Raw genomic sequence first — 72,089 nt, forward strand, 5'->3', positions numbered from 1 at the left:
AGTCCAATTTCTGTTGGGGATAGGTGTTGCAATTAGGGTGACCTGCTAAGTATATAGGATAGCTTCTGTGTCTTTGGCAAATGTGACTAGGCGAGTGAGACTCAAAGCCAACACTTGATGCTGACATGCTGTTCTTGCCAATTTAGCCAGATAATCCCTTCTGCGGAGCCTTTCGTTTTGCGAGGTTGGGTCTTATCTGCCCCAGTGCCCATCACCATGCTCCACACTAAACTCACCCTAAAACCAAATAATAAAACATCCACAGCAAAAGACCAAAAGACAACTTTCAGAGATATTGGAAACATAGAAATACCTTCGCCAGGAAACAAGCACCATCATGGAGATTAAGATAAGGAAGAGCTATCCAGTACATGGAATTTTACACTGGGAGGACCATGCATGAGACACTGTACACTGCTAGAAAATACAGGTATGAATAGAGAAACTGGGAAAGATCTATCTTATCTCACAGGCTTGTGATGCCAGCGCTGGTAGATACCATACTAGATCTCAACATACAGAGAGAAAAAACACCTAGATGTTGTCTACCTACCATTGGCATATGGCTGAGCTTACTGGAAATGGAGAGACCATTCCTACACTTACCTCTGGCAGGTGAACATGATTTTTTTATTTAGATTTTTATTAGTGATAGAGGTGACACTTTTTTTAAGACAATTAATTTTTATTTTTTATTTTTTTCTTCTTATATTAATTTATTGAATCACTGTGGGAAAAGTTACAAAGCTTTCAGGTTTAAGTCTCGATCATACAAATATAAAACACATTTCCCTTTACCAATACTTATTTTTCACCATGGAGAACCCCAATAACCCCCCCCCCCCCCGCCAACCCTCCCAATGCCCATGAGGCAGATGAATTCTAGTTAACACTCTATCTACTTTGATTCGATTCATTGTTTCAACAAAAGATGCACCCTTATTATTTAGAGCTTACATCCCCAAATCAGACATAATGAAAAGGCATTGTGAAATAATTTGTTTTCTACAGCTGGTCACAAGAATTAAACAATGTCATGCAGTTGCTATTGCGGCCGCACGATTTTGGATTTCTGGTATTTTACTTATTAACCCTGTAAGTATTTCTGCTGAGAGTAAGATAATTATGAGATTGGTTTCTATGCTCTGGAGCCATGGCATGCCCCGCTCGTGGAGGGCACCTCATGACCTCAGTAGGGCATGAAGGACGAGCTGGGAACGCCTCCCTTCCCATGAGGTTTTAGTCGCCACATCACGACCAGCTCATACCTGGCTTTCCACAATGTTCCCAAGCAGCTGTCATCTTTCTTTCCAGAGGGAAAAAGGCGGAAGGGACCAACACCCTTTCCCCTCCGGGCAGGCATGTGGCTTGGATTAACGCATAGTCCATTCACTTCTGCTGTAAGCTGCCGGGCCCTGCATTAAGTCCTTGTGCTTCTGGAGCCAAGGCCATGCCGGAGAGCTGCTCATGGGGGCCAACTCGTGACCTCGGTAGGGCATGAAGGATGAGCCAGGAACGACCCCCTTCCCATGAGGTTTTAGTCGCCCCATCATGACCAGCTCATACCTGGCTTTCCACAAAGTTCCCAAGCAGCTGCCATCTTTCTCTCCTCAGGTGAACATGATTGACCTCTGTTTGTATCTGACTCTTAGGAGCTTGTCTCTCCCAAGATCCCACCAATAATAGACAGTGGGATAACACTCCATGGTGCACTCCTTTCCTGTCCATGGGCAGCTAAATCCTGCTTACTGGCAGCTCTGTAGCTCTGTCAGCAGTTGAGACTGAGGCACCAACCTCTCTTCACCTCTTCCGAAGTTTGGGTTCCAGATCCACCACACACATTCATAAAACTGCAGCAAACTTACAAATATTACCAAACTCAAATACTTCATATAGTCAGCCACACTCAGAGCTGGGCACAGAGTTACTGCTGCCTATGTACAAATGCCATTGACCTGTTACCATTGGAACCTGAACATGTGAACCCCTGAGTACTCTATAAAACATACCCTGCTTGCCACCTACCCCCTCTTGAATCTATCTCCAACAGGAATTAGAATACAAAAATATTCTCATCAATTTCTTACAGCATGCTTAGAATATTTTTCTTAACATGTTCTATTGATCTTTATTCATAGATTATTTTGTAACAACCAACATAGATCTTCTCTTTTCTTTTTGTCTTTTGCTTTCTAACCTATAGAGAGAACACTTCTAAGAATTTTTTGATGTAAATTTAATATTAGACAATTAATCTTCCATATTTAAACCATATTGTTGTGTCTCCTGTAAGCCCTTGTCCTGGGTGAAACTAATAGCTCATAAAGGATTGGTGAAGACCAATTCCCTGGGTGCTTCCTCTAGTGAAAACACTATCCAATCACTGTCTGTAATAGCAAAGCAATTTCCACTATCCTGGTTTCCACAGGTATTGAAACCAAATGATCCTGCTTACCAGATGATCCTAAGTAAGGATGTGACTTTCAGATTCCTTGATGGATGTGGGAAATGAATGGTTAGTTTTAAAGAAAGTAGGTATGATGTGTTCCTAATAGGATGCCAGAAAGATCAATATCAGAGCATTTGATATTGAAGGCAGATCTTGGGCACTTTAGTAATAGGGAGGTGTTGTGGTTTTGTCATCAGATCCAAGAAAGAATAACACTATTACAAACATACAACCTAACTTATAGTATTTACATTTACATAATAAAAATTAAAAAGTACAGTTATGGCACACTAGATAAAAAAGTGAAAGTAAGGTTGTCAAAGGTAGAAATTAGGAGAAAATCTTAGGAAAGACCTGAAATGATAAATACATGGGAAACTAATTCATTCAATGGTAAGGACATCATCCTCCTTCAGAATGGGAATGATTCAGAGGGAATGATGACCTGCAAATTATTCCGAGAAAATATTTTATCTAGAAAGAAAAGATACACCTCTATAGATAAATAACTGGTATTTCTCAAGAGTAAATTTTTTAAAAATATATTTCACATGGTTACATTACCAGACTTTAGTCACCTCCAGTTGCTTTCAACTGACAATGTTTTAGCAGCAAAGAAATCCAGACATTTAGAAGATCAAGACCTGGTTGAAGAGCATATAACCTAAATGTAGGTTACCTGTTTACCACATAATCACCTCTTATTGTTTTCCTTTTCCAGGAGTAGGATGGCCATCCCACTTTCATTTCCAAAATAAAGGAAATAATTCCATCTAAAAAATATTATTTGTTTTGTAATACATACATTTCAATGGTAGAATTAAGAAATGAGAAGTCCAATGTAATTACAACCTATAACACTGTTATAATAAATTATTTTGTTTCCACCATTCATTTTTAAATGTGTCACATATACTTAATTTTTGCTTATTCAAAAAAAGAAAATCCTTGAAAAAAAAACACAAAAAATGTGGGTTTAAACTCTGTTGACTTCAGATTATATACATTTAAAACTCTAAATAATATCTCTATAAGTCACTGAAAGACTGATTTAGAGCAACTGTGAGATTAACAAAGAAGGAGGTAGTTTGAGACTCAATATAAAGACATCTGACGTTTGTCACTGCCCTGTCATGTGCTATACTATCTCAAAAGCAGTTATTTGAACCAGAACAATAGGACAATAGATAGAGTGTTTTCCTTGAAAGCTTCAGATTCCATTTCCATCTCTGATGTCTGCTATGGTCCCCCAAACATCACCTGGGGTAATTTTTTAGTGAAGAGGTGGGTGTAAACCCTGAGCAGTGCCTGGTACAGCCCCAAACACATTTTGTTTAAAGAGAAGAGGAAGCTCTTTCACATTCAGGTCCTTAGAAAAAGAGAGATGAGTGAAACAGAACTTACAAAAGACAGATTCTCCAGAGGAAGTAGCAGAAACTGTTGATTCCTACCTAAATCTAAATTAAATCTTTCAGATTTTCAAAATTCATCTTGGCCTGAATTTGTGTTGCAGTGACACTAATAGTTCAAGGTTTATGTCATAAACAAGACCAAGAATGACTGGTCTGATCTAAAATTTATCTTCTTGTTTTCTGTTTTACACATTTATTTAAAAACCTTTTATTTTTATATAGTTGAATTCCTATTATCATTTAAGCAAGGTTATAGTTTTGTTTAGGTTTATATTATTGGTCTATAATTATTGAACACAACCATGCCCTTAACTCTCCCATGACCCGTATGTCCCCTCTGCTCTAATTTTTTTTCTTACCACAATATTCCTACTTGATTCTGTTGGTTTTGTTGGTTTTGTTAAGTTTGTAGTCCAACTCAAGGATTCATGTTAGAGTATTTTCATTTAGGTAAAGGTAAAAGGTAAAGGCCCTCCCGTTGATCATCGATTTGCTCGAGCGGGCCCAGTAACGTCTCCATTGGAGACTTTGTTGTTACTGTGTCTGGCATATCGAATACTCTCGGTAGCTTGCCGGGCTCTCCGAGAGGGGCGGAGGAATCGAACTCGGGTCGGCCATGTTGGCCGCTTGTAAGGCGAACGCCCTACCCGCTGTGCTATCGCTCCAGCCCTTGTAACCTAAATGTAACCTAATGTAACCTAATGTAACCTAAATGTAAAATGTACATTTTCATTTAATCTCCTAATAATATACGGACTCATATATACAAAGATGCTTCCATTTTGTATTTCATCACTCAGTGCTATTACTCATAACTTTAGCCTCCAAACAGGTGTCTCGGATTCTGCATTCTTTTTTTTTTACATTTTCTCTACACTTCATATCATCTTCTTTAGAGCCTCATAAATACCCTTCTAAATAGTTTCCCCATTACTAAGTTTAATTTCTTCAAGCATTAATCATATTGCTAGCAGATTGTATTTTCAAAACCAAAAAGGTCTTTCACCTGATCATTTAGGTTAATTTTAAAGTATTTAATTTTATATTTAAAACAATTCTCTTAGAGGGCCAGAGTAATAGTACAGAGCGCAGGGTGACTGCCATGCACATATGATCCCCTGAACAGCCAGGAGTGATGCCTGAGTGCAGAGCCAGTTGTAAGACCTGAGAAATGCTGGTGTGTCCCCACCTCCCACCACCCACCAAAAAGAGCACAAATTATTAAACCAAAGTACACTTTCCATTGAAATCAATGTATTTGTTGACTTTGAAACCAATGTATTTATTGATTCCATGAAAATCAACATATTGATCTAAATTGCTATAGCATATATTTTATGACTAAGTCATTTTGTGTACACTATTTCCTTGGAAATGTTTTTCTTCCTTATCTAGCAAATACATACTAAATAAAATTCCATTTATAGTCAATTTTCCTTTGAATTTTGATTAATGATACAGAGCCACTAGTACATACTCAATTTTTCACCCCACTCTAAAATGTTGCAATGGTTATACATCAGGATTTACATAATTCTTCTCACATATTCAAGAAAATTTTGGCAATGATTGAGAGGTTCTTTGGTTGTCACGACAAAAGAGAAACACTAGCATCTAATATGTATGTAAATTAGATATGCTTCTAAACCTCCTAAAAGAACAGGATAAAGAAACTATGGTACATGTATGCAATGAAATACTGAATACCAGGCTAGAAGAGAAGATAAATCGTACAATCTGCCATGTCTTCATGGATGGATCTGAAAAGTAGCATTGTGAGTGAAGCTAGTAGAAGAGAGATGGATACAGAATCATCTTTCGTATATGAATACATATTGGATATAATGAAACATAAGCAAGAAAAAGTAAGTGTCCAAAGGCAACAGAAACTAAGGAGTGGTCTTCAAGAGGAAGCTTACCACAGCGGGAGAGGTAGGCAGAGGGTAGGATGTAGGGCGCTCTGGAAAATGATGGAGGCAGGAGGACACTAGTGAGTGGTGTGGTGCTGGAATATTTTGTTACTGAAACCTTACTATTCACACTATTGGAAATCATGGTCCCTAACATTAAAAGGAAAATTAAATAACAGAGCAAAGCAGAATTTACTTTTTTTATACTTAGCAGAATCTAAGTATAGAGAATTTTCACAGAACACAAAATTTATTTTATCTGACTGAGACTGAGCTTAAAAAAGTCTTCCAAATATTATAAATCATAATATTATGAAGTAGAAAATGTAAAACTACTGGGAAAGCAGCCACTTTAATCACATGATACATTGTCTTTTAGACTGTATGTATGATTTGCTTTCTATTCCTATTTCACTGTTCTTATTGGTCCATTGACTCTGATTTTTAAAAATTTCTATTTAGCCAGAGCTTAATTTTTCTCCAAGGATTCACAAGGTAAAATATTACTTATGTAACAACATTTAATGTCCAATTTAGTATTCTGTTAATGCAGTACAATTATTGTAGAATTAAAGTAAAATATTGTAAGGGGCCAGAGCAATAGTACAGTGGGTAGGGTGTTTGTCTTGCACGTGGCCGACTCGAGTTCGATCCCCGGCATCCTATATGGTCTCCCCAGCACCACTACAAGTAATTCCTGAGTGCAGAGCCAGGAGTATCCCCTGAGGATTGTTGGTTGTGACCCAAAAATAAAAATAAAATAAAATAAAATATCGTAAGAAATCTATACATGGTACAATGTTGCCTTCTGAACCCATATCATAAATGTAGCACCATTAAAATATTTTACCAATATGATTAACTTTAAAGTTGCAAAGTACTTTCTTTTTAAAATCAGAAGTATGAAAATTAAAATTTTATATGAATTTTAAATATAATTTACAAAGTCCAGTATGATTATCTCTTTCATTCTCTTTCTCTCTCTCTGTCTTTATCTCTCTCTCACACATACACACATTTGTAAAATCTTTAACTATCTATAATTACAATATGTCAGAGGTCACAAATATTCTATTTTTATGTATTAATGCAAATATATAATTTGAAACAAAAAATAAACCTATAAGAAAAAATCTCGAGTCTTAACTAAAATTTTCAGATTATACAACTACTAATAATCTACAGAAATTAAGTGAGGACATGAAATTAATATGCTCAAAATTACTTATATTTAAAATGATACCATACAAAATAAATAACTGATGCTTTTTAATATCAAAAAGTCAATATAGTGGATATATATATATAATTCAGATAAATGAATATAACTTTGTTGCACAGTGTAATCAAGGAGTAGCACTGTAGCACTCTTGTCTCGTTGTTCATCAATTTGCTCAAGCGGGCACCAGTAACGTCTCCATTGTGAGACTTGTTACTGCTCTGGCATATCGAACACACCACAGGGAGTTTTCCAGCCTCTGCTGTGTGGGCGAGATACTCTCAGTAACTTGCCAGGCTCTCTGAGAGGGAAGGAGGAATTGAACCCAGGTCAGCTGCGTGCAAGGCAAACATGCCCTACCCACTGTGCTATCACTCCAGCCCTTAGAGTCTTAGTACTTTCTCTAATTTTATGTCTTATATTTTGTTAATTAGTTCTAGAAAAAAGTTTTAAAATGTGATGAAAGTTACGATATTTTCATAGAGTAGAATATTGATATACTCAGGAACAAGAGATGAACAACTGTTTTGGGCCAGAAACAACTAGAAAATTCCTTTTCATGGAAATAATAAGAAAGTCACTTGTAAGAGGCAATAGAAACAGTAGGAATTTGGGAAATAATCAAGGAATTGCAGAGACTTGAGGAAGATGTACCTAGTTATGTTAAAAACAAATAATTTCAACCATATTTTTTGGTGGCTATATTATGTACAAGACTAAAACTAAAGAGAATATTATCTACATTGACATATCAGTGTCACTTAAAAATTCTTCAAACTTGGACATAATAATGATCTTTGTTGAGGAAACAAAATGGAGAGGAAATCGATTGTATATTCAAACTAAATGGAACCACATCCACATAGAAGAAAATTGTCAACGTTTTTTAACTAATTAATTAATTTTGTTGAGCATAGCACAGATAAAATGAGGTAATGAAGCATCCTTTAAATATTCATATACACAGTGAATTTAGACATTCTACTTTAAAAGACAAACAACCTTGCTTAGTCTAATAACAACACTCTTGTTTGAAGTTATGATCTGAGGCTGATAGCTTTAAAATATGCAACCTTAAAGATAGTACAACTACTAATATGCTTGCCTTGCATAGGCCAATGCTCAACAAAAAGTTAGAATATATTATTTATTTATTTATTTTTTATTAGTGAGACACCATGAGGTACAGTTGTAGACTTCCAAATTTGTGCTTGGGTTTCAATTATACAATGATCAAATACCCATCCCTCCACCAGTGCCCATTTCCCACCACCACGGATCCCAGTACCCCTCCCACCCTCCAGCCCCGCAGCCTACCCTGCCTCTGTGGCAGGGCATTCCATTTTGTTCTCTCTCTCCTTTTGGGTGTTGTGGTTTGCAAAAGAGGCATTGAGTGGCAATCATGTTTGGTTTATAGTCTACTTTCAGCATGCTTCTCCTATCCTGGGAGGATCCTCCCAACACCCTTTACTTGGTGCTCCCTTCTCTCTCTGAGCTTCCTTTTCCCCTAGCACATGTGGCTGGCCTCCAACCCATGGAGGAAAATTGCTGGCACTAATCTCAGCCATTCTTGGGTGTTAGTCTCCTATTTTTTACTTCTTGTTCCCCAGATGAATGCAAACTTTCTATGTCTACCCCTCTCTTTCTGGCTCATTTCGCTTAACAGGATACTTTCCATGTAGTACCACTTGTATGTAAATTTCATGACTTCATCTTCTCTAACCGCTTCATAGTACTCCATTGTGTAAATGTGCCAAAGTTTCTTTAACCAGTCATCTGTTCTTGGGCACTCAGGTTTTTTCCAGATTCTGGCTATTGTAAAGAGTGCTGCAGTGAACAAACAAGTGCAGATGTCACTTCGACTATACTATTTTGCTTTTCTGGGATATATTCTCAGGAGTGGTATTGCTGGGTCAAATGGGAGCTCAATTTCTAATTTTTGGAGAATCGTTCATACTGTTTTCCAAAGGGGCTGAACCAGTTGACATTCCCACCAGCAGTGAAGATGGGTCCCTTTCTCACCACATCCGTGCCAGCACCAGTTGCTTTTGTTCTTCTGGATGTGGGCCAGTCTCTGTGGTGTGAGATATCTTATTGTGGTTTTGATCTGCATCTCCCTGATGATTAATGATGTGGAGCATTTTCTCAAAGTGGGCTCAGATCTCTGCCTAATGCCATGTACAAAAGTAAGATCAAAATGGATTAAAGACCTCAACATCAGACCGGAATCCATAAGGTACATTGAAGAAAAAGTTGGCAAAACCCTCCATAACATTGAAGCTAATGGTACCTTCAAAGATGTCACGCCACTGGCCAAGCAAGTGAAAACAGAGATAGACAAATGGGAATACTTAAACTAAGAAGTTTCTGCACCTCAAAAGAAACAGTGACCAAAATACAAAGACAGTCTATAGAATGGGAAAGGATATTCGCCGAATACACATCCAACAAGGGGTTGATATCAAGGATATACAAAATACTGGTTGAATTCCACAAGAAGAAAACATCCAACACCACCAAAAAATGGGGCAATGAAATCAACAGAAACTTTCTCAATGACGAAATCCGAATGGCTAGAATATATTTTTTTAATTAAAAAATTTGCACCTAGCACAAAGTTGTACCCTGATGTCAAGAAACTGTGGAGAATCAAAAACTCATTTTCCACTCCTGAGAGATATCATAAGTTATACTTTTCTCAACTTTATTAAACTGGAAGGTATCATGATTTTTTCCACAGAACTATGTGGCCAACATTAGGCAGACTGAAAAGAACGGTTCCTTACAGAAAGAAAGATTGATGATATGAGATATAATCTACCTTTCACATCTATCTACATAGGTCTATTGTTAATCATCTCTGTATGAATGTCAAAATACATAATAGATATCTTTTAAAATCAATAATTATCTTTTCTACTGGGCAGCAGCAATAGCACAGTGGTAGGGCATTTGCCTTGCACGAAGCCAACCTGACCGACCCGGGTTCAATTCCTCTGTCCTTCTAGGAGAGCCAGGCAAGCTACTGAGAGTATCGAGCCCTAACAGCAAAGCCTGGCAAACTAATCATGACATATTCGATATGCCAAACACAGTAACAAGTCTCACAGTGAAGATGTTACTGGGCCCGCTCGAGCAAATCAATGAACAAAGGGAGAACAGTGCTACAGTGCTACAGAATTAATTTTATAAAAGGGCTAGAAAAGTACCAGATGCATAGATGGGTCTTGTAAAAAAAATGCAAATCTAAGAAGTTAGGGTTCTGAAAGTTGGTTCTGAAGGAATAGACTATGAGAAAAATAATCTGAATTATCAAGTTAACTCCAAAACTAAATACAAGAATATTCTGCTCAAACCTGTCTTGTGATTTCCATCCTGCTGAGAGTTCTACTTGTACTGTGCATACTTTATGTATTTTAGATGAATGTGAAATATATTTATTCTGCTTATAACATCTGCAAATTCCAACTGTCTGTTCACAGACATTGATCACTTGATTTCCCATTAATCATCGATTTTGCTTGAGCAGGCACCAGTAACATCTCCATTTGTCCCTGTCACATGCTAGTGTAGCCCAATGGCATCTGTTCGCTCTAGGAACACGAAGAGCCTCAAACCGATCATTCATGATCTTGATGAAGAAGTCTGACCATCTGGTAGGTGGGCGGCCACGCGGTCTTTTGACATCCCGTGGAATCCAGTCGGTAACAGCTCTAGTCCAGCGGTCATCTTGAAATCTCATTACGTGACTAGCCCCTCTGATTTTTGATGCCTTGGCAAACGAGACAGCATCCCTGATTCTTGACATTGACGGAGGTTGGAACTCCGGATTCTTTCTCTCATTTGAGTGAAACGCGATATTCCAAACATAGCTCTTTCAATTCCTCTTTGGGAGACCCGAATAGCGTTCTCATCCTGTTTGCGTAGGGCCCAGGTCTCTGAGGCGTATGTTAATGCAGGAAGAACAGTGGAATCAAAGAGATGTGCCCGGAGCCGGAGGTTCTTCGTCCTCTTAGCTATTTCTTCCATGCTCTTGAAGGCATTCCAAGCTGCTCTCTTTCTCCTGCGCAGCTCGGGTGCCAGGTCATTTGTCATGTTGACTTCTTGACCTAGGTACACATAACTGTTGCATTCAGAGATGGTCGTTCTGTTGAGAGCGAATGGGGCATCAGGAATGAGGCTGTTTCTCATAAACATTGTCGTCGTAAGATTCAGCTGTAGTCCGACCTTTCCACACTCACGGTCGAAGTCGGCCACAGACATTAGTGATGTGTATAAGTGCAAAATGAAGATATAAATTAGATTCTCTAGTCACAGGATAGAGTTAAGCTTCTGGTATATTTAACTTGGTTTTATAAAATTTGGATCATGCAGAAATATTGAACATTATATTTGAAATCTTAACAGTTCTGAAAAAAAAGAAAACTAAGAGAGAAAATAGAGTGAGAAAGATATAATATTTTGCACTTATATAATTGAAGTATATTTTGCTAAAACTGATTTTTTTCTTGCTTTTAACTCACAAAGTCTTGATGAAGCAGAAGATAAAAAAATAACAACATTACTTGTTATTACTGATGAAAACATTATGATCATATCAAACCTCTCTGTCTTCATGCCTTCAGTCCTAACTCTCATTGGGATTCCAGGCCTGCAGTCAATTCAGCATTGGATTGGGATTCCATTCTGTGTCATGTATCTCATTGCTGTGACTGGGAATTCTGCACTTTTAGCTATAATCTGGTATGAAAGAAGCCTTCATAAACCCATGTACATATTTTTGGCCCTGTTGGGGGCCACAGACATTGCACTCAGCGCCTGTATTCTTCTTAAAATGTTAGGCATTTTCTAGTTTCATCTATCCAAGATTTCTTTTGATGCCTGTCTGCTACAAATGTGGCTTATTCATTCATTCCAGACTAGTAAATCAGGTGTCTTACTGGCAATGGCCCTAGATCGTTACATAGCCATCTGTTACCCCTTGAGACATGCCACTGTGTTCTCCCAACAACTTTTGATTCAAATTGGAGTTGGAGTGATACTCAGGGCTGCCCTTCTTATAATACCATCCACTGTGCTTATCAAATGCTGACTTAAGCTCTATCGGACTATAGTCATCTCCCATTTGTACTGTGAGCATATGGCCTTATGAAGTTGGCAGTTGAAGATATCCGGATCAACAAGATCCGGATATGTGATCTCTTTGTCGCCTTCGCCATCTTAGAGGTTTTTTTTCCCTTTATTTTATTTTTTTTTTTACAGTTGTAGATTTACAATTTTTTGTGCTTGGGTTTCGATTATACAATGATCAGATACCCATCCCTCCACCAGTGCCCATTTTCCACCACCATGGATAATATCCCCCCCACCCCCATCCCCCCATCCCCCCCTGTCTCTGTGGCAGGGCAATCCCCTGTGTTCTCTCTCTCCTTTTGGGTGTTGTGGTCTGCAAAAGAGGCATTGAGTGGCAAACATGTTCAGTCCATAGTCTACTTTCGACATGCATCTCCCCTCCTGGGAGGATCCTCCAAACATAATTTATTTGGTGCTCGCTTCTCTATCTGAACTGCCCTTTCCTCTAGGATACCCGGCTGGCCTCTAAGTTATGGAGTAATCCTCCTGGTGCTGATCTCAGCTATTCTTGGGTATTAATCTCATACTTTGTTACTTTATATCCCCCAGATGAATGCAATCTTTCTATGTCTATCCTTCTCTTTCTGACTCATTTCGCTTAGCATGATACTTTCCATATTGTACCACTTGTATGTAAATTTCATGACTTCATCTTTTCTAAGAGCTACATAGTACTCCATTGTGTAGATGTACCAAAGTTTCTTTAACCAGTCATCTGTTCTTGGGCATTCAGGTTTCTTCCAGTTTCTGGCTATCGTAAAGAGTGCTGCAATGAACAAACAAGTGCAGATGTCACTTCGACTATACATTTTTGCCTCTCTGGGATATATTCCCAGGAGTGGTATTGCTGGGTCAAATGGGAGCTCAATTTCTAATTTTTTGAGAATCGTCCATACTGTTTTCCAGAAGGGCTGAACCAGTGGACATTCCCACCAACAGTGAAGGAGTGTCCCTTTCTCGCCACATCCATGCCAGCATCGGTTGCTTTTGTTCTTTTGAATGTGGGCCAGTCTCTGAGGTGTGAGATGGAATCTCATTGTGGTTTTGATCTGCATCTCCCTGATGGTTAGCCATCTTAGAGTTTGACATAATCTTTATTACCTTATCTTATGTTCTCATCTTTATCACAGTCTTCCAGTTGCCTCAAAGAAAGGCAAGGTTGAAGGCCTTTAATACATGTATTGCCCACATATGTGTATTTCTCCAATTCTACCTCCTAGCCTTCTTTTCTTTCTTCACTCATAGGTTTGGTTCTCACACACCAACATATGTTCACATTCTGTTGTCAAACCTTTACCTGTCAGCCCCACTTTCTCTCAACCCTATTGTCTATAGAGTGAAGACCAAAGAAATTAGGGATCATGTTGTAAAATTACTTTTTGTAAGAAATGTTGATCAGAAGTAGCTTTTATTTATGCTAAATAGATTGTTTTAGAGTAGCTTTATCAGTTTTGTAAATTGCTTATCTACATTATAAATAATTAAGTATAAATTGTGCATGTTCACAAAATTGTTTGTGTTTGGTTTCTCACTTTGTGCATTCGGTGGCCATGGTTTGCTTCCCCACACTGCCTGCCACTATCAATAGATGCATCGTAGGGAACAGGACTGCCTAGCTGGTTCATAGTGATCTGTTGCTGTTTGTTCTATTTCTCCCTGCAGGCTTATTCCTGTCTCACTGAGTGCCCCATTCCAGTTTCCCCTGCCCCTCATTCCCATTTCTAATGTTTCTCATGATTTTTTCCATGCTAGTCTCTCTGTGCTTCATATTCCTGCCTCCCCCTCGCCCTTTCTCACATCCTATTTATTTGATCAATCACCAATGGTTCAGGGTACCAATTACACACAGGTGAGATAGCACAATCAACATATGTAAAGCCGTTCCTTCCATGAAAATTCTTCTAAGACAAAGATTTCATCCTGTTAGGAGATCTGCTCAAGGGCAGAATTTCATTTAAGGGCCATTTTCTCTTTCCTTAGTCCTTATACATTTAAGAGGTCATCTCAAATTTGCTTTTTAATAATTCTAGTCATTTTACACGGGCACAGTAAGAGATACGTTAATCTTATAGGGTGGCTCTCCTGGTGACATTGCACTATAGATCCCAGACTACAGTTCACAGGACAGGTTAGTCCTTCCCAACCCCAGTGGGGTTATTTTCCAGTTAATTCTTTTTGGGTCATGACAGACTTTGTCCATGATCTTACTCTTAACTTTTTATAATCTGTATGGCACTTGGTCTTCCTATTTTGATGGCAGAGTAGCTTACAGCTTTCCCTGGGTCCATCCATTCCCTTTTTTGGGACACTGCTCTGGGTATGCTAGGAACTAAGCGTAACTGAGACTTAAACTGAGTAAATATGACCTATGCCTAGGAGTTAATATTCGGAGCCAATGAATTCCCAAGTTATAAAAGCATAGCGTTTACTCTGTATCTGTGTCTATACAAAAGAAACATTGGTCTAAGGAAAACTATGCAAAGGACCTATGGGAAAGAGAAAATTGTTATTTCATTTACAAATACAAAATCCAGAGATCTCTGAAGAAATTGACTTTACAAGTCACAGGTTCTGATTAGGAGAAATGATCGATTAACAGATAGGGGAAGCAGAGCACAAAGGAGAAGTTAAACACGAATACCGTGGAAGTTGAAATGGGAATGCTTCGGGAGCATTGTGTTGGGTGTTACTCTTGAAAGCTAAGCTCCTTGCAGTGGAGGAGAAAGGGCAGAGGAAAAAGAGTGGAGGAGAAAGACAAACCAATGTTAAACCTAAAATGTTTAGAACTATAATTCAACATGAATGATAATAAGGAAATAATGTGTCAAAAGTCACAAATAATTTAAAAATATGATTTTGTCCTTGGGCTGGAGTGACAGTTACAGCGGGTAGGGCATTTGCCTTGCATGCAGCCAACATGGCTGACTCGAGTTTGATTCCTCCGCCCCTCTCAGAGAGCCCGGCAAGCTACCGAGAGTATCTTGCCCGCATGGCAAAGCCTGGCAAGCTACCCGTGATGTATTCGATATGCCAAACACAGTAACAATTGTTACAATGGAGACATTACTGGGCCCGCTCGAGTAAATCGATGTACAATGGGAGGACAGTGACAGTGACGGAGGGTGAGAGTCCTGCCCACCCCAAGGGATCCAGCCTGGGTAGCCAACCTCCACCGCCCAACCACTGCCATGTTCCAGGTCGCTTTCCGGAACAGAAACTCATTATAGACACTTTCTACCCATTTATGCCTCTCAGAGAGCCAAGCAAGCTACCAAGAGTATCCCACTTGCACGGGCAGAGCCTGGAAAGCTCCCCATGACATATCCAATATGTCAAATACAGTAATGACAATAGGACTCATTACCCTGACCCTGAAAGAGCCTCCAATAATTGGGAAAAGACAAGTAAGAAGAGGCTGCTAAAATCTCAGGGCTGGGAGGAATAGCGATGTTACTGGTGCCAGTTGGAGTAAATCAAAGATCAATGGGAAGACAGTGATACAGTGATAAGAATAAATTGCTTATCTTGAGATTTCAGACTGTTTCAGTTGTTCTATTGTTGTTCTGTTTTAAATTAACCATAACAACTCTAAAACCTACCTACAAATCAAAATGGCAGAAGCTGATATTTACTTCTAGATAACCTCTAAGGAATATGTCACCCATCAAATTCCTAAACCCTGATTCATTTTATAGCTAGGATTTTTTACTGTCTCTGATCTTTAGTAATACTTGTGAATCTATCTTTTGACAAATTCAATGTTGCTTTACTTGATAATTTCTCTAAACAGTGCTGAACATAAAATATGTGAATTATTAATAATATTCACTCTATCACTGTTATCCCGCTGTTCATCAATTTACTCCAGCAGGCACCAATAACATCTCCATTTGTTCTAGCCCTGAGATTTTAGCAAGTGCCACATTGGAGGGTCTTTCAGGGTCAAGGCAATGAGATCCATCATTACTGGGTTTTGGCATGTAGAATACACCATGGGGAGCTTGCCAGACTCTGCCGTGTGGGCAGCATACTCTTGGTAGCCTGCTGGGTTCTTTAATATTAATAATATTAATGCACAATGTTATATAAGTATAAGAAACTAAAACAGAAGAATTGACACAGGAATAAATGCACTAAAATTCATAAAAATTAATTTAAATGCATTCATAGATACTTTTGCAGAAATAAAAATTGATGTGGTACTAAAATTTTTTCTTGAACTCTTGAATATCCTTGTGATTTTACTCAATTTATATTTTAATAAATGTGATATTTTAAGTTCCATAGGTAGTTGAATAAGTCAATACATATAATTGAATTAAAAAGTTTTACTGCCAGCATTTTCAATATACATATTCTTTACACATGTATCTATAACAAGGGTCTTTCCCTGAGACTGTTTAGAACCTGAATAATGAGCAATTTAAACATTTTCCTGCTGATGTCTAGCTAATGCAATTCAAAAGCTACATATCTGAAAGTGCTAAGATTTTCTGATTATGAGGTCATTAATTCCAGTCTTACTACAGTAAACAAAGATAGAAAACAAAGATTTGAATGAGTGATGATGTGGTTACATAAACCCCAAATTAAGTATTGACAATCCACAAAATGAGGAAATGAAAAGCTGATTTCCTTAAACCGGGAATTCAGATTTTGTTCATTCTGCAATTTACTCTTCATCTGCCCATATAACTTTGCTTTCTTATGGATACTCCATCAATAACAATGCAGTTCATATTTTTACCAATAATTATTCAAATAGGCCAGGGAGATAGTATTGTGAGTAAGACCATTGTCTTTCATGTGGTTGAGAGAGATTCATTCTGTAGGACTACACATGTTCCCCTAAGCACTGCCAGTAATGATTTGTGAGCACAGAGCTGAGTGTCACTGAATATGGTTCAAAACAACAAAAATAAACAAAGTAATTTATAAAATAGAATTAAATATGCCTTTAAGAATCAGAATCTACTGTACTATCCCTCTGGCCACAGTAAAATTATTTATTATTTATTTATTTATTATTTTTTATTAGTGAAACACCATGAGGTACAATCGTAGACTTAGAATTTTTTGTGCTTTTGTTTCAGTTATACAATGATTATACTCATCCCTCCACCAGTGCCCATTCTCCGACACCACTGATCCCAATATCCCTCCCACCCCCCATGGCCCCATTCCACCCTGCCTCTGTGGCAGGGCATTCCCTTTTGTTCTCTCTCTCCTTTTGGGTGCTGTAGTTTGTAAAAGAGGCATTGACTAGCAATCATGTTTGGTCTATAGTCTACTTTCAGCACGCATCTCCTATCCTGGGAGGATCCTCCCAACACTTTTTACTTGGTGTTCCCTTCTCTATATGAGCTGCTTTTTCCCCTAGTATGTGCGGCTGGCCTCCAAGCCATGGAGAGAAACTTCTGGTACTTATCTCAGCTATTCTTTGGTGTTAGTCTCCTATTTTATTACTTTATATCCAGATGAATACAATTTTTCTTTGTCTGTCCCTCTCTTTCTGACTCATTTCACTTAGCATAATACTTTCCTTGTAGTACCACTTGTATGTAAATTTCATGACTTCATCTTTTCTAACAGCTGCATAGTACTCCATTGTGTAGATGTATCAAAGTTTCTTTAACAGGTCATCTGTTCTCGGGCACTCAGGTTGCACTCAGGTTAGGCATTCACCACATGCAAAAAAAAAAAATGGGCTTAGACCTCAACTTAATACCATGCACAAAAGTCGGATCAAAATGGATTAAAGATCTCAACATCAGGCCAAAATCCATAAGGTACATTGAAGTAAAATTAATTTTGGGGTAACTAAAGAATCTGGGATATCCTAAAAGGCTGGAGCAAATGCTTTGTTTACAGAAATTCAGGGTTCAATTTCCTAAACTACATGGTGCACTAAGCACTACTGGGATCAATCCCAGTGAGCTGTACTAGAATTATTGCATAAGAACAAGCACCTCTACATGTGACCCCCCCACAAAAAAATAAACAAATGAGCAAGCAAGAAAAGAGCAAATTTCTGTGTAAGCAGAAGATATGTTTTTCTGAATTTTGGAAGGATAATTTTCCAATGAAAAAATGACCCGATTCAACATTTCAACACAAAGGAAAAGTAAATTGTCATATTATTCAAAAACTAGAGGTTGAGCATATGTGTTTTGTTTTGTTTTTGTGCCACACCTGGAAATAGTCATTGCTGACTCCTGGCTCTGCATTCAGGTATCACTCCTGGTGGGCGAGGGGGATCAAATAGGGTGATGGGGATTGAATACTGGTTGGTCACATGCAAGGCAAGAGTCCTACCTACTGTACTATCACTCTGCAGGGATATAATTTTTTTAATAAAAAAATGAAGAATTAATCTTGAGTTATAAAGTTGTATTTTTCATGACTTATGTTAGCCTGAATTATGTAAAGAATAAAACAAAATCTTAAGACTAGAAAAAGAATACATTTTATTGGATAAACAATTTTAATACTTTAGGAAGCTAATGATGCATAATAAATATTTGAAAAAAGATATCATTATCCTCAAAAAAGAGTTACATTAATAAAAATATGGAATACTTTTAAAAGACCATTGTGAATAAAGTTTAAAGCTTGGGAATAAAGCCTTCCATCTCCCTACCTATATTCAATCACTAGCATCCTAGAGCCTCCTGAGCATGTCAGGCATAGTCCTGGAGGCCCCAAGCAACATCATGGTGGCAGGGGTGTTCCACAGGTACAGTGATGCCCAAGCTGCATCTTTAGATCCTTGCATTGAACCGCCAGCGAGATTGACCAGGTATTGCCAAGAGTGACCCACTGAGCATTGTCTGGAGGCTCAAAGTACAATAAAGGAAAAAGAAATAAAAAACGATTAAATATTTTGTTAAAATGAGGTTAACTGATACATTTATTTCAAAGAATAAATTACGAAAATGTAGCGAAGTACATGCTTGAAATGAGAAAGCACCTATGTCCATAAATGTAAAGTTAAAATGTTTATACCAATTTTAATATATATACATACACACATATATACATATACATATGTATATGTGTATCAATCATTGCACATTTGAATGCATGATTTAAAAAACATATTTTAAGCATTATTATTTCTAATATTGTTACTGGTAGGGTTTTATAGGCCATGTTTTAATACTACACCCTCCACCAGAATATTCATTCTTCTCCACCATGGTTCCAGTTCTCTTTTCCCACCCTACCCTCGCCACTCCCTTGCTCTCATCAGGCAGTATAAAAACTCTAACATGAATCCAATAGATATGGTCCAGGCTTTTCATATGGCAGACCTTTGTTTGAATCCCATAACCTTACAACCTTACTTGAAAAGAAAACACGAGCAGCAATAAACAAATATGACTACATCAAACAAGAAAAGTTCTTTCTCTGCAAAAACAGAGGCCTATAATAATAGAAAGACAGCCAACTGATCAGGTGAAAATATTTGCATATCATACACCAAATAACTAATACCCAAGGTGTATAAAATACTCTCAAATCTCAAAGAGAAACCAAAAATCAACCAACCAAAAAAATTCAAAAATAGGAAAAAAAGATTAACAGTCATTTAAACAAAAACATCAGAAAAAAATCAACAGGTATGTGGGAAGAAAACGTTTACCATGGTTATCAGGAAAATTAAGAGTGGTCTGTATGAAAAGAAGGAAATAGTAAGTTCTGGCAATGCTGTGGTGAAAGAAAAGAACACATTCACTGTGGTGGATGTTGTATGGTCCAGTCATTTTGGAAAATTATTTGGAGACTTCTCAAAAAATTACAAATCAAATTTGCATATTACCCAACCATTCCTTTCCTAGGACTCTACTCCAAGAATATAAAGCCAATAATCTGAAAGCCATGTATGTTTATGTTCCTTACAGCACTTCATACAAATGCCCAGGATATAAAAACAAAACCTATATCCAAGAACAGATGACTAGATAATGGCATTATGGTAATTATAAACAATGGAACATTATGTAATTATATGAAAATATAAAACCCTGGTTTTTGCAACAATGTGGATGAATCTGGAAAGCATTGTGTTAAGAAAAATTAAGGTCAGAGGGAAGAGATATACTGATAATCTTTCTTATCTGTGTTGTATAAAGAAATAAGACATTGGGATAGAAAGCATCAAGTAATGACAGATTCTTGAACTCAGGGTTGCAATACTAAGCAGAACTTGGAAGGAGAGTTGGTGGAAAGGAAGAGTCAAAATAGAAGAATAATAAGGACAATAGTTGAGGGTATTAAGCACTTTGGTGGTGGGGAAATTGCAGTTACTTTGTACATAAAAATTATAAACATTAACAGTATTCTACATGTTACCTAAACAATAAAACATTTTTCTGATTAACAATGACATAATTTTATGTTTTTATTTAAATTTTCTTTCCTAAAAATAATGAGATAAAGCTCAGTATTTTTTTCTGTCAAGGAATAGAGTTCCGGCGTCCCCCGGACGCCAGGAGACAAAGCAGTTCTGAGCCTCTCTACCTCTCCCTTTCCGCCGTCCAAGGCGAGCTGGTCTCTCCTCCCCAACCCCCAGATCAGTTTTCTGGCCGTTTCTTGGACAAGAACAAAAGCAACTGGTGCTGGCGTGCATGTGGTGAGAAAGGGACACTCCTTCACTGTTGGTGGGAATGCAGACTGGTTCAGCCCTTTTGGAAAACAGTATGGACGATTCTCAAAAAATTAGAAATTGAGCTCCCATTTGATCCAGCAATACCACTCCTGGGAATATATCCCAGAGAGGCAAAAAAGTATAGTTGAAGTGATATCTGCAATTGTCTGTTTATTGCAGCACTCTTTACAATAGCCAGAATCTGGAAAAAACCTGAGTGCCTGAGAACAGATGACTGGTTAAAGAAACTTTGGTACATTTACACAATGGAGTACTATGTAGCTGTTAGAAAAAACGAAGTCATGAAATTTACATACAAATGGTACTACATGGAAAGTATCATGTTAAGCGAAATGACTCAGAAAGGGATAGACATAGAAAGATTGCATTCATCTGGGGGAACATAAAGTAACAAAATAGGAAACTAACACCCAAGAATGACCGAGATTAGTACCAGGAATTTTACTCCATGACTTGGAGGCCAACCACACATACTAGGGGAAGAGGGAGCTCAGATAAAGAGGAGAACACCAAATAAAGGTGTTGGGAGGATCCTCCCAGGATGGAAGAAGTATGCGGAAAGTAGACTATAGACTAAACATGATTGTCACCCATTGCCTCTTTTGCAAACCACAACACCCAATAAGAGAGAGAGAACAAAAGGGAATGCCCTGCCACAGAGGCAGGGTGGGATGGGGGGGATGGGGGGTGGAAGGGATACTGGGATCCATGGAGGTGGGAAATGGGCACCGGTGGAGGGATGGGTATTTGATCATTGTATAATTGAAACCCAAGCACAAAAATGTGTAAGTCTGCAACTGTACCTCATGATGTCTCACTATTAAAATTTTTTTAATAAAAAATAAGAAATAGAGTTCCATAACGTGTTTACCTGCATTTTTAGTTCTATTTCCTTGTCACACATTAGAGAATAAGAGGAACGCAATCAATGGGGCTGCAAGAAACACAATAGCACCATTACATCCAAGAAAAGTGTTTCAGTGTTGCCCTCTACTGAATTAAGAAATGAATTGTATTCCCAGAACTGAATAATTAAGAGATAATGACTGTTCAACTGGTTCTATCTATATCTCATACTTTTCCCTATAGAGTACAAAATATCTCTCTGGATTTCTAAGGAAGCTACTGTTGAACTTAAAACACCAGGGGAAATATGTTAGAATACAAATCTTCCACAGCTGGGACCAGCAAAGAAAGAGCAACTGTCTTTTGTACTGGTTCCTTCTGATTTCTACTTCCAGCTACTGAGTAAGTAGATGGTTGGGAATGCATGAGGAGAGAAAATTATATATCCTGAAGTAAAATCACAATTCCATTTCGTTAATGTGAACTAAAAAGTCCAAAATTTGAAGGTAAAAAATATAAATATGCTTGGACATTGATAGAATCCAATCTTTCAGTTCTAGGAGGTCTAATTCAAGGACAGTAATGCTTGAATTTGAGAATCTGCTTAGAAATACTGGAAAGATACAGGAAATTAGCAGAAACCTGATAGTGAAGATGAGTAGATTTGCAGATGTTTCACTTGAAGGAAAGAGGATCATGAGTGACTGAGATCTGTACTTTTACATTGAATAATGTATGCATTTCAAAAGGTTGCAGGAAAAAGTGAAAATTCATTATCAGATGGTCTTTCTGAAAATGGGAGGTTGTACCGATTAGATAGTAAGAAGAGATTTGCATATACTTATAATCAGTTGCCAGAAAACTACACTGAAAACTTCTGTGTTGGGGGGATGATTTGGTAAAATGGATTCTAAAACAATTCAGATAGAACATCTATGAGTACAAATTAGAATTGTTGGGACCATTGAGAACTCAGAAGAATATTTTGAGGTGATGATTTGAATCACGAGGAAATATTTTGAAATGCTCAAGATAGTGTTTAAAGGTATATGGATTCACTTAATTTAGATATGGAGAATAAACCAAATAAACATCTCTGTTCTTAATTTTAAAAAAGAAACTAATCATTGATGCATTATCTCATCAGACTTACAACTGAACTACATTTTGTTGCTGGAATTCAGTTCCTCAAAAGTATCAAGAGTTCCTAGCAACATCCTTTGCATTGCAATGAGAAAATTCTTTTGGGGTCTTCTCTTTCTGTCTTTGGTGCACCCCAAAGTACTACCACCTGAATGTACCTCTGTATTTGTCAGTTATCCTCCATGGAATTATGTGGACAATTCTCAAAGAGACCAACTCTCTCATATTTATCTTGCCTCATGTTTTGTTAAGGATAAAAACCATAAACTCTGCATTTCTCTATCAGTAAGTAGACATAATTTCTATCTACATATTATCACTGTCAGAAATGTCATTCTTTAGAAACCTAAATTTTCAATCTCATTCACTTAACTCTAATCAGTTTAGTGCCTTTCTCATTGCTCTAATGGTAAAACACATTTCATTTTTGTTCTTACAGTATGCAATATTTTCCTTCTTGATTTCTTAAATAGTGTTTTGAAACTGTATTAGTCTCTATTGTGTGGGAAAAGGACTGTGTGCGGAGCTTTGCCTGTATACATGCATCATACATGTAACAAGAAAGTTACATGTATGATGCTTTGGAAATCATATTTCCATGGAAGCATGCAAATTAATGCAATTGACATTATATAAAATAAAATTTGAGTTCTTTGGCAATGCCAAATTGAATATTTATTGATAGGAAACTCTAAATAAAAAAACAATTTCTATTGGTAAATTTACAATGCAATAATTTATATTGGTAAATATACAATGCAAAGGGAGATTCAGTCAATAATTTATTAAATAATTATTTATACTTTCTATAGGAGTAGCCCAACTATTATAAAACGAATGGAAAAGAGAGCAAAAAATAGAGTTTAGAGATAAACCACTTGGCTTATATGTGTGAGGCCCTGGATTCAATTCCAGGCACCAAAAAAAAGTTGATAAAATAATAGAAGAAAAAGAGGAGAAGGAATTTGAGAAGAGAGGAATAAAAGGATTTAGAATATAATAGCTTCGTTATTACTTTCTCAAAATATTGTTCTACTCCCACCCCATCCCGTATTTCCACATGCAGATTAATAGAAGAAAGAGATGGAATGGAGAAGGAAGAACACCAACAAGCAACCAAATCATCTTAGACCCATCATAGACCTGGCATTCAAATGCTTAGTTTTCACATTGTGGATATCATTGAGTGTGGGTGGATGACTTTTCTGCAAGGTCATATTTGTGAACCTTCCTGTGAATCTCCATATTGATATTGTTTTATTTACTTTTTAAAAAATAACAAATAATCAGAGAAAATTTAATCTTCTATTTCTATCATTTGATATTTTGAAATTTGATGAAGAGTATTGAGCATCTGTCTGACAGAATTCGTGACCTTGCTAAGAGAATTTGACCAATCATGACTGTTATAAATGGAACTGTGTTCTTCATGCCCTCTGTGCTAACCTTCATTGGGATCCCTGGCCTGGAATCTGTACAGTGCTGGATTGGGATTCCATTCTGTGCTATGTACGTGATTGCTTTGATGGGAAATTCTCTACTTTTGATCATTATCAAATCTGAACCCAGCCTTCATGAGCCTATGTATATGTTCCTGGCCATGTTGGGAGCCACAGACATAGCACTGAGCACCAGCATTGTCCCTAAGATGCTTGGAATTTTTTGGTTTCATTTACCAGATATCTACTTCGATCTTTGCCTTTTTCAAATGTGGCTCATCCATACATTTCAGGGTATTGAATCGGGAGTTCTTCTAGCCATGGCTCTGGACCGCTATATAGCAATCTGCTATCCTCTGAGACATGCCGCCATATTTACTCGACAATTAGTCACTCATATTGGAGTTGGGATGACATTAAGACCAGCTATTCTTGTAATTCCATGTCTATTGCTTATAAAGTGTCGTCTGAAACTTTACCGTAGCAAGTTAATTTCTCACACATACTGTGAACACATGGCCCTTGTTAAACTTGCCGCTGAAGATGTTTACATAAATAAGTTTTATGGTCTTCTTGGAGCTTTTACTGTGGGTGGTCTGGACTTCATTTTGATAACCCTATCTTATATACAAATATTTATAACTGTTTTCCATTTGCCCCAGAAAGAGGCACGCCTTAAAGCTTTTAATACATGTGTTCCTCACATCTGTGTCTTCTTCCAATTCTATCTCCTTGCTTTTTTCTCATTCTTTACTCACAGATCTGGATCTCATATCCCATCATATGTCCACATCACCTTGTCCAACCTTTACTTATTGGTTCCCCCTTTTCTCAACCCCTTTGTTTATGGAGTAAAAACCAAGCACATCCGAGATAAAGTGGTAAAAATGTTCTGTTTCAAAGAATAAACTGAACATTTAGTGGAGATGTTTTCCTAAGGATTTAGTGCCTCATCTATACGACTAGTATGATTTGGAAATATAATCAATGGCTCATAAATTATTATTTTTTAGTTTAAAATCATAAACGTATAATAAGTATGTTAAAAATTATTTGTTATTTCCCTGAAATTGTAAGAAAATTAGATGAAATTGAAAGAAATAGAAGATTAGACCATGTGCTGAAAGACTAATACTTGACTCTAGGAAGAGTTATATTTATGACTTTATTACCAGAGACAAGGCTTCATCTCACTGCATGATTGTAACATATAATGTCCATTTTTGTTATTTTTGATTGGGGTCAAACTCTGTGCTGCTCAGGGCTTACTTTTTGCTCTTTGCTAGGTGATCATTCATGGAAGTGCTCAGGAAATCAAAGGGGAATCAGTTGCATACAAAACAATTGATTTACTTTGTAATTATCTCTGGCCCATCCTTTTAAATTTTTTATTTCCCAAAATGTAGGCTGATACTAATTTAAAACCACACAGGTTTCATTTAAAAACAGTGTGTTATGATTATTTGGTGGCAACGATTATTTGGTGAAATACGGTAGGTGATTTGACAAAGAATCAAAAATGGAATTTAAAAAATCACAGTGGAACTTAAAACTTATGTTATTTATTTTGTACTTAAAGCATCAATATCAGTACAACTCCCTCTGCATTATTTATACAATTACTATAAAACCTTCCTTAGTAGTTACATGCTTACTTTATCTCACCAAATAATCCCTTGAATATCTCGTTCTCACCAAATTTAATGTTAACTTTGTCTGAAACAAATATCTATAAATGCTTTCTTTCTTTTAAAGTTTTTGTCTATTAAGTCTTTCATTTTTATAAGTAAATTTGTGATTCTCATTACATAAAAATATATTTACTCCAATAAATCTAAGAATAGGGCATTCAATACTGCAAAATTTTAAAGTTAATCTTGTTGTTCACTTATCTTTTTCACTTAAGGAAAAATTTAAGATGCGCTCTGGTATTCTGTGTGCTTTTTATTAATGTGAAGGGAAATTTTAGACATATTATAGGCAATATTATTCTAAAATTATTTTCCTGATTCAATAGACAATGATTCTTTTATTTAAAATGAGAGAATCCAGGAAAACTAGAAAGACATTCCCAAGGTAGGGAATAACTAGAAAGACATTCCCAAGGTAGGGAATCTTTTTTTTTTTTTTTTTTTTTTTTTGCTTTTTGGGTCACACCCAGTGATGCACAGGGTTTACTCCTGGCTTGTGCACTCAGGAATTACTCCTGACTGTGCTCAGGGGACCATATGGGATGCATGTGTCGGGGAGGAGGGGGGAATTTCAAATAGTTTAACATACTTCAATACATTTTTGACTTTAACTCAAATAATGGCTAGCAATAGAAATAAATATACCAAAGAACAGTAACAGATTATGTGGAAGAAAGTTTTTTCAGTATGGTTTTATTTAGGTAAGAAAATCTAATAAACATTTGTAAGTCCACAGGAAAAATATAACACTTCAAGCAGGATATTGAGCAGATAAAATTATAGAAGAGAAAAGTGAGCAAAATCATGCTGCTGTGGGGTGACGTGGGATACTGTGGGGTGCTATGGGTTCCCGACCTGCAGGATTCCACCTATGAGGGATATCCTGTGTTAGGGCGCAGATCGAGATCTCCCTCCAACGACAAAGAGACTCCAGAGACTGCAAACAGCAAGCAGGGTTTATTGTAAGACTGGCTAGCCAGGGTCCAGCCGCCTACACAGACACACAGGTCCGGCAGGTTGGGTAAAGACCCCGAGCTTTTCCAAAGGAGATCTTATATAGGCCTTCACCGACCGTTATAGCAGAGCCCGTGCATTTCATAGCCAATAGATTTGTAATAACAAATACTTTCCTAATCAATCCAATTAAGGGTATATCACTTCTTAGCCTATAGTTTAAAGATCAGCATTTGCGTCAGTGCTTAGGAATGTCCTGTTTTTTAGGGTAGTCCTGGGTCTTGCAACATGGGTCTTGTGAGAGACATCCGGTTATCTGGTCTGACCCCCACCCTTTGAGTACCTGTATCTGAATTCCTTGCTCAGGGGCAGAAAAACCAGTTATTCTGCAATGCGGGTTCCTGTTAAGCTAAGCCAAATTAATTCTCGTTGTGGTCCATTTTGGGCCTGTCCCTCACATCCTGGGTGAGGGGGTCTCCCAAATGAGAAGGAATGGACACATGTCTTGGATGAAGAGTATGCGATGAGCTTTATTGTCTACAAGGCACTTATATATCTTAAGGTGGCACACGTGCAAAACAGAATGGGCTGACTTCTGTCGTAGCTAATGCTCAGTGGTCAGTGGACGGACAGTCAGGACAGACAGTCAAGATAGCTATATAAGAAGTGGAGAGTTAGAGAGGTGGCTAGCCAGATTGTATCATCCAAGGGCCGTGTGGTGGGATGCCATGTGCTTGTGAGGAATGTACAGGCCCACAAAGCCAATCTGGAGACCTCTGGCTCCCCACATGCTACAATATAGGTGACATGTGTAAAACAATTTAGTAAGATAGAAAATAACAATAATACTAGATATGATTTATAACCACTTGAAGGGTTAGAAAAATATGAAAACTTAAAATTAAAAGGAATGTAGGGAAGTAAAGAAATGTAATTTATTGCATACAGATATCAAATATGTTATAGGGGACAACAATTCAGAACTCTAAAGAACATTTCAGAACTCTGACGAAGACACAAATGTGTAAATGTTTGTGATCATATATTCATAGAAGGGTGAATAATCAAAAAGATTACATAGATGAAAAATATGTATCAAAAGACCACGGTCACGGTCCTCCCTTTGTTCATCGATTTGCTTGAGCAGTCCCAGTAACGTCTCCATCGTGAGACTTGTTACTGTGTTTGGCATATTGAATACGTCACGTGTAGCTTGCCAGGCTTTGCCCTGTGGGCGAGATACTCTCAGTACTCTCAGTATCTGCCAGGCTCTCCGAGAGGGGCAGAGGAATCAAACTCAGGTCGGCCATGTTGGCTGTGTGCAAGCCAAATGCCCTACCCACTGTGCTATTGCTCCAGCCCATTCCAGGGAAAAAATTTAGAATGTAGATCATTGTGTATTATGAACTACCCTTTTGTTTGCTATAACCCTATTCTTTTCCCAATACATAGTTGAGAATTTAATGACAATCATTCTAAAATTATAATTATCCCTTCTCTTCCTTAAATTTTTAGATAGTTTGCTCACACTAAATTAATTTGCTCTTTTTAGTCTTCCCACAAATTACTTCTAAAAGTGCATATGTGATTAGTTTCTTGATCCAGGATCTCATTTGACAGAGTACTCTGGGATAGTCTTCTCCAGAGAAGAAAATGTACGAGTACCATCCATATATAAGAGCTGAAGTATTTGCAAAGTTTTTATAGCTGTTCCAGAGTGACATTATTGCTCTTCTGTGTTTACTTCTGATCTAATCCTCTTTGCTTTGATCTCAGGTCTCAAAGGGAACCATCAGTGATCCGGATAGGCCTCCTGAGTACTGAAAAAGGCCATAAAATGTAACACAGTTTAACCAATTTAACCACAAAGTTCTGTTGCTCCACTGTCAAATTTTTCATCTATTCTAATATACACATATTATCCCAGATGCTATCCTAGTAAATTATCATTTGAGGATTTTAAAAAAGAATACTCAGTGTTTATATTGTCTAACATATATTATGGGTTGTGAGATAGAATTTCAAGATAAAGCAGGAGAAAAGAAAAAGAAGGGAAAATTTTTGTGCATTAATGATTGCTGCATACTCATGAGTTATGTTGTACATTTGAATAATATAATTTGGCTCTGAAAATGAAGAACTAAATAAAATCACTACCATACAGTTATGCATAATAATCATATTGGGTCTATTTTACTCTATGGAAAAACATTGGAAGCATGCTACTTACTGGAAAATTTTGAAAAAATACATTCTAAGCCAGTTGAAACAGTTCTATAGTAGAAATTAATTGTTGATAAACAGAGTTTCTTTTGTGGGTCAGAAACTTTGAAAACAAGATAGAAGGTCTATGACTAAAAGAATATGCAGGGTCTACAGAAACATAGAGACTTCGGAATCTAGTAAGAATTTTCTATTATTTAGCTATACTCTGTGACTGCTTGCAGTCTGATGAAGATTGGTGTAAACATGAGTGCTCAGAAAGCATACGGTAAGGACTATAAAAGAAACATACTAAATGAATGCTTGAAATAGATCCATAAATTGACGTGGCCAGATTAAATATAACAGAACTTAATGACTGGGTAGTTGGTGTTATTTGCGGGCAAGATAACAATCAAATAGATTAGAATGGAAAAAAATATTTAATTTTCTTTGTGGTGTTATAAAACCTTAGAGCTAAATATATAATACATTATTTTAAAAAGACTAAAGACTGCCATGATTTTAGCTTAAAGACTAAAGACTGCCATGACAGAATCCAGATGCTGGACGTTGCTGACTGACAGAAATGCAAATATTAAAGTTCTGGATGTCAGAAGGAATCTAAATCTAAATCTAAATCTAAAAGGATATTGAAACAGTCTGGGCAAGTATTCCCACTATTATGTCAGAATGTTTTCTGCAGGAAATATTAAAAATTTATCTTATTTAAACAATAAATTTGTTCAAAATTTCTTTCAAACAGCCTGGGAGAAGACAACAAAGATGTTTTACTTGTTTTAGTTCTCTAACAGCAGATCAGTACTTAGGTATTTTTCTATGGAATTTCCTTCATTTTCTTTTCTCTTGGCATAAAAATGTTATTTTAAGTAAATTTGTTAGAACTTTATAAAAGATGGTTTTAAATATTGGCATATATTTTCCAGGAACAATTATATTTATTTGTAATAGTAAATAATGTGTTTTAGTTAAATTTTATTTGAGTGTGTGTATATTTTTTCCTTAGGGTTAGCCTGTTTTCTGTTTGTCTTTTGTAGAAGCAATTATAGGACTTTATTTGGCAAATCCATGTTTCCCAGTAGAAAATAAGTATTGTTCGTTAATAAATAAAAGTTTACTTATTACCTTAAATATATTTAATATCTGAATATTTAACATTTCTGGGTTTATTAAGTTCTTACCTCTGAAGTTATATAGAACTTTTTCCTTTTGTATTTTTTCTGAAATATTTAATGACAATCGAGACAATTTTTAAAATATTCTAACATATATAGTATATAATTAATAGTAGAATGCAGAGCCAGAATATTTTCCCTGAGGAGATATTACTTAGATAAAAATCAAGGAAGTAATAAAGTTAAGAATAATTTTCACCATATTGTGAGTTTTTATTTGTAGGGTTCAGGATCAGAAAACAAGATTCTGGTAGATAATAGAGATTTTTAAAATGTTAGGTATACTAAAAAGCATATTCCAGAATTATAATACTATGTAGAAAGTACATGGCAGAAATTAGGGTAAAAATGAGTAATTGAAACTAAAGGATATGGCCATAGAAGTCTTAACAAAATATTCTTGCTGATGAGAACAAAAGGGCTGAATTATACTTGATTTTTTGATTCACTATCTTAGATAGAACGAATGTCAACCTGAGTAATGACTGAGTTTCTAACTGAAAGTCATGGATTTGCAGAGAGTGCTCTGGAACTTTTTAAAATTTACATTTTTTTGAGAGAACTCTAAATTATTTGATAGTATGAAGAAACAAAATATTCTACTCTTTCTGTTATGTAACTATGCTATTCTAATCTTATTAAGAAGATTAATTTTCTATTGATTTTCTATTGATAACAGATAGTGTCTTTAATTTTTATAAACTATGTTCTTATGTCTTAGAGTTAGAAAATATTCTGAATTACTAACTGTTGAGTTATCTTCTTTGTGGGCAAGGGTGTTATAAAATAATTACTGCATTTTGAAATTCTTGGAAATAATGAGTATATCTACTAATGCACATGTCTCCCTCCATACTTTCAATTTATTAGAATGATAATCGGACTTTTCTTCCCCTAAAATCTAGCTTCCAAAACTAGCTTAAAAATAGTAATGATTATTGTGTTTGCAATTGAATGATTGCAATTAAAAATTATGGAATGCAATAAAATAAAATCCCAAATTCAGAAAGAAATATCTAAAATTAATTCGATCTTCCTATTTGCAGGAAATGATGTTGAACTATTAATGATGAACTGACTTACTGGTGATTTATAAATACTTAAACCTCAGGTAAGCTATCAAATGGTGTATCTTAATTCTCCCCCACACAGACACCCCTTCCCCTCACTACATGAACAGGGCCATAAAAAAATCATTTTGTTATTCTGATTTCCTTCCACAGAGCATTTGAGCAGATATTTGCATCTGAATATGGGTTCTTTGCAATTTTAACATGGCAGACAATATTACACATCACTACATCTCATCTTTCTTCCTAGTTGGTATTCCTGGTTTACAAGAATTTCACTGCTGGATTGGTATCCCTGTCTGCCTCCTGTTTGTGCTAGCCCTGTTGGGAAACAGTGTAATCATCATCACTATCAAACTTGAGCCAAGCCTCCACCAGCCAATGTATTTCTTCCTTTGCATGCTAGCAATGAATGACATGGCCCTGGTCTCTTCCACAGCTCCCAAGATGCTTGGCATCTTCTGGTTTGATGCTCATAGGTTTGACTTTGATGTCTGCTTAGCACAAATGTATTTCATCCACACATTTTGCATAATTGAATCAGCTCTCTTGGTAGCTATGGCCTTTGACCGTTATGCGGCTATCTGTATTCCACTACGATATGCAACCATCTTGACCACACCAGTAGTTATTAAAATGGGTCTGGTTGGTGCACTCAGAGCTGTACTTATGGTTTTGCCTTGTCCTATTCTTATTAAAAGGTTACCATATTATTCTAAATATATTATCAATCATGCCTATTGTGAGCACATGGCTGTGGTGAAGTTGGCCAGTGCCAACACACTCATAAACAGAGCATATGGAATTGCTGTGGCCCTTTCAGTGATGATCTTGGACCTAGCTCTCATAGCCACATCCTATATCAAAATCCTCCAGGCTGTCTTTCGACTGTCTTCTCAGAATGCTCGTTCTAAGGCCCTGGGCACCTGCGCTGCTCATGTCTGCACTATTCTTGTCTCTTATACACCTGCTCTATTTAGTTTTCTAACTCATCGCTTTGGTAAGAAGGTACCGGCAAGTGTCCACATAATTTTTGCTAGTTCATATCTTTTGGTGCCTCCTACAGTAAATCCCTTGGTATATGGTGTGAAGACCAAGCAGATTCGTGACCGAGTGATTGGTCTTTTTTTCCCAAACAAGAAACAGTCTGAAAACTAAATCACATAAATCCAAACCTATGCTGTTTCCGAAGTCATGGTGCATTAATAGTAGTTGTGACTTTGTTTCTAGCAGGCTATTTCTCAATTTAGTTATGATCTCAATGCCTTTAGTCAGGATATTTTATATTTGAATGTGAAATATCCTCCCCCTCTTTTTATTTTTAAATGTTTCCCCTTTTTTCATTTCAGGCTTTCAGTAAATATTAGCTACAGATTTTACATTGTTATGAAATGATTTAGACATAAACAAATATGTTTATAATATTTTGCAGCATTCGCAAACCAAAGCATCATTGTTGTAGCAATTTTAAATTTATTAATACATAGGAACATACAATTTATGATTTTAATTTTGCAATTTGAGCTGTTAGCCTGACTAAATGCTTTTGAATAAAAACGGTACTTTCATGTTATTCATTGCTTCTTATAAATAAAATGTAGCACACTTATTTGTTTAAAATATTTATTTATTTAAAACAAACATGTAAAATTATGTTCTAAATAGAAGTCATTATTTTCAAATATTCTACATAACACTAATACATAGTTCCATTTTCTATTATTAATCCATGTGTGCTTGTGTTTGGTTTTCTATTAAGTATATATAAGTATTTACTTCATTAGTAAGTATGAAAACTGTATTAAACTAATTGCACAATTTTGAATCTTAGTGATAAAAGTCTCTACTCATAGCATAAAGAAACTGTGATAGAAAGCAGCAAAGAAGAGTTTAAACAGAGGGAGTCTGACTTTCAGAATGTGTACTCCATATAAATCAATATCCTCTATCTAGATAGAAGTTATACATCTCATTTTCATATTATAACAATGGAAGCTTATTTTTCTAAACATTTTAATTTTTATTCCCCCTTACGTGTCCATCTTTTAAATATCATGATAGATTGTCAGGTATCTATCAAGCTGCTTAAAACTCATAAATTTAGTTGCAGCACTATTAAAACACCTTAGACTAATTGCTTTTTTTTTTTTAAACTAAAAAGATATCCAATGTAAGAAGTCTGGAGACATTATAACATAGCTTGCCAGTATGAGTAAAATTTGGATCTAAAAATGTACTTATTCATATGTTCCTTTTATTTTTCATGCACACTGAATCTAAGATCACCTCATTGAAAACTGAAAATAATTTACTAATAAATGCCTTATATTAACATTTAAATATAGCTTATAAACAGATGAAACCACTCTGAGCATATCTTTAAATGCTTTATTCAAAATACACTTTTTTCTTGCTATTTAGATTTAGCATTGATGTTAGTGGTTCCCACTGGTGGCTCATCGAAAGTGGGGAGGAGAAAGACAGTCACTTTCTCCTGATCCGCCTCTGCAACCCGGGACCCAGGGTTGCTGGGTTCTTGTCTTGCCTTAAAAAAGAGAATTTCAGGAGTAGACAAGCAGTGAAATTACACAATTTTTATTTGGAGGTTTTGAATGAAAGGAGGGAGAGAAAGGGGAGTAATGTACTCAAGAGAGAATCTGGGCTTCTCCAAGGATGGAGAGAGCCCCTACACACATCTCAGCATTAGACATGAAAGTATGAAAGTACAAATCTCAAGAGAGGAGATGTGAGTGACACATGTGCTCAGGCATCACATGTGAGATTTCACACTCTTACATAGACAGGATCTTCATCCTTTTGTCAGCATAAATGCATTATAGAAGATGGAAATTTACTCCTGTATCCCTTAATTATGTAGGGTCAAAAATCTTGGGGCAATATATTACAGGCATTGAAGGGGTGCTGAATATGAGCTTCCAGGAAACAAAAAAATTAAGACTTACCTAACCCTGAAGTAGCCCAAAAGTATGGAAAGCACATCCCTTTGAGATTCAAATATTGAACTCGATCGATAGCACAGTGGTAGGGCATTTGCCTTGCACGCAGCCAGCCTGGCCGAGCCGGGTTCGATTCCTCCATCCCTCTCGGACAGCCCGGTAAGTTACCGAGAATATCTCACCTGTGCAGCAAAGCCTGGCAAGTTACCTGTGACGTATTCAATATGCCAAACACAATAACAGCAAGTCTCAAAATGGAGACGTTACTGGGCCCGCTCGAGCAAATTGATGAACAATGGGAGGACAGTGTTTTAAGATGATGAAACTGCCTCCACCTCGCCTCCCACAGGAATGGTAAACTCAGAAAAGGAGAAGCTATAAGATATTTTAAACAGATTGTGAATATGAAAGGCTTATTAGGGACTCATCCAGGTACCTGTCCGGAGGCGGGTCCCCTTCCTGGGGCTGCGCGTCTAACTAGACCCCCAGAGAATGGCCAATTTACATCCTTGGTCTGTGGGGGATGAGAATCGGGGCACACGACACGCACCCAAAGCTGAACCATTCCGGGCACTCTCTGCTCACTCAACCAGGTACCCACCCGGTGGCAGGGCCCCTTCCTGGAGCCATGGCCGCTAATGAGGCTGCGAGTTATTCTCTCCCTGCATATCCCATAGGAACCATTTGTTATCCTCTTAGATGGAACTTTCACTAGGTAAGCTTAACCACCAGAAACACTTTAGCCAATAATTCATTAAGCTCACCTCAATTAATACTGAATCATAAGCAGAATAGTAACAGTGAGCATGAAGGTCTAAACCACACAGCTCACAATGATAAAGCAACGCAGAAGCCCACCAAGATTATGTATTGAAGAGGCCAGCCCAGAAGACCTCAACAGTAACGAAGTGCTAGACAATTTCTCTGACAAAGAATTTAGAAGGGAGCTACTGAGGATGCTTAGGGAGCTAAAAGAAACAATGGGAAACAATGCCACTAAAAGACAACAGGATTTGAAGGTATAAATGAGGAAAATGCAAACAAAACTACAAACGGAAATGTCAGACCTGAAAAACCTGGTAGGCAAATTGGAAAACTCAGTGGAAGGCCTCAGCAGCAGAGTAACAGCTGCTGAGGACAGAATCAGTGTGCTTGAAGATGAAGTCCAGAGACTCTCCAGAAAAGAGCAGAAAATGGAAAAGAGACTCACAATCTGGGAACAGGTGGCAAGAGAAGATCGTGGTGAAGCCAAGAGGAGTAACATAAGAATTATTGGAGTCCCAGAGGGACAGGAAGAAAACCATGATAAAGAAGAAACTGTCAAAGATATCATTGCTATGATGTTTCCAGAGCTGAAGAAAACATGCGACCACATTCAGGAGGCCCGAAGGGTACCAGCTAGAAGAAATCTGAATAAAAATACCCCAAGACACATCCTGATCAAAATGTCCAAAACCTTACATAGAGATAAAATCCTGAAAGCAGTAAGATCAAAGAAAGAAATTTCCTATAAAGGAACATCCTTAAGATTCACAGCCAATTTGTCTGATGAAACCCTCATGACCCGAAAACAGTGTTAGGATATAGTGAAAAAACTCAATGAAATAAATGCCTCACCAAAAATACTTTACCCAGTGAGACTCTCATTCATAACAGAAGAAACAACACAGTTTCACAGACAAACAGCAACTCAGTAGCTTCATAGACTCAAAACCATGGTTACAAGAACAACTAAACGGGCTACTTTAAGACAAGACAGGTCCCACAAATACACCAAATTTCAATAGAAAAAATGGGACAAAACTCCAAAACAACAATCTCTCTCAACGGGCTAAATGCACCAATTAAAAAACACAGAGTGGCAGGATGGATTATAAAATTGAACCCAACAGTCCGCTACCTGCAAGAAACACATGGCAATAGTCAGAGCAAACACAGGTTCAAAGTCAAAGGCTGGAAAACAATGCTACAGGCAAACAACGCTCATAAAAAAATGCTGGGGTAGCCATCTTAGCATCAGACCACATTGATTTCAGACTGAAAAAGATTTCACACTGTCACAAGAGACAGTGAAGGCCATTTCTTATTGATCAAGGGATCTGTACAACAGGAAGAACTTACAATACTAAATGTATATGCACTTAATGAGGGACCAGCAAAGTACTTAAAACAACTACTCATAGACTTGGAGAAAGACATTGATAGCAACACAATACTAGTGGGAGACTTCAACGCTGCTTTATCACCTCTTGATAGATCAACTAGACTCAAGCTTAGCAAGGACATACTTCATCTGAGGGAAAAAAATGGAAGAAAGGGACTTAGTAGATATATACAGGACACTTCATCCTCAAAAATCTTAATACACATTCTTCTCAAGTGTGCATGGTACATTCTCCAAGATAGATCACATGTTGAATCACAAAACATAACATACCTCCATAAAATTAAGAAGATAGAGATTGTATCAACAATCTTCTCAGACCACAATGCTCTGAAATTAGAAGTAAATCACACACACAAACAGAAAACTAAATCAAACGCCTGGAAATTAAACAGCTCACTATTGGACAATGAGTGGCTTAGAAAAGAAAATCAAAGAGGAAATCAAAAGATTCCTGGAAATAAACAAAAATGAGGACATGAGTTACTAAAACTTTTGGGACACAGCAAAAGCTGTGTTAAGAGGAAAGTTTATAACTCTACAAGCATTCCTCAGGAAGGAGGAGCGAGCCCACATAAGTAACCTAACCTCACAGTTTAAGAGCTTGTAGAGTGACTAATAAAAGGAGCACAATCCAAACAGGAGTAGGGAAATAATAAAACTCAGAGCAGAGATTAACAAGATGGAAACCCCCCCAAAAATCCGAAATATCAATGAAACCAAGAGCTGCTTCTTTGAGAAAATAAACAAGATCAATAAGCCTCTAGCAAAACTCACAAAAAAGGGAGAGAGAGAACCCTAATAAACAAAATCAGAAATTAAAAGGGGGTCATTATTACAACAGAAACTACAGAAATTCAAAGGATCCTCAGGGAGTACTTTGAGAAGCTTTACGCCATGGAACATAAAAACCTCAAGGAAATGGATAAATTCCTAGATTCCTATAGCCTCCCAAGTCTGAACCAAGAAGACCTTGGAATACCTGAACAGACCTATCACCATCAAGAAATCTGAAATGTAATAAAAAGTCTCCACGAGCACAAAAGTCCTGGCCCGGATGGATTCACTAGTGAATTCTTCCAAATCTTTAAAGAGGACTTACTGTCAATCCTCTTTAAGCTTTTTCACAAAATTGAAGTATCAAAAACACTTCCGTACAGTTTCTATGAAGCAAATATCACCCTGATACCAAAAGCAGATAGAGATACCATAAAGAAAGAGAATTGCAGGCCAATATCCCTCATGAACACAGAGGCAAAGATCCTCAACAAATTATTAGCAAATAGAATCCAATGACTCATCAAAAAGATCACACACTATGACAAAGTAGGATTCATCCCAGGGAATCAAGGATGGTTTAACATTCAGAAATCAATCAACATAATCCATCATATCAACAAAAGAAAAGACAAAAACAATATAATCATATCAATAGACGCAGAGGAAGCATTTGACAAGATCCAGCACCCGTTTGTGATGAAAACTCTTAGCAAAATAGGCATTGAAGGAACTTTTCTCAATATGGTCAAAGCCATCCTACCACAAGCCCACGTTAAGTATCATTTTCAAACAGGAAAAACTAAAAGCTTTCCCTCTAAGATCGGGCACAAGACAAAGTTGCCCACTTTTGCCACTCCTATTCAATATAGTACTGGAAGTACTGGCCACTGCAGTTAGGCAAGAGAAAGGTATCAAGGGAATACAGATAGGAAAGGAAGAGGTCAAACTATCACTATTTGAAGATGATATGATACTATACTTAGAATACCCTAAAGATTCTACAGAAAAGCTCCTAGAAACAATAGGTTGGTTTAGTAAAGTGGCAGGCTACAAAATCAACATCCCAAAGTCCAACACTTTCTTATATAAAAACAAGTAAAAAGAAAAATAGACATTAAAAAAAATCCCATTCACAATTGTACCTCAGAAAATCAAGTACCTCGGAATCAGCTTAACGAAAATGGTGAAGAACCAATCAAGGAAAATTACAAAACTCTACTTCAAGAAATAAAAGAGGATGCTAGAAAACAGCATTCCCACCAACAGTGAAAGAGTGTGCCCTTTTCCCCACATCCACGCCAGCATTGGTTGCTTTTGTTCTTTTAAATGTGTGCCACTCTCTGTGGTATGAGGTAATATCTCATTGTTGTTTTGATTTGCATCTCTCTGATAGGTAGCTGTAAAAAACTATGCACGCTGAAGGTTGTGTGTTCACGGGCTCTCTGGACGGTCTGTCTCACCAGCTGTATTCAGTGCTCTTGAGCCGCTGTTTGTGGCCTGGATCAGGATAGCTATTGGCCAAAGGCAGACAAAGGAAGAGATGAGGGCCAGGCTGGTTGATCTTAGTAGCAGTTTATTACAAGGAAGTTTATCCCATAAAAGAAACTTAAGTTATAGAGGGCCCAGGTTCTCTCAAGCACGTGTTTCCCCTTGCAAGCTTCTCTGTGGTCCTTCTTGCCGCCCTGCTTTCTCTCTCTTCTCTCCTGCTCTCTTGGCTCCAACTACCCTGCAGTCTAGGCTGACACTGCACCCAGTCAAGTAGCAAAATCAACATAAAAAAGCCCTTCCTGTGGGCCCACCTAAAAGGTATTCTATAGCCCTTCCTGACTGCCTAAGGACAAAATACCTCCTAAGGTGTTTTTCTCTTTTCCTCAGTCCAATAACTATCAACATATCATTAATAGCTATTTTTGTATGGACACAGTAAGAGATGACATTGAGGCTTGTAGGGCAGCTGTCCTGGGAACACCTTGCCACAGACTCAGCCTACAGCACTCAGGCCAGATTAATCATTCCTAACCCTATCTCCTCAGGGTCTATTGCTGGCTCAAGGTGAGGGTCTTATCAGGCCTTAGTTCCTGTTTTCTTCAAGGTCGGTTTTCACAACTTCAGGGATAGTACTTCCCCAGAAATTTACTGCCATTGCCTGGGAAAGGGACCTTCCTTATCTGCCTGCCAGCCTATATCATATTTAAAGTTGGAATACTTGGACTCCAGATATTTAGGAAGAATAAGCACATTGAAGGGATATAAGATACAATGTTATGAACTAATTCTTTTGTTCTTGAGAAATAAGTATACTGCATCAACAGTGGGAATGACCTATAACAGAAGGCTTACAGTAAATTGTGCAATAACTATAAAGGAGTTATCCTTTAAAAGTATTTTATTAAAATTCAGCATTTATTTTTAGGTATAATGATTTATTTTTTCGCCCTATATGCTCGACAAATCTGTTTGACTAGTCCAAGTAAGGATAATATCTCATAGTAGGGTATCTACCTCTTTTGGGGGGCAGGTGAAGGAAAATGGAGTACACACCTCTGTGCTCAGAGCTTATTTCCAGATTTGTTCTCTGGGATCACTCCTGGCTGGCTGGAGGAACCATATGGGGTGTTGAGGATAGATCCCAGGTTAACCTAGTACAAAAAAAAAAACCTTGCCCATTGTACTCTTTCTGACTGTCACTTTCTGATTTACAGAAAATAACACTTTATATGCAACTCAATTATAATTATTGGCAAGGTGAAGAAAAAATTGCTATAAATTTTTTGTGATTATTTAGAAATTCCGCTATAGCAATGGACCAGACAATAGTTTAATTTCACATTTGATATTTTATCATTATACTCATTATACAAGCAAGACACATATATATTTGAATCTAAGCTTTCACTTATACCCAAAATGTCTAAAGAATATGCATAATACCTAAAGTTTGTATAATGTCAGTGTATTTTGTAATTAACTACTCCAAGAAATAGATTTGGGCTGGAGCAATAGGACAGCAGGTAGGACATTTGCCTTTCACTCCTAGGTTCGATTCCTCTGTCCCTCTTAGAGAGCCTGGCAAGCAACCGAGAGTATCCCACCCTCAAGGAATAGCTTGGCAATCTACTCGTGGTGTATTCAGTAAACCAAAAACAGTAACAACAAAATCTCATTTCATGTTCCTGGAGTGTACTGATGCCATTGGGCTACACTAGCATGTGACAAGGACAAATGGAGATGTGTTACTAGTGCCCGCATGAGCAAACCGATAAACAACAGGACGACAGTGCTACAGTGCTCTGAAACAAATTTAGTATTTTAAGAAATTTCCTGTTACCTATGTGGCCATTGAAAACAATAGCACAGATGGGTGATAATCAATTAATAATCAGTGACAAAGGAGGTATTTATAGACATATACCTAAGGTGTTTTACATTTTAACTATGTTTATTTCTGGAAAAAATGTATTTAGTATGTTTATACATGTATCTGAAGTCAGTCATTCCCCTCAGGTGAGTTATGAGGAAGAGAGAAACAGTCACTTTCTCCAACCTTGTCTTTCTCACAGAGAGGAGTTTCAGGAATCGAAGCGCAGTGAAGCAAAACAGATTTCATTTGGAGGATGTTAGGAAGACAAAGGAGGGAGATAAAATGAGAGTAGCATGCTCATGGGAGAATGCAAGCTTCCCCAAAGGCGGAGAGAGACTCAGTACACAACCCAGCAATAGATACTGAAGCATGAAAGTACACATCTCAAGAGAGGAGTTGCAGGCACACATGCTGCTTGAGCCCTTGTGCTGCTTGTGCCCACGTGACTGCGCATATGTGGCGCTGGAGCAAATTTGTCACCCACGTCTCCCCTCTTGAGATGTGTACTTTCAAACTTCCATATCAAATGCTGGGATATGTATAGGGGTTCTCACCACCTCTGGAGAAGCCCAAGTTCTCCCTTGAGCTTGTTACTCTTTCTCACTTTCTCTCCCTCCTTTCCCTTTCTAAGTCTTCAAATAATGTTTTACTTAGCTGCTCGACTTCTTCTGAAATTCCTTTCTGTGAGAAAGACAGGAACCTGTAAACCCTGGGTAAGGCCTAGGACTGGCTTTCCAGACTTTATCAGTCCTAACACTTCCAGCTGGTCCGGGGTAGCAGAGGCAGATCAGGAGAAAGTGACCATTTCTCTCCTCTCTGCCTCATGTAAGCCATGTGTAGCAACCCACCAACTTCATTTCTATAAGATGCGTCATTCCCAAACCCAAATAAAAAAATACATTTGCAGCAAAGCACTTTTGGACATAAAGTCCTAATTAAGCATTAATGCTCATATCCTGTATATAAAACCATGGACGGTAATTATTTAAATACTATTTACAGAGGAAAACATTTCTAAGAGAATTATAAGTCTAAGTAATATTAAACACATAGTATAAAATGCACATATATATTCATAAAATTTTATTTTCAGCACTTTTTATTTTCTTGAGCTTTATATGTAAAATCGTAGCATTTACAATTATTTTATGTATATGTAAGACAAAGTTTACTACTAATCATTCCACTTTGCTAATTTTACCTAACAAAATTTTGATACTATGAATTAATTTTATGCAAAAAATTCTACCCTAAGGGTATAAGTATAGTGGATAGTGCATTTGCCTTGCAAAGGACTGACCCAGCTTAAATTCCCAGCATCCCATATAGTCCCCCAGAGCACAGCCAGGAGTGATTCCAGAGTGCAGAGCTAGATGTAACACCAAGCATTGTTAGGTGTGGCCCCCACAAACAAAAAAATAAATTAAAAGCATTAAAAGATATAACTATTATTCTATTAAAATAAATATGAATATAGTTAGATTTTGCTGCGTGAAAAGTTTTGGGGGATAAAAAGACATTACAATATATTTTAATGAATAAATTTGAAATAATAATCTACAATTTACGCTTAATTAATAATTCAGCAAAGAATTTTAAATTATATAAATGAAAAATAATGACATCAAACAAATGGTGAATTTAGTTTTTATATACATCAGAATTATAGTACATTAATAAAATATTTAGGTATCAGCAAAATGCCACAATATTTTCATTTAATTTTCTTAAGTCTCTATTCATACTAAGAAATTTATATCACAAAAAATGAATTGAAATTTGATTTTTTTTTCATAATTATTGACATTTATATAATATGCTGGCTCTATTTGAAAATGTTCTGCAAAATGTGTAACTAAAATCTAGAGAATTACTGTCTGAAAACAAAATTCAATCTTTATATTTTGGTGCAGACTAAGCCTAAGTAACACAAATCATATAATTTTTTTAGAGTAAATTGTTACTTTTTTTAAATGAAATAATGAGAAATTAAGAAGTATCCTTTGAGAAAAACATTTTGGATACTCTATCTCGAATCTGTTTGGTTTTCACACCATACACAACAGGATTGAGTAACGGTGGAACAAGTAAGTAGAGGTTGGAGAGAAGAATATGAATGTAGGGTGGGACATGGAAGCCAAACCTGTGTGTGAAGAAGGAGAAGAAAGCAAGGAGATAAAATTCAAGGAAGACAAAGATGTGGGCAATGCAGGTGTTAAAGGCTTTGAGTCTTGCTTCTTTTTGAGGCAGATTAAAAACAGTAATAAATATTTGGATGTAGGACAGTGTAATGAAAATTATGTCAAATCCAAGTACGCTGAAAGCTACAAACAGACCATAGGTCTTGTTGATTCGAATATCGTCTGCTGCCAACTTCACAAGGGCCATGTGCTCACAGTATGAATGGGAGACCACAGTGGTTCTATAGTGCTTCAGACGGCATTTGATGAGGATGAGACAGGGAGCCATAATGATGGCTGCTCTGAGTGACACTGCAACCCCAATCTGAATGAGAAGTTGGTGAGTGAAAATTGTTGCATGTCTTAGAGGATTGCAGATTGCCACATATCGATCCAAGGCCATAGCCAGAATAATACCTGACTCAATACCCTGGAAAGTGTGTATGAGCCACATCTGAAAGAGACAAACATCAAACTGAATTTCTGGCCAATGGAACCAGAAGATTCCCAGCATTTTTGGTAGGATGCAGGTACTAAGAGCTATGTCTGTTGCTCCAAGCATTGCCAGGAAAAGATACATTGGCTCATGGAGGCTGCGCTCAGATTTGATGATGACCAAGATCAGGCAATTCCCAAACAGAGAAAGGATATACATGGTGAAGAAGGGAATTCCAATCCAGAACTGCACAGATTCCAAGCCAGGGATCCCAATCAGTATCAGCACCGAAGGCATAAAGATTGTGCCATTGTGATTACTCATGTTGGCCTAGAGAGCTAGTTAAAGGTGGTTAAGCATTTGTTGAATGTGTCTCTTCTTGTTTCATATTATCACCTAGATTCATACAATCAGAGGTTAAGCAGTATTTCAAATGTCATTTTGACAGACGTACTCATTTTTTGTTATGGCAATTGCATATATTCAGGATGGTGATATGATGAGAATGGCACTCAGATTCTTTCTCTTTCTCTCTGTTCCTATATCTATGTATTCCTGTGTCTTTCCTCTGTCACCCTTGTTGGTGTTATCTTCATCTTCCATGCATACATGAATATATATGAATGTGTGTACATATATGTCTTTTTCTATATGTCATATACATACTAATACAGGTACATACACTCACTGTGCAAAAGAAAAAAACACACTTTTTAGTTTACATTTTTATGTAATTATTTATAAACATTCAAATTGTAGCTTGAGGTCCTCTGAATAAGAGAAACTGGAAACTTAAGTGGTATATATTCTCTTCATTTCCTTAACAAAAGCATGCCCTTCGATGACTGAAATATGCAGAAGTAAAACAGCAATAATGTTAATTATACTGATAACAGCAACAGCAGCAACAATAATTATAAAGTTAACCATCTTTTAAAAAGTATGGATAATTTTATAAATTTTATAAATTTCTGAGAAAATTAAATTATGAAGTGAGGTCTTTGGTATAACAAGGCACTGGAATATCTGTGAAAATGGCAAGGACAAGCAGGTATATGGGCATACAGAAGAGGAATAGCTATTAAAGACGGTATTTAAAATCTGACTTGATGCCAAGATTAACCTAAGGAAATTTTTTGAGAAATAGGGATTAAATGATATAGTTAATGATGAATAATTCAAATAAAACTTACATTGATAATACTAAAGAATATTTTGGTTAACAAAAATGTGACATTCATATTTCTCATACTCAAGCATACTTCTATAAAATTGGAAGTAGGAAAAATTTAACTCCCATGATGATAGCTTAAAATTAAATTTTTATACAGATGAGCTTAAGAAGTATTTTAACATGAAAATATGGTCAATAAATAATTTATATGCAGGACGCTATTAATCAATATTGTCGCACTGTTCTTCAGTTGTTCATAGGTTTGCTCGAGCAGGCCCAGTAACATCTCCATTGTGAGACTTGTTGTTACTGTGCTTGGCACATCAAATACATGACGGGTAGCTTGCCAGGCTTTTTGCCATGCGGGCGAGATACTCTCGGTACCCTGCCGGGCTCTTTGAGAGGGGCGAAGGAATCGAACCTGGGTTGGCCAGGCTGGCCATGTGCAAGGCAAATGCCCTACCGCTATGTGTATTATTTGATAAAATCAAGTTATTAAATGACAGATGTTCCAATTTGATAAAACTACATTATTAAATGAGATATTCCAATTATTCTTATAAAATGATAGTCATATAAATATCGATATTATTATCGAGTTGACCATATATTAAATACAATTATTTAAAACCTTAAATTATGACAAATTAGCATACTTCACATATTAAATATATATGATCTTTCATATTAAATCTGTTTTCAGAATGTAGTTTAAATGAATGATCACAAACAGAACAGAGTCTCCTGCCCCTGCGCCTGGCTGTCCTCACCGGGGCCCCTTGGAGGGGGGAGGGTTGAGTTTCTCCGCCCTCCCTCCCCTGCCCCGAGCAGAGCCTCAGCAGCTGAGGACCTCCGGAGCCAGCCACGGCCATGCTAGGACCACTCTCCATACGTCCAGATGGGCCTCATGCATGAAAGAACTGGCAGAGGAACCCAGGCATGCGGGTCCCGGGGCTGAGGTCTCCAAGCCTACTCGGACTGGTACTGGGCCTTCTCCACCCAGACCCCCCCCCCCCATCTTCCAGTAGGTAGGCGTCACACCCACCAGCTGCCTCCAGCGCCAGGTTGGTCCCATCAATGGCCAAGACGCAGAGACTATAAAACCCAGCTCCCGGAAGCGCGACATCTTATTCTTTTCCTTTGGAGAACCTGGCAGGCTACCAAAAATATCCTGCCCACACGGCAGAGTCTGGCAAACTTCCCGTGTCATACTCAATATGCCAAATACCAGTAACAATGATGGGTCTCATTCCCCTAATCCTGAAAGAGCATTGAAATGGCTTTTTTAAAATCTCAGGGCTAGGAAGAAGGAGACATTACTGGTGTCTGCTCGAGGAAATTGACGAACAACAGGATGATCCTGATCGTGATCACAAATACTCCAATGTTTTTCAACATTGATTTAGAGCATACATACATTCATAGATTAATTGAAAATATGTGTTAATTTACCAAATGGCAGCATATATATTTACAAATATCTTTGGATACTATTAGACATCTCAGTTTCTGTGTACTGATTTAAACAATTACATATTTAGAACCAAAAAGATGGTACAGGGTTTAAGGCAAATGTTTCATATGTAGCTGACCCTAACTTGATCCCCAGCACCACATATAGTTCCATGAGCACTGTTAGAAAAGACCAAAAAGCAAAATGAAATAAATAAAATAAAATTTCATATTTATACCGATTCCAAAGTTATTGTTGACAGAGGTATTTGGTAGGGCGACATAGCTGTGCTCAGGGAATACTGCTGACAGTCTTAGAGGTTGCTCTTAGTAGTCCTCCGGGGACCATATAGTAGAATTGAGCCAGGACTTACATATACAAAATGTGAGCTCAGTCCTTAGACCTGTCTGTTCCACAATTCACATTTTAAAGGTGTTGTATAATTTTTTTGAAATTTAAATCTTATTACTGAAATTTGCCTCAATATTAACATAGAATTAAGTCAATTTCAACATCTTTTATTGATTATCTTTCTAGATAACTTTCTATGACAGGGTGTGCATAGAAAGAAAGAAAGTTAATTATAAGAAATGAAACCAAAATCTAAATGTTTACAATTCAAATTTTCACAGTTGAGTGTTTGACCCTATAATTAATTACATTGACTTGTGCATTCAGTTATATAAAAAATAATCTATCTTTTTTCTAATATAAATGTGACCTTGTTTTATTATAAAAATATATCTGTCAGTTGAAGTAAATATTTTTGGTTATTTCTCAATAGCACAGCAGGTAGGGCCTTTGTCTTGCATGTGGTTGACCTGGGTTCGATTCCTCCACCCCTCTCGGAGAGCCCAGCAAGCTACTGAGAGTATCTGGCCCACAAGGCAGAGCCTGGCAAGCTCCCTGTGGCTTATTTGATATGCCAAAAACAGTAACCACAAGTCTCACAATTTGTTGTGAGATGTTATTCGAGCCAGCTCCAGCAAATTGATGAACAATGGGAGGACAGTGCTGCAGTGCTACCCTCTCTAATTTAACTTAATTATATGTGAACTTTTACCTAGAGGCTATTTGTAGGTGAACTTTTCTGTAAAAATTACTACCTTGTTTGTTAAATTTCAATGGCATACATTGTCATTACATAATACAGTATATAATACATTATCATTACATAAAATGTAAATGTATGTAAAATTTAGATTGTCTTGTATGTAACTGACCCTGACTTTTCTGTAAAAAAAATCAGTTAATTCAAAAGCTTTATTCTCTGTTGCAAGAATTTGCCTAGGGACTTACTGAATAATCCAGAACATTAATAAATGCCATCTCAGTAGTAAACAATTCTTCTATCAGTTTGTTTCTCCTATGGTTCCTGGATCTATTATAGATGGTAACTGTTTATTGACACTTTGAATTGACTTTATTGATGATTTTTCTTCTTTCCTTCCTCATCCTTAGGAATGCAGGCACATGCATACACATGCAAGAAAATTATTTTTAAAAATCTTGTTTATTTAGGCACATTTTATTTACCAATATTAAGTATTGATTCTTATTTATCTCTTAGATGAAAAGATGAGAAGCAACTCATAATCTGCCCATCTTTGAATTTCCAGAATCGCTGAACATCCATTTAGTATTTTATTTAGTATTTTCTACTATTTATATCAGACATAGATTTAGAATATAACCACATGATAGAAGATTCAATACTACATGAAGAAATTTTCTTCTGAGAATGTCTTAAGATCTAAAGAAAAGATGATTTCTAGAATGATGAGCATTTATTGTATCCTAGAACTTTATACTTCATAAGACAAAATATTCAGAATTTATTTTATGATTCCATAGAAACCATTTGTATTTCTTGTATAATATCTATTCCACCAAGTATTAAACAATTAGAATTTATTTTATAAACTTGCAAAATAATTGATATAGATAAATTAATTACATGGCATTATGAAAATACTATTTAAAACTCCAACTTCACCTACTATTATATTTACCTTTTTCCCATGTTTGGTGACAATATTCTCTTATTCCAACAGTTACATATAAGTTAACTATTGAATAATTTCAAACATCAAGCATTTTTTTCCTGTCACATTGTTATTTGCTGATAAAGGACTTTACCAGTCTTTCTTGTCATTTATCTCTTCATCAAATTTAATTTTTATTCTTTTTTTTTATTTGAAAAAATTCTATACTTGGGGTATTACACATTTGAAGTCAAGGTGTTGACTGAGCTGGGTGATATATAAATATATATATTTTTAATATAAGAGTACTGCTATTTATTTTGCTATTGATTAAGCTGCAAATCTAATTTTCAATTCCTCTGTGCTTACAGAAATACTTAAAGTGAGATCAGTATTATCTTAATTTACCATTGTTGCCACTTCTACCTGCTACTGACTCATATCCTTCTCTTAAATCTTATTCATAATATAATATATTGAATATTTCTTTATCACCCACACAATATCCTTACTTCTTTAACTACATACCACTTTGCACCTGAAGTCCTCAAATTATAATATATATAATCATGTTCATTAGAGAAGCTAAGTGATGAGAGAGACTATAATAATTCTAAAATAGTTGTCACTATAACATATGAACTCTGAATTCACAGATTGATTCACAGGAACTTATGCTTATAAATTTCAAAATATATAATAAAGCTTCATGGAAATATTGTTAGTTGTAATTTTTACAGACTCTAATTCTTTTTCCTAAAGCAGGAATCTATTAAATTGACTATATATATTCTATAATTGCACTCAATTATGTTTTTCTCTTTGCTTTTAAATTCTCTTCCTGTGATTTTTTGAGTTCCCTTAAGCTATTGATGCTATAAATTTCATTTAAAAAATGCCCATCCCCATGGATATCTTTCTATATGTTTTCTCTGCCCAGAAATATTGTCTATTTCCCCCGATACATTATCCATTGGTAAAGAATAAGAATCACCTCTGCATATATCTAAATTCATCACAGGATGTCTCTATCTCTAGCTATATGTATTTCTATCTAGTAAAGTTTACCATTAATGAACTCCAAAGATATCCATCTACTTCAAGGATCAGGGAGAATTTTATGCTTGATTTGGGCACTGGAGGGATAATATGGGGGTTAAGATGCATACTTTGCAGGTAGCCAAGCCAAATTTGAGCCTCAGCACCATTTGGTCACTCAAATCTCCCAAACACTGCTGGGTATAACTCTGCAGGCTTCTGAGAGCCAGTGGGTATTAGCCTGAAGTTTCCAAGCACCACTGAGGCATCCCAGGTGGTTGCCAACACTGTGGGGTCCAAGTAGCACTTCATCCTTGGTGTTTCAGATTGAACTGTCAGTCTAATGGGCACTGGAGTCTTCTGAGAACCACACGGAAAGTCCCTCACAATAAAATAAAAAAAATAACTTAAAATATGATTAAGCTTCAGGATAAAGGGCTCTTTTTTAATCCATATTTCCCAACCATAAAACGAATATGCCATAAATATTTCAGGACTCTTTTTCCTTAAAGAGACTTTTCTTGGACCAGAGAATAATACAGGATATAAAACATTGCTTTGTATACAACAAACTTCTGTCTCTCCCCCACATGGTCTCCTGAGCAAAGACTGAATTCCTAAAAACAGAGATGGGAGTAGCTATAAACATCACCTAGTGTAGCCCAAACTTCCTTTCATTAAATATACACTGACAAAGAGACATTGATTGTGCATAATTTTATATAAGGAGAGAAACATATCTAAATTTCTCTAGAAGAAAAGTATTAAATTCAGTTGCACATTCTATTGCTAAATGATTAATAGGAGACATCATTTTGTGTTATATTAATATTAATATTGTTGCTAGATTCAATTGCTAAATGATTAATAGGAGACATCATTTTGTGTTATATTAATATTAATATTGTTGCTAGATTTCACTCAATCACCCCTACAAAAGTATTGTTCAAAATACACTGTACTGTAAGTCAGAAAGCTTAAATTAATTGAGAATGTTATTGCCTTTTTTTCTTGTGCTTTAATGTTCCTTTGGGGTTTTTGTTTTATCTATCCCATACTACAGATATTTGTGATTAAAATTTTAAGTTAGATATCACCTCTTGTATAACATTTTCTGAATGAGTAAAATTTAAGTGTTCTTATATCAGCATATAGCTATTTCTTAAATATACTTTTATAAGAATTAAACTATTATTTTATTTTCATTGAATCCCTTTAAAATTTAAAAAAATGAATAAAACAATGCATACGTGATTAACTGTCTTTGTTTCTATGGAGATGTGAGGGTTAGGGCTAAGAAAACAGAAGTAAAAACCGAAGTATCTTCCTACCTTAGTGTGCAAATTTTCTTTTTTTGTGCTATATTTAAATATTCCTGAAAGTTAGCATATAAAACTGACTTTAGTTTTAGTTAAAGATATGAGATTAAATATTAATAAGAGAAAAGTGTGGTGAAAAATCCTTGGTAGAACAAGAGAAACTATGCACTACCTATTCATATTCTTAAAGTTCAAGGTGCAATTTAGACAAAAGACTTTTCCACTTCAGATACCATAAACTAACTCCTTGTGCTAAATTATAATGGTCAGTTTCTCATATTCCTTTTAAGTGTTTTCTTAACACTTAACACATACATAACAAAATAGCTTCTAGAAAAACACATACTCACAATATCAGTTTTCTAACCTTTTTAATGCAGGCACCGATGTGCTAGGGCAACCACACATGCAGTTATAAAGTAATTGTCTTCAATTAGACAAATATAGAACCATCTTGATATCAACAGTGGGGCAAGACCATGATGTAATTCTCCTGAGAAATGAACTTTACTATAAAATGCCACATAATACAATATTTTTTCAAACAGTATCTATCTTGATTTGCAAAGTAAATATTAGGAAGATTTAAGAATTGATTTCAGGGGCAGAAGAGATAGTAGAGTGGGAAAAACTCTCACCTTGCACACCACCAACAGAGGTTCGATCTTTGGCATTCCATTCGGTCCCACGTACTATAATGGAAATTCTGAATGCTTGATGGAGTAAACTCAACAATATACTGACAAAGAGTCAGATGTGATCAAAAAACAAAACAAAAAAAAGGAAATGATTCCAGATCTCCACATTGATTATGTGGAGACTGAATTTAACTTCATGAAAAAAAAAAAAAAAGAAATAGAAAGCACTTTCCCAGCAAAAGCTAATCTAAACACTTGTAGGATACTTATGTAGGATTTGTTTCACTGATGCTAATTCCTAATTTCCAAAAATTTCCTTGATAATGGTCAATTTTAAAAAATCTATGTGAGACCGTTCCCAGTGCATAGAGGTAACTACTTAGTCTTTCATGTAAGTTGACTCATAGAGGCACTTTATTTTGATTGAACCAAAAAAACAGTAAGGAATTTTATCACGGTTTATGAAGAATATAATTTTAACATTCTTATAAAATGAGTTACACTAATTCATATTCTTTATAGTATTTAAAATACATGTGTTTAAAATTGTTTTTACCTATTATACTATGAAACATTATTTAGCTGTTAATATGTTTTAGTATATTACATAGAAAAAGGATAGCAGACCTGGGGAATATTCTTGTTTTCTGAAATAAGAAAAAATGTTCCATATATAATTATTAAAGCCATTGCTATCATCATAAAATAGTAATAGGAATTTTGAAAACTCTTCAATTATCATACTTTTTTCAATAGAAATAGTTCTGATAAACATAAGTTTGTATTTCCACGTCTGGAATCTTGTTGATTGAGGGATGCTACTATAATCTGTTTCATCAAGAAAATCTTAGATAAATATAGATTTCATTTCTCATGACCTCCATTTAGGATCTCTGTATCTGTGGAGTAAGGAATTTATATCTTGACCACAAAACACTTAGCTTGGTTTATTTTATTTTATTTTTATTTATTTATTTATTTATTTTTTATTAGTGAGACATCCTGAGGTACAATTTTAGACTTACAAATTTTTGTGCTTGGGTTTCAATTATAAAATGATCAAATACCCATCCCTCCACCAGTGCCCATTTCCCACAACCACGGATTCCAGTATCACTCCACCCCCCAACCTCCCCATCCCACCCTGCCTCTGTGGCAGGGCATTCCCTTTTGTTCTCTCTTTCTTATTGGGTGTTGTGGTTTGCAAAAGAGGCAATGGGTGACAATCATGTTTGGTCTATAGTCTACTTTCAGCATGCTTCTCCCATCCTGGGAAGATCCTCCCAACACCTTTATTTGGTGTTCCCTTCACTATCTGAGCTCCCTTTCCCCCTAGCATGTGTGGTTGGCCTCTAAGCCATAGAGTAAAATTCCGGGTACTAATCTCGGCCATTCTTGGGTGTTAGTCTCCTATTTTGTTACTTTATGTTCCCCAGATGAACGCAATCTTTCTATGTCTATCCCTCTCTTTCTGGCTCATTTCGCTTAACAGGATACTTTCCATGTAGTACCACTTGTATGTAAATTTCATGACTTCATCTTTTCTAACAGCTACATAGTACTCCATTGTGTAGATGTACCAAAGTTTCTTTAACCAGCAATCTGTTCTCAGGCACTCAGGTTTTTTTTCAGTTTCTGGCTATTGTAAAGAGTGCTGCAATGAACAAACAATTGCAGATGTCACTTCGACTATACATTTTTGCCTCTCTGGGATGTATTCCCAGGAGTGGTATTGCTGGGTCAAATGGGGGCTCAATTTCTAATTTTTGGAGAATCGTCCATACTGTTTTCCAAAAGGGCTGAACCAGTCGGCATTCCCACGAACAGTGAAGGAGTGTCTCTTTCTCGCCACATCCACACCAGCACCGGTTGCTTTTGTTCTTGTGGATGTGGGCCAATCTCTGTGGTGTGAAATGATATCTCATTGTGATTTTGATCTGCATCTCCCTGATGATTAATGATGTGGAGAATTTTCTCATGTGCCTTTTAGCCATTCGAATTTCTTCTTTGTGAAAGTTTCTATTCATTTCATCTCCCCATTTTTCGATGGTGTTGGATGTTTTCTTTTTGTGGAGTTCAACCAGTACTTTGTATATTCTTGATATCAACCCCTTATCAGATGTGTATTTGGCGAATATTCTTTCCCATTCTGTAGACTGTCTTTGTATTTTGGTCACTGTTTCTTTTGAGGTGCAGAAGCTTCATAGTTTAAGATAGTCCCATTTGTCTATCTCTGTTTTCACTTGCTTGGCCAGTGGCGTGACATCTTTGAAGATACCATTAGCTTCTATGTCATGGAGGTTTTTGCCAACTTTTTCGTCAATGTACCTTATGGATTCCTGTCTGATGTTGAGGTCTTTAATCCACTTTGATCTTACATGCATTTAGGCAGAGATCTGAGCCCAGTTTTTGCATGTAGCCATCCAGTTTTGCCAGCACAATTTGTTAAAGAGGCTTTCCCTACTCCACTTCACTTTTCTTGCCCCCTTATTGAAGACTAGATGCTCGTATGCTTTGGGGAAGATGTCTGTATATTTAATTCTGTCCCATTGGTCTACAGCTCTGCCTTTGTTCCAGTACCATGCTGTTTTAATTATTACTGCTTTGTAGTAGATTTTGAAGTTAGGGAGGTTGATTCCTCCCATTTTCCTTTTCCCAATAATTGCTTTAGCTATTCGTGGGGGCTTATTGTTCCATATAAATTTCAGGAGCGTTTGCTCCATTTCTTTGAAGAATGTCATGGGTATCCTAACAGGTATCACGTTGAATTTATACAGTGCTTTGGGAAGTATTGCCATTTTGACAATGTTTATTCTTCCGATCCATGAACAGGAGATATTTTTCCATTTCCTCATATCCTCTTTTATTTCCTGAAGTAGCATTTTGTAGTTTTCTTTGCACAGGTCCTTTACTTCCTTAGTTAAGCTGATTTCTAGGTACTTGATTTTCTGGGGCACAATTGTAAACGGGATTTCTTCATGTAGCTTTCTTCTTTCTCACTGTTTGCATATAGGAAAGCCATGGACTTTTGGGTATTGATTTTATAGCCTACAAATTTACTATACAAGCCTATTGTTTCTAGGAGTTTCTTGGTAGAGGTTTTAGGGTTCTGAAAGTATAAAAGGTAAAGGTAAGGTAAAGGCCCTCCCGTTGATCATCGATTTGCTCGAGCGGGCCCAGTAACGTCTCCATTGGAGACTTTGTTGTTACTGTGTCTGGCATATCGAATACTCTCGGTAGCTTGCCGGGCTCTCCGAGAGGGGCGGAGGAATCGAACTCGGGTCGGCCATGTTGGCCGCATGCAAGGCAAACGCCCTACCTGCTGTGTCATATCATCTACGAATAATGAGAGCTTGATTTCTTCCTTTCCCACCTGGATGCCCTTAATATCTTTTTCTTTTCTAATCACTATTGCAAGTACTTCCAGTACTATACTGAACAACAGTGGAGAGAGTGGGCATTCTTGTCTCATCCCTGATCTTAGAGAGAAGGATCTCAGTTTTTCCCCATTGAGGATGGTGCTTGCTGTAGGCTTGTGGTAGATGCCTTTAACTATATTGAGGAAAGACTTCTCTATCCCCCTTTTAGCTAGGGTTTTCATCATGAATGGGTGCTGGATCTTGTCAAATGCTTTCTCTGCATCTATTGATATGATCATATGATTTTTATCTTTTCTTTTGTTGATATGATGCATTATCTTGATTGATTTCCGAGTGTTAAACCAGCCTTGCATCCCTGGGATGAATTCTACTTAGTCATGGTGTATTATCTTTTTGATGAGTAGTTGAATTCTATTTGCTAGTATTTTGTTGAGAATCTTCGGCATCCGTGTTCATCAGGGATATTGGCCTCTAGTTTTCTTTTCTCGTAGTGTCTTTGTTTCCTTTTGGTATTAGAGAGATATGGGCTTCATAGAAACTATTTGGGAGAGTTTCCGTTTTTTCAATTTCCCGGAAAAGCTTGAGAAGGACTGGCAGTAGGTCCTCTTTAAATGTTTGGAAAAATTTGCTAGTTAATCCATCTGGACCTGGGTTTTTGTTTTTGATTACAGTTTCAATTTCCTTGATGTTAATAGGTCTATTATCATACTCTAGATCTTCTTGATTCAGCATTGGAAGATTATAGGAGTCCAGGAATTAATCCATTTCTTCTAGGTTCCCTTGTTTCGTGGCATACAGACTTGCAAAGTAGTCTCTGATGATCTTTTGGATTTCTTTGGTTTCTATTGTGATATCCCCCTTCTCATTTCTAATTTGGTTTATTAGGGTTCTCTCTCTCTTTGTTTCTTTGTGAGTGTTGCTAGTGGTTTATCTATCTTGTTTATTTTCTTGAAGAACCAGCTCTTGGTTTCATTGATCTTTTGGATTGTTTCTTTGGTTTTCATGTCATTGATTTTTGCTCTAAGTTTTATGATCTCTTCCCTTCTGCCTGATTTAGGCTCTTTCTGTTGATCCTTTTCTAAAATCTTGAGCTCTGAGGTCAAGTTATTTATGTGCATCCTTTCTACAGACCTAAGATATGCTTGCAGAGCTATAAATGTTCCCCTTAATATGGCTTTCGCTGCATCCCATAGGTTCTGGTAGCTCGTGTCTTCATTCTCATTTGTTTCCAGGTATCTCTTGATTTTTTCCTTGTCTTTGTTCCTGACCCACTCGTTGTTCAGCTTTGAGCTGTTTAATTTCCAGGTGTTTTATTTGGTTCTCCGTGTCTGTGTGTGATTCACTTCTATTCTCAGTGCATCATGGTCTGAAAAGATAGTTGATACTTTTTCTATCTTCCTGATTCTGTTGAGGTATGTTTTGTGGCCTAGCACATGGTCTATTTTGGAAAATGTTCCATGTGCACTGGAGAAGAATGTATATTCTTTCTTTTTGGGGGTGTAAAGCCCTGTTTAGGTCTATAAGCCCTTTCTCTTCCACTTCATCTTTCAAAGTCAATGATTCCTTGCTGGGTTTTGTTCTTGTTGATCTATCTAGAGGTGATAAGGCGATGTTGAAATCTCTAAGTACTATTGTGTTGCTGGCAATGTCCTCCTTAAAATCTGTTAGCAGTTGTTTTAAATATTTAGCTGTTTCCTCATTAAGTTTGTATACATTTAAGAGTGTGATTTCTTCCTGTTGTATGTATCCCTTGATGAAGAGAAAGTAGTCTTCACTGTCTCTTCTAATCTTTTTCAAGGTGAAATTAATGTTGTTGGATACTAGTATGGCCACCCCAGATTTTTTGAAGGAGCTGTTTGCTTGCAGGATTCTTTTCCATCCTTTGACTTTGAGTATGTGTTTGCTTTGACTGTTGATATGAGTTTCTTGTAGGCAGCAGAATGTTGGGTTCTGTCTCTGTATCCATTTTGCCACTCTGTGTCTCTTAAATGGTGAATTTAGACCGTTGACATTGAGAGAGATTATTGTTATTGGGTTTTGTGTCATCTTTCTGTAAGGCTGTATTGTGGTTGTAGGGTTTGTCTTGTCTTATAGTAGCCCCGTTAGCCCTTGTTTTAGATTTGGTTTTGAGTCTATGAAGTTCCTGAGCTGCTGTTTATATAGAAAATAGTGTACAGTTCCTTCAATTTTGAGTGAGAGGCTAGCCGGATAGAGTATTCTTGGTGAAGCATTCATTTCAGTGAGTTTTTCTCTATATCTCACCACTGCCTTCGGGCTTGGAGGGTTTCCTCTGATAGGTCTGCTGTGAATCTCAGGGGTGCTCCTTTGTATGTGATTTCCTTTTTTGCCCTTGCTGCTTGCAATATTGTGTCTCTATCGGCAGCATCGATCATTCTAACTATAATATGTCTTGGAGTGTTTTTTTTAGGGTCTCTTTTAGCTGGCACCCTTCGGGCTTCTTGAATCTGAATGGCTGTATCATGGAGCTCTGGCAATTTCTCGGTGATGATTTGTTTAACCATGGTTTTTTCATTGTGATTGTTTCCCTGAGCTTCTGTTAGTCCAATGATTCTAATGTTTCTTTTGGAATCATCTCCTAGGACTCTGATTCTCTATCGAGCTATTTTGAGGTCCATTGCCACTGTTTGTTGTTGCCTGTTGGCTTGGTGCAGCTGATCTTCCAGCTCACTGATTCTTTCCTCAGCTGTGGTCATTCTATTTTTGAGGGCACAGACTGAGTTTTTGATTTCATCTATGGAATCTTTGATTCGTGCCATTTCTGTGCGTAGCTTTCCAATTTCTGCTCTCATTTTTTCCTGTATTTTGTCGATTGTGCGATCAATTGTTTCTTTCATGTCCTCTTTCAATTTACTGGATTCTGTCTGACTGTTTCATTGAGTTTACTGAATATCTTGATGACTTCATATCTGATTTCTTTGTGAGAGAGGTCCCTTAGGTGGCTAGCACTTACTGAGGCTTCTGGGCTCGTTTCATCGTCCTCTCCCTGCGGCAGGGATTTGCGTTGTTCCTTCATGTTGGTGTGTTGGTGTAGGGAGTAGATTTCTTGGTATGACTAAACTACTTGCTGCCGAGCAAGCTTTGTACCGCCAAAAATTGGCCACACCCACTTCTAAATTCCACAACCACTTCTAAAGTGACCACACCTCCACGGGTACCTGGTGTGTGTCTGGGGTGTAAAGACTGGGTGGGGAGAAGAGACCAGCTCAGCTTGGGCAACACAAAGGGAGAGGCAGAGAGGCTCAGAGCTGCTTTGTCTCCCAGGGTCTGGAGGACGCCTGCCGGGCTTGCACTGCAAACGCCAAGTCCTGGACTCAAATGCTGTCAGGTGGACTGACCTGGATGGGGAGGAGACGGGCGGAGCAGCATTGGGGGCGGGAAGGCAGGACGGGGCTCAGGTCCACTTTTGTTCCAGGGTCCGAAAGGACGCCTGGGCCTTTGCAGGGCCAAAGCCAAGTGTCAGACTCGAATGCTGGAGGGCAACTGACCTGGATGATGAGGAGACCGGCGGAGCAGCGTTGGGGGAGGGCCCAGCTTGGTTTAACATAACTTTTCTCAACTTGGTGACTGGAGTAGACAAGCAATGAAATTATGCAGCTTTTATTTGGAGGTTTAAAAGGGAAAGAGGAAGAGAAAGTGGGAGAGAAAGGAGAGTAAAGTGCTCAAGAGAGAACCTGGGCTTCTCCAAGGATGGAGAGAGCCCCTACACACATCCCAGCATTAGATATGAAAGCATGAAAGTACATATCCCAAGAGTAAATGTGGCTAACACATGTGCTCAGGCATCACATGTGAGATTTCACACCTTTACATAGGTAGGATCTACATCCTTTTGTCAGTATGATGAATTATAGAAGATGGAAATTCACTCCTGTATCTCTTAATTAAGTAAGGGCTAAAATCTTGGGATAATATGTTACAGGCATTGAAGTATTGCTGATGATGAGGTTCCTGGAAACAAAAATTTAAGACTTACCTAACCCTGAACTAGCCCAAAAGCATGCAAACACATCCTTTTGAGATTCAAATATTGAACTCTTTAGAGATGGAGAATCTGCCCTCCCCCCCTGCAGTACTGTAAAACTCAGAAAGGAGAAGCTATAAGAAATTTTAAACAGATTGTCAGATTGTTAATATGAAAGGCACATTAAGAGACTGAGAAGTTCCCTGAGACAAAGACAAAAAGTAAGTTTCCTATGTGCAGAGAACTCTAGGCCAAAACAATTGGAGTTCAAAGTGATGAAATAGAGTGGAATTGCAGAGATTTGGCAACACATGTGCTCAGGCACTACATGTGCTCAGCCATGTGGACATAAGAAGCACGTGGGCTTGGACAGTATATGTGTGGCCTTCCTTTGTTCAAGGTGGTATTTATAGAGTATCTTCTCAGGATGTCTTGGTCTGGAATGTGCTGAAGTCTTCTCTGGACTGAATCAGTAAAATTATTCTGATTAAGGGAGAGGTTTGTGGGTATTTGAGGAATTTCCTTCCTGGGCAAGTCTCCAAACTCATCAGGATCCAAGCTGGAGCAAGGTGAGGGTCTTATCAGGCCTTAGTTCCTGATTTTTGCAAGGCTGGCTTTCACAACTCTGGAGCTATTACTTCCTTGGAAATTTACTGCCATTGTCTTGGGAGGGGAACTTCCCTATCTGCCTGCCAGCATACATCATATTTAAAGTTGGAATCATTGAGCTCCAGATATTTAGGAAGGATAAACATATTGAAGGGATATAAGATATAATGTTATGAACTAATTCTTTTGTAGTTGAGAAGTAAGTATATTGCATCAACAATGGGAATGACCCATCAACAGAAGGGTTACACAAATTCCTTAAAATGTGCAATAAGTATAAAGAAGCTATCTTTTAAGAGTATTTTAGTAAAATTCAGCATCTATTTTTAGGTATAATGATTAATTTTTTCACCCTCTATGCTCGATAAATCTTTTTGACATGTCCAAGTAAGGATATCTCATAATAGAGTTTCTACCTCTTTTGGGGGGGCAAGTGAAGAAAAATGGGGTACACATCTATGTGCTCAGAGATTACTTCTGGATCTGTTCTCTGGGATCACTCCTGGCTGGCTGGAGGAACCATATGGGAGGTTGAGGATAGAACCCAGTTTAGCTTTTACAAAACAAACCCCCTACCCATTGTACTCTCTGATTGTTACTTTCTGATTTACAGTCCTCTGTAAATTATTCCTATAATTAATAATTTATATGAAACTCATTATAGTTATTGGAAAGGTAAGGAAGAAAAATGCTGTGAGAGTTTTGTTTGTGATTTATTTAGAAATTTTGCTAGAGCAACTTCTGGACAGTGCTTTAATTTCACATTTGATATTTTATCATTATATGCATTACACAAGCAAAACATATATATAATATTTGAATCTAAGCTTTCACTTTTATATGCAAAAATGTCTAAAGAAGATGCATATACCTATAGTTTGTATAATCAGTGTATTTTATAATCAAATACTCCATGAAACAAATTCAGTATCTTAAATTTCCTTTGGGACTGGAGCGATAGCACAGCTGGTAGGGCATTTGCCTTGCACTTGGCTGACCCGGCCGATCTGGGTTCAATTCCTCTGCCCCGCAGCAAAGCCTGGCAAGCTACCTGAGTTGTATTTGATATGCCAAACACAGTAACAAGTTTCACAATGGAGACATTACTGGGCCTGCTCGAGCAAATTGATTAATAATGGGAGGACAGTGATACAGATACCTACGTTACCATTGAAAACTGTAGCACAGATGGGTGATAATTAAGTCAGTGACAAAGGGGGTATTTATAGACCTATACCAAAATATTTTTACATTTTAACTGTGTTTATTTCTGGAAAAAATGTATTTAAAATGTTTATACATGTATCTGAACTTTGTCAGCCCCCTCAGGTGGCTTATACGAGGCAGAGAGAGACAGTCACTTTCTCTAGCTTTGTCTTTCTCACAGAGAGTAGTTTCAGGAAAAGAAGAGCAGTGACGTAAAACAAATTTCATTTGGAGGATGTTAGGAAGGCAAAGGAGGCAGAGAAATTGAGAGTAGCATGCTCATGGGAGAATGCAAGCTTCCCCAAAGGCGGAGAGAGACTCAGTACACAACCCAGCAATAGATACTGAAGCATGAAAGTACACATCTCAAGAGAGGAGTTGCAGGCACACATGCTGCTGGAGCCCTTGTGCTGCTTGTGCCCATGTGTCTGTATACATGTGGCACCAGAGCATATGTGTCACCCACATGTCCCCTCTTGAGATATGTACTTTCATACTTTCATATCAAATGCTGGGGTATATATAGGGGCTCTCACCACTTCTGGAGAAGCCCAAGTTCTCCCTTGAGCTTGTTACTCTTTCTCACTTTCTCTCCCTCTTTTCCCTTTCTAAGACTTCAGATAAAATCTGTTTTGCTTCACTGCTCAACTACTCCTGAAATTTCTTTCTGTGGGAAAGACAAAGAACCTGAAAGCCTTGGGTCAGGCCTAGAACTGGCTTTCCAGACTTTATTAATCTTAACATTCCCAGCTGGTCAGGGGTGGCAGAGGCAGATCAGAAGAAATTGACCGTCTCTCTCCTCTCTGCCTCATGTAAGCCATATGTGCGAACCTATCAACTTCATTCCTACAAAAGGCATCATTCTCTAACCCACATACAAAAATATATTTGCAGCAAAACACATATGAACATAATGTCCTAATTAAACACTAATGCACATATCCTGCATTTAAAACCAAGTGTGGTAATTTTTTTAAATATTATTTAGAAGGGAAAAATTTGTAAGAGAACTGTAAGCCTTAGTAATATTAAAAACACAGTATACAATGCACATATATACATAAAATTTTATTTGCAGCACTTATTTATTTTTTGAACTTTATAAAATTATAGCATTTACAAATATTTTGTATATATGTAAAATTTTATCATTAAACAAATTTTAGTATTAATCATTCCACTTTTCCAATTTTGACCCCCAAAATTTCTCTATTATAATTTAATTTTTTGCTAAAAATCTATTCTAGGGGTTTGAGTGATAGTACAGTGGATAGTGCAATGGATAGTGCAGATAGTTCAGTGCAGATAGATAGTGCAGATAGTACAGTGGATAGTCTTGCTTGGGACTGACCCAAGTTGGATTCCCAGCATCCCATTTAGTCCCCCAGACCACAGCCGGGAGTGATTCTAGAGTACAGAGCTAGGAGAAACCCTGAGCATTGCCAGGTGTGGTTCCCTCAAACAAATAAATAAATGAAAATCATTAAAAGAAATAACTATTGTTCTATTATAAATATAAATATAGATAGATTATGCTGTGTGAAATATTTTTGGAGAGAAAAAGACATTACAAAATATTTTGATAAATAAATTTGAGCAATCTCCAATTTATGCTTAATTAGTAATAACTCAGCAAAGATTTTTGAATTATACAAATGAAAAATTAAGGGCATCAAATAAATGACAAATATATTGTCTAGTTTTTATATACATTAGAATTATGTTACATTAATAAAATGTTTATGTATTGGCAAAATGCCACATTATTTTAATTAAATTTCTTAGGTCTCTATTCATAATAAGAAATTTATATCAAAAAAATGAATTGAAGTTTGATGGTTCTTTTTATAATTATTGAGTTTTACAAAACATGCTAGCTAGATTCAAAAATGTTCTGAAAAATGTGTGATTAATATCCAAAGATTTACTGTTTGAAAACAAAATTCAATCTTACACTTTGGTGCAAAATAACCCTTGTAACAAGAGTGATCTAAATGTTTTCTGTCAGAGTAATTTTTTATTTTCTTAAAAAGAAATAGTGAGAAATCAAGAAGTATCCTTCGAGTAAAACATTTTGGAAACTCGATCTCGAATCTGTTTGGTTTTCACACCATACACAACAGGATTGAGTAAAGGTGGGACAAGTAGGTAGAGGTTAGAGAGAAGAATATGAATGTAGGGTGGAACATGGAATCCAAACCTGTGTGTGAAAAAGGAGAAGAAAGCAAGGAGATAAAATTCAAGGAAGACACAGATGTGGGCAATGCAGGTGTTAAAGGCTTTGAGTCTTGCTTCTTTTTGAGGCAGATTAAAAACAGTAATAAATATTTGGATGTAGGACAGTGTAATGAAAATTATGTCAAATCCAAGTACACTGAAAGCCACAAACAGACCGTAGGTCTTGTTGATTCGAATATCATCTGCTGCCAATTTCACAAGAGCCATGTGCTCACAGTATGAATGAGAGATCACAGTGGTTCTATAGTACTTCAGGCGGCATTTGATGAGGACAAGGCATGGAGCCACAAAGATGGCTGCTCTGAGGGACACTGCAACCCCAATATGAGTGAGAAGTTGGTGAGTGAAAATTGTTGCGTGTCTTAGAGGATTGCAGATTGCCACATACCGATCCAGGGCCATAGCCAGAATAATACCTGATTCAATACACTGGAAAGTGTGTATGAGCCACATCTGAAAGAGACAAACATCAAACTGAATTTCTGGCCAATGGAACCAGAAGATTCCCAGCATTTTTGGTAGGATGCAGGTACTGAGAGCTATGTCTGTTGCTCCAAGCATTGCCAGGAAAAGATACATTGGTTCATGGAGGCTGCGCTCAGATTTGATGATGACCAAGATCAGGCAATTCCCAAACAGAGAAAGGATATACATGGTGAAGAAGGGAATTCCAATCCAGAACTGCACAGATTCCAAGCCAGGGATCCCAATCAGTATCAGCACCGAAGGCATAAAGATTGTGCCATTGTGATTCGTCATGTTGGCCTAGAGCACTTGTTAAAGGTGGTTGAGCATTTGTTGAATGTCTCTCAAACATTTGTTGAATGTTTCATATTCTCACCTAGATTCATACAATCAGAGGTTAAACAATACTTCAAATGTCATTTTGACAGACATACTCATTTTTTGTTATGACAATCGCATGTGTTCAGGAATGATGATATAGTGAGACAGGCACTCAGATTCTTTCTTTCTCTCTGTTCCTGTATCTTTGTATTCCTGTGTCTTTCCTCTCTCATATGCCTTGATGTTACCTCCATCTCCCATGCATACATGAATATATATGAATATGTGCATATGTATGTATTTTTATATTTGTCACTTACATACCAATACAGGCACATGAATAAAGAGGCAAGAATAATTTCTTTATGCAAAGGAAAACACGCTTTTTAGTTTGTTGCTTTTATGTAATTACTTACAAATTTTCAAATTGTAGCTTGAGGTCTTCTAATTAGCAGAAACTGGAAACTTAAATGATATATATCTCCCTTCATTTTCTTAACAAAGATGTGTCCTTCAATGACTGAAATAGGCAGGAGTAAAACTGTAGTAATGTTAATAATAATGATAATAGCAAGAGCAGCAAAAATAAAATTATAAAATTAACCATCTTTTAAGAAATATGGTTAATTTTATAAATTTTATAAATTTCTGAGAAAATTAAATTATGAAGTGAAGTCTTTGGTATAACAAGGCCCTGAAATAACTAACAATGACAAAAGATAAGCAAGTATATGGACATACAGAAGAGGCATAGATATTTAAGATGGTATTTAAAATCTGACTTTATCCTAATATTAACCTCCTAAGGAAATTTTTTGAGAAATAGGGATTAAATGATATAGTTAATGATGAATAATTCAAATAAAACTTACTTTGACAATACTAAAGAAGAATATTTTGTTTAACTAAAATATGACATAAATTTCTCATATTCAAGTATACTTCTACAAAATTTAAGGTAGAAAAAATTTAAGTCTGAAAATCATAGCTTAAAATTAAAGTTTTTGATAGAGATGAGTTTAAGAAGTGTTTTAGCATTAAAATATGATCAATAAATAATGCATATGCAGGAAGCCATTAATCAATATTATTTGATAAAACTACAATATATAATGATAGATATTCTAATTATTCTTATAAAATGACAATCATAGAACATTGATATGATTATTAAATATAATCATTCCAAACATTAAAATATACTAAATTGGTATACTTCACATATTGAATATAAATGATCTTGCATATTAAACCTTTTTTCAGAAAGTATTTTAAATGCATGAGCAGAAATACTCTAATGTTTTTCAACATTGAAAGAATGTATACATATATTCATGGATTAATTTGTAATATGTGTTAATTAAATGTTAACATATATATTACAAATAACTTTGGATACATCTCAGTTTCTGTGTATTGCCATTTAAAAAATTGCATATTTAGAACCAAAAAGATGGTACAGGGGTTAAGGCAAATGTTTCATATGTAGCTGACCCTGGCTTGATCCCCAGCACCATATATAGTTCCATGAGCACTGTTAGAAAAGACCAAAAAGCAAAATGAAATAAATAATATAAAATTTCATATTTATTCAGATTCCAAAGTTATTGTTGACAGAGGTATTTGGTAGGGCGTCATAGCTGTGCTCAGGGAATACTGCTGACTCAGTCTTAAAAGTTGCTCTTAGTAGTCCTCTGGGGACCATATAGTAGAATTGAGCCAGGACTTACATATACAAAATGTGAGCTCAGTCCTTAGACCTATCTGTTTGTTCCACAATTCACCTTTTAAAGGAGTTGTATATATTTTTTTGAAACTTAAATCTGTCTTATGTATTGAAATTTGCCTCAGTATTAACATAGAATTAAGTCAATTTCAGCATCGTTTGTTGATTATCCTTTTAGATAACTTTCTATGACAGGGTGTGCATAAAAAAGAAACAAAAGAACTTAATTTTAAGAAATGAAACCAAAATCTAAGTGTTTACAATTCAAATTTTCACAGTTGAGTGTTTGACCCTATAATTAATTACATTGAACTGTGCATCCAGTTGTTTTTATAATATAAATGTGACCTTCTTCTATTATAAGAATATATCTGTCATTTGAAATAACTATTTTTGGCTATTTCTCTAATTTAACTTAATTATATGCTGAATTTTTACCCTGAGGCTATTAGTAGGTGAACTTTTCTTTAAAAATTACTATTTTATTTATTGAATTTCAGTGACATGCATTGTCATTACATAACACATGGATAATACATATGTGATACATTATCTTTACATAAAATGTAAATGAATGTAAAATTTAGATCATCTCTTGTATGTAACTGACCTTGTTTTTTTTTTCTGTAAAAAGAAAATCAAATCATTGAAAACTTTGTTCTCTGTTGTAAGAATTTTCTTATGTGCCTCCTGCATAATCCAGAACATTAGTAAATGCCAGATAAGTAGTAAACAATTCTTACACCAGTTCATTTCTCCTATGTTACCTGGATCTATTATAGACAGTAACTGGTTTTTGACACTTTGAATTGACTTTTTTCCTGATTCTTTTCTTTCCTCTCACTGAAATTAGCTCAAGCATTGAATCTTATTAAATTAATAATCCCTACACATACATTCACACAGATACACACACAAAAATAATTTTTTGAATTCTTGTTCAGTTAGGCACATTTCATTTACCAATATTATGTACTGATTCTTATTTATCTCTGAGATGAGAGATGAGAAGCAACTTATCATCTGCCAATCTTTGAATTTCCAAAATCTCTGAACATCCATTTAGAATTTAGTACTAATTATAAAAGAGATAGAGTGGTATATAACCACATGGAAGAAGATTCAGTACCACATGGAGAAATTTCCTTCCGAGAATGGCTTACAATCTAAAGAAAAGGTTATTTCTAGAGTGATGGGTATTTATTATATCTTAGACCTTTATACTTGACAAGACAAAATATTCTAAATTAATTTGTAATTCCATATAAACATTTGTATACCTTGTGTAATAGCTATTCCACCAAGTGTTAAACAACTAGAATTTATTTTATAGTCCTGCAAAATAATTGATACAGATAAATTAATTATATGATTTTCTGAAAATACCACTTAGAGCTTCAATTTCAGCTACTGTTATATTTACCTATTACCCATGTTTGGTGACCACGATCTCTTATTCATATAAAATTAACGAATAATTTCATACATCAAGCATTTTTTTCCTGTCACATTGTTAGTTTCTGATAAAGAACTTTACCAGTCTTTCTTGTCATTCATCTCTTCATCAAATCTAATTTTCTTCTTTTTTTTAATTTGACAAGATTCTATACTTGTTGTATTACAAATTTGAAGTCTAGGTATTGACTTAGCTGGGTGATTTTTTTTAATGTAGGAGTACTGTTATTTATTCAGCCATTGATTAAGCTACAAATCTAATTTTCAATTTCTCTGTGCTCAGAGAAATCCTTAAAGTGAGATTGATGTTACCTTAATTTACTATTGTTGACATTTCTACCTGCTATAGACTCATATTCTCTCAAATCTTATCCATAGCATAATATATTGGATATTTCTTTATCACCTGCATAATATTTTTGCTTCTTTAACTACATACCACTAAACACCTGAAGTCTTAAAATTGTAACATAGATATAATAATGTTCATCAGAGAATCTAAATGATTATAGAGACTGTAATAATTCTAAAGTAGTTGTCTCTATAACATATAAACTCTGAATTCACAGATTGAGTTACAGGAATTTACGCTTATAATTTCAAAATGCATAATAAACATTCTTGGAAATATTGTTAGTTGTAGTTTTTACAGACTGTTCTTTTTCCTGCCATGTCCTCTTGAAGCAGGAATATATTAAAGTGAACATATGTTCCATAAATGTAACCAATTATGTTTTTCCCTTGCCTTAAAATTATCTCCCTGGAATATTTTTTGATTTCCCTTAAGCTATTGATGCTATAAATTTCATTAACAAAAATGCCCAGGCCCACGGATATTTTTCTGTATGATTTCTCAGCCCAGAAATATTATCTATATTCCCCGATATGTTATCTACTGGTAAAGAATAAGTATCGCCTCTGCATATATCTAAACTCATCACAGGATGTCTCTATCACTATCTCTACCTATATCTATATGCATTCCCATTGCTTAAGTTTACCATGAATGGATTCCATCTAATCCAAGGAGCAGGGAGAATTTTATACTTATTTTCGGTATTGGGGGGATAGTATGGAGGTTAAGATGCATAATTTGCATGTAGCCAAGCCAAGTTTGGTCCTCAGCACTGCTTAGTCCCTCAAATCTCCCAAACTTTGCTAGGTATAACTCTGCAGGCTTCTGAGAAGCACCGGTATTTATCTGAATGTTTTAAACACCATTAAGGCATCCCTTAACATTGTGGGGTCCAAAAAGCACTTCATCCTTGGTGTTTCACCTTGAACTGTCAGTCTCATGGGTGCTGGTGCCTCCTGAAACCACATGGAAGGTCCCTCACAATAAAATAAATCACTGTGATTGTCACTGCTATTGTCCTCCGGTTGTTCATTAATTTTCTAGAGCAGGGCCCAGTTAACATCTCCATTGTGATACTTGTTACTGTGTTTGGCATATTGAATACATCACGGGTAGCTTGCCAGGCTTTGCTGTGCAGGCAAGATACTCTTGATAGCTTGCTGGGATCTCTGAGAGGGGCGGAGGAATTGAACCCAGGTCAATAACTCAAAATCTGATTTGGCTTCAGGACACAAGGCTCCTTATTTAATTCATATTTCCCAATCATAGAACCAACATACCATAAATATTTCAAGGACTCTTATTATTAAAAAGACTTTTCTTTGGCCAGAAATATAATACAGGATTTAAAGCCTTGCTTTGAATACAACAAAACCTCTGTTTTACCCCCACATGGTATGCTGAGCAAAGACTGACTTCCGGAGAACAGAGCTGGGAGTAGCTTTATACATCACCTAGTGTGGCCCAGCCCTCTCTTTATTAAATATACACTAAGAGACATTTATTTTACATAATTTTATATGAGGAGAAAAACATCTCTAAACTTCTCTAGAAGAAAAGTATTAAATTTAGTTGTACATTCAATTGCTAAATGCCTAATAGGAGACACCAATTTCATGTTATTTTAATATTAATATTGCTGATAGCTTTCACTCAATCATCTCTACAAACATATTGTTCATAACATACTGTATGTCAGAAATCTGTATATTAATTGAGAACGTTATTATTCTTTTTGCTCATTCTTTCAATGTTCCTTTGGGGTTTTTGTCTTATCTTTTCATACTACAAATGTTTATAATTAAATTTTTAACTCAGACATCACGTCCTGTATGAAGAGTTTTCTGAATGATTGAAATGTGATTTTTATATTAACATATAAGTATTTTCTAAGTATACTTTTATAAAAATTAAATTATTTTATATTCATTGAATCCGTATAATTTTTTTAAAAAAATGAATAAAACAATGTATATGTGAATTACCTGGTCTTGGTTTCTATAGAAATGTGAGTGTCAGGGCTAAGAAAACAAAAGAAACTGTTGAAGTAAAACCTGAAGAATTTTCATATCTTCGGGTGCAAATATTCTTTTTATTTGTGCTATGTCTGAATATTCCTGAAATCGTGATATAAACCTGCTTTAGTTAAAGATCTGAGCAGATTAACCATTTATAAGAGAAAAGTATGGTGAAAAATCCTTGGTAGAACAAGAGAAGCTATGCATTTCCTATTAATATTCTTAAAGTTCAAGGTGAAATTCAGACCAAAAAAAAAGACTTCCACTTCGGTTATCATAAGACTAACTCCTTATACTAAATTATAATGGACGATTTCCCATATTCCTTTCAGGTGTTTTCTTAACACTTATGTACCTAAACCAAAGAAATTGCTTCTAGAGAAACACATACTCACAAGATCAGTTTTCTAACCGTTTTAGTGCAGGCACCGATGTGCTAGGGCAACTACACATGCAGTTATAAAGCAATCGTCTTCTATTAGGCAAATATAGGACCATCTTGATATCAACAGTGGGGCAAGACCATGATGTAATTCTCCTGAGGAATGACCTTTATCATGAAATGCCACATACTACAACGTTTTTCATCAGTTTATGTCTTGCTTGGCAAATTAAATATTAGGAAGAGTTAAGAATTGGTTCCAGGGTCAGGAGAGATAGTACAGTGGGTGAAGCACTCACCTTGCACACCACCAAGAGGGTTCGATCTCTGGCATTCCATATGATCCCAAGTAATGCTAGGGAAATTCTTAGTTCAGAGCCAGAAGCAAATCCTAGATTGCCAGATGTGGTCCAAAAACAAACAAACAAAAAACAAACAAACAAAAAAGAACTGATTCCAGATCTCCACATTCATTATGAGGAGACTTCATTTAACTTTATGAACAAAAAGAGACAAATACAAAGCGCATTTCTCCAGCAAAAACTAACCTAAAATCTGTGAGACACTCATGTAGGATTTGTTTCACTTATGCTTCTCCCTAACTTCCAAAAATCACATTGGCAATGATCAATTTTAACAAATCTATGTGAGACAGTTCCCAGTACACAGAGTTAACTATTTAGTCTTTCATGTAAGTTGATTCATAGAGGCTTTTTGTTTTGATCAAACCAAAAAAAACAGTAAGGAATTTTATTACAATTCATGAAAAACATAATTTTAAAGTTTTTATAAAATGAATTACACTATTTCATATTCCTTATAGTATCTCAATAGCACAGCGGTAGGGCGTTTACCTTGCAGCCAATATGGCCGACCCGAGTTCGATTCCTCAGCCCCTCTCTGAGAGCCCTGCAAGCTACCAAGAGTATCTCGCCAGCATGGCAGAGCCTGGCAAGCTCCCTGTGACATATTCGATATGCTAAACACAGTAACAAGAAGTCTCACGATGGAGACGTTACTAGGCCCGCTGGAGCAAATCGATGAACAACGGGAGGACCGTGATCTCAAATACATGTGATTAAAATTGTTTTTACCTATTATACTATGAAACATTATTTAGTGGTTAATATGTTCTTGCTATATTACATAGCAAAAGAATAGTTGACATGGAGAATATTATTTTTTGTTTTCTGAAACAAGAATAAAGGGCCCATAAATAAATATATATAAGGAATTATTATTATTGCTATCATTATAAAATTGTAATAATAATTTTGAAACTGCAATTATCATACTCTTTTTTTTTTTACTAGAAATAGATCTGATAAACAGAAGTTTATATTTCCATGTCTGGGATCTTTTTGTTTGAAGGATGCTGCTATAATTTGTGACATTAAGAAAATCTTAAGTATTGAATTTATTTTTCATGTCCTTCATTTATGATCTCTTTATCTGTGAAATGAGGGATTTATATCTTGACCACAAAACTCTTAGCTTGATTTAAAATAACTTTTTTTTCAACTTGGTAGCCTGATCACCAATGCTTTAGAGAGAGACAGAAAGAGTGAGGACTGGCAGGCAACAAGAAGTATCAAAGATGTCAGCCAAAGTTTTTCATCATCCCTCTAAAATATAGGACTAGATAGCACTAATAACTGAAATTGCATAAAATCAGCCCTTATTTTTTAAAAAATATAAGGGCTGGAGCGATAGCACAGCAGCAGGGCATTTGCCTTGCACACAGCCAACATGGCCGACCCGAGTTCAATTCCTCCACCCCTCTCGGAGAGCCTGGCAAGCTACTGAGAGTATCTCGCCCGCAAGGCAAAGCCTGGCAAGCTACCCGTGATGTTTTCAATATGCCAAACACAATAACAACAAAGTCTCCAATGGAGATGTTACTGGGCCCGCTCGAGCAAATCAATGAACAACGGGAGGACAGTGATAGTGATAGTGATAAAAGGTAAAGGCCCTCCCGTTGATCATCCATTTGCTCGAGCGGGCCCAGTAACGTCTCCATTGGAGACTTTGTTGTTACTGTGTCTGGCATATCGAATACTCTCGGTAGCTTGCTGGGCTCTCCGAGAGGGGCGGAGGAATCGAACTCGGGTCGGCCATGTTGCCGCGTGTAAGGCGAACGCCCTACCCGCTGTGCTATCGCTCCAATAGCACAGCGGTAGGGTGTTCGCCTTACACGCGGCCAACATGGCCGACCCGAGTGATAGTGATAATGAAGTAAAATTAAAATTGCAACAAAAATTAATTACTTAAAATAGGATCCATAGAGACAGTATGGGACTACTACACTTTGCAGCGCCAACCCTGGTTTCTTTCCCAGCCTTATATGGTTCCCAGAGCACCATTAGGACTGACCCTTGAGCATAAAGGCTGGAATAAGGCCTGAGAAAAGATGGACATGGTCCAACCCATCTCCTCCAAAAGTTATTTGTGCAAAGACCTTTGTGTGATATTAGAGGATACAGGATGCAATGTTTTATAGGTAGTGGCTTTCTCCTTTATAATGGAATCAATTGTTTATAATATAATAGTTAAACTTATGATGTACAGTATAAGGAAGTACGGGATAAGCAGCATGAAAGAAATGGTAGCCCATTCTTGATCACTTGATCACTTGACAACCCGTTACTCATTGATTTGCTCAGTGGGCTCCAGTAACATCTCCATTCATCCCTGTCATGTGCTAGTGTAGCCTAGTGGCGTCTGCTCACTCCAGGGACATGAAGAGCTTCAAACTGACCATTTAGGGTCTTGACGAAGAAGTCTGACCATCTATCTGGTGGGCGGCCACATGATCTTTCGACGTCCCACGGAATCCAATCTGTTATGGCTCTAGTCCAGTGGTCATCTCCAAATCTCATTACGTGTCCAGCCCATCTGATTTTCAACACCTTGGCAAACAAGACAGTGTTCCTGATTCTCAATCGTTGACGAAGTTCAGAACTCTGGATTCCTTCTCTCATTTGAGTGAAGCGTGATACTTCAAGCATAGCTCTTTAGATTTGTCTTTGGGAGACCGGAATAGTGTTCTCATCCTGTTTTCGTAGGGCCCAGGTTTCTGAGGCGTATGTTAATGCAGGAAGAAGAGTGGAGTCAAACAGATGTGTCCAGAGC

General features: G+C 36.6%; 4 protein-coding genes and 1 pseudogene across 4 annotated transcripts; 3 read left to right on the plus strand and 2 right to left on the minus strand.

Moving 5' to 3' along the window:
• Window positions 1–11,578: 11,578 nt before the first annotated feature.
• Window positions 11,579–13,528, plus strand: LOC130025445 (olfactory receptor 52A5-like; annotated as a pseudogene).
• Window positions 13,529–24,182: 10,654 nt separating this feature from the next.
• LOC130025273 (olfactory receptor 52A1-like) lies at window positions 24,183–25,130 on the plus strand. Its single transcript, XM_056116229.1, has one exon. It carries the CDS (start codon window positions 24,183–24,185, stop codon window positions 25,128–25,130), a length of 948 nt encoding a protein of 315 aa, XP_055972204.1.
• Window positions 25,131–31,539: 6,409 nt separating this feature from the next.
• LOC130025447 (olfactory receptor 52P1-like) lies at window positions 31,540–32,493 on the plus strand. Its single transcript, XM_056116389.1, has one exon. It carries the CDS (start codon window positions 31,540–31,542, stop codon window positions 32,491–32,493), a length of 954 nt encoding a protein of 317 aa, XP_055972364.1.
• A 10,093-nt stretch (window positions 32,494–42,586) lies between these two features.
• Window positions 42,587–43,537, minus strand: LOC130025280 (olfactory receptor 52A5-like). Its single transcript, XM_056116236.1, has one exon. It carries the CDS (start codon window positions 43,535–43,537, stop codon window positions 42,587–42,589), a length of 951 nt encoding a protein of 316 aa, XP_055972211.1.
• Window positions 43,538–62,043: 18,506 nt separating this feature from the next.
• LOC130025279 (olfactory receptor 52A5-like) lies at window positions 62,044–62,994 on the minus strand. The gene has a single exon (XM_056116234.1). It carries the CDS (start codon window positions 62,992–62,994, stop codon window positions 62,044–62,046), a length of 951 nt encoding a protein of 316 aa, XP_055972209.1.
• Window positions 62,995–72,089: the final 9,095 nt, after the last annotated feature.

The sequence above is a fragment of the Sorex fumeus genome, unplaced genomic scaffold (genome assembly GCF_029834395.1).
Source record: "Sorex fumeus unplaced genomic scaffold, SorFum_2.1 ptg000030l, whole genome shotgun sequence".
NCBI classification, from domain to species: Eukaryota; Metazoa; Chordata; class Mammalia; order Eulipotyphla; family Soricidae; genus Sorex; species Sorex fumeus.

Excerpts from the sequence above, each read along its gene's own strand:
- LOC130025273 (XM_056116229.1), top strand. The coding sequence starts at position 24,183 with ATGACTGTTATAAATGGAACTGTGTTCTTCATGCCCTCTGTGCTAACC.
- LOC130025447 (XM_056116389.1), top strand. The coding sequence starts at position 31,540 with ATGGCAGACAATATTACACATCACTACATCTCATCTTTCTTCCTAGTT.
- LOC130025280 (XM_056116236.1), bottom strand. The coding sequence starts at position 43,537 with ATGAGTAATCACAATGGCACAATCTTTATGCCTTCGGTGCTGATACTG.
- LOC130025279 (XM_056116234.1), bottom strand. The coding sequence starts at position 62,994 with ATGACGAATCACAATGGCACAATCTTTATGCCTTCGGTGCTGATACTG.